This window comes from Amblyomma mixtum, chromosome 1, assembly GCF_055824585.1.
Source record: "Amblyomma mixtum isolate Tamu chromosome 1, ASM5582458v1, whole genome shotgun sequence".
Classification (NCBI taxonomy): domain Eukaryota; kingdom Metazoa; phylum Arthropoda; class Arachnida; order Ixodida; family Ixodidae; genus Amblyomma; species Amblyomma mixtum.
This window is the reverse complement of record NC_143012.1, coordinates 7,259,419-7,331,275: the sequence shown is the minus strand read 5'-3', so window position 1 is coordinate 7,331,275 and position 71,857 is coordinate 7,259,419. Positions and strand designations below refer to the sequence as shown.

Below are 71,857 nucleotides of genomic sequence, written 5' to 3'. Positions count from 1 at the left end.
TTGGTGTCGCTACGCGGAGCGATCGATGCATTGAAATGAATATCGCGAAAAGGTGGCACTCCGGAACCGCGCTTCGACACTCGAAGAAGCGTTGATTATTTTGATCAGCGAACTCACCAAACAGCACAGAAACATGAAGCTGCTCTCGGCGATGCTGAGCTGCATTTCGAAGGCCACACGGCGGGTGTACGGTAGCCCCGGTAGCCCAAGGAGGATGGTGAGCGGCGCGCAGTGTCGTCTTTCTTCGCCTGGCGTCTGAAAAGGTTCACCGCACGTGTGTGCCGGTCTGTGTCTAGGTGCGTGTTTACGGGGAGGGAGGTGTAGGAGCATGGAGGAACAAAAACTAGGAGGGAGCATGACGTCACAATCTTGAAGCCTAGTCATAAAAAATATAATGGAAAGCATCATGGGAAATAGGCCCTCACGTGACAAGGCAGCGGTAGCTCTTAGCCGGATTTCGGTTTCGCTCTCTCGCTCTACGAGCAACTGTGCGACCATCTGCTTGTGTTCACTGACGGCTCCGTGGTGAGCGCAAACTGCTCGCTCGCCGCAGCGGCCACCACCCCCGAGCGACGCGTGCGATGACTGCGGCGCCGTGGAGACCACATGCTCCTTCGCTGTGCCGCTTCTGCAGTGCCGCGTCGCGAGATGCTCGCGGCCTACAGGGCGCTGGGAATCATACCGGACAGTCTCGAAGCGCTCCTGTGGCCGCACGGCAGTGCGCGCACCCGTGACAGAACAACGGTGAGCCTCTGTGCGTTCATCGAGCAGGCGGGCTTGACTTCCCGCTTGCTCTTCGACAGGTAGTGCGCGCGTGACACGAACGCTCCGTGGGTGCTACCTCGGACGGTATACGCGGCCGGGCGCCCCACCCCGGCCGCTAGTGCAGTGTGCCGCGCGCGCGATTAGTCGAGACAGGACACTACGTGCGCGCGGCTATGTAGTACATACAGTTTACTTCTTTTTTGTCAGTTATTGTGCGCAACTAGTGGCCGGGAGAGCCCGCGCAGGGGCCGACGTAAAGCCGCCGGCACTCTCTCTCGACAGCGAAAGTAATACTTCACTGCTGCATTTCACGTCGGAACCGCGTATGTGCGCGAGCGTATTCGGCGCGACTTATGCCTCGAGAACAGCGGAGAACGGCGGGCCCATGGGCGAGCCGAAGTCCGCCTGCCCGAGAAACAGAATCGTCAGGAAGCCATTGCGCCCTTTTTTAGAGGCTAGTTTTCTTCGCCTTCTCTCGAGTTCTCCGCTTATAGCATGCGCTGAAATAAACGCTCCGTATGTGTGTATAACGACGAAAGTAATTCCTCTCCATTCTCTTTATGAACCACAGTTGAGCAGTGACGATCGAGGCCGCAGCCGCACCCTTTGATGAAAAGTTTACCTGCAGTTTTCTACAGCGCACACAAAAACTCGAGTGTAATCAACAGAAGTGTTGAGACGCGGAGCCTTCAGACAACCTCGAGCTCGGTACGCATTCCGCCAAAGCTGCAACACAGGCGCTGCGCTTCTGCGCTACATTGGAGCACGGACGTTCACTAAAAAACACCGCTGATTGGAAGTCTGGTAACTGTGGAGGGCCCATTTCCCAAGAGCCAGTGCGCAAAAGGGCCCTCGGTAGCGGCGTCAGAGGAGGATGGCTTGCAGAGGCTGAGCGCACTCTCTCCTAGAGTGTAGCGGCGAGCGGCGCGGTTTTTTTTATACCTTTCTTTTACGAAGCGCTTGCGAGCCACGCGCGATCCCCGCCCCGTAGCTCGGTGGAGAAGGCAGATAGTGAGGAGAGCCGAGCCAACTTCCGGTTACGGGGCGGCTTCACAAAACGTGACGTCAGGGCCTCTCCTTAGTTCTTTCCTTCCTCCATGTCAGCACCGCTTACAGTTTCCTCTCCAGCCACGTAGGCAGCGACGCAGAGGGGCCTCTCTGTGCGTTTTACGTAAGAGGATGCCCGTTGTCGCGGCCTTTGCGTAAGCGGGCGCCCAGTTTCACGCTTTTACACTGTGGTCTCGGTTCATCTTCGAGCATCTTCGTCTACGGAGGACACCAAGGAAGAATCCGAAACGAGTGAGTTGCAGTCGTCGGTGGACGGCAAGATTACAGACCTTTTTTCGTATTTCCGAAGGGGCGAAAAACAACCGTACTGCGTCAGTGACTTGTCCCTATCCTTCTCGTCACTGAAAACCGCTGAGCGATTTTCAGCAGCACGCGTCGAATCCAAAGAAGAAACAGCGGATTTATCCCATCCTCTTGACACACGTCCTGAACCACCTAATTCGCTCCAACTGTGCAATCGCCTCAACCTGGGGAAAAAGCACCAACGTTTGCTCCGTTTCCTTCATTGAGCAAATTGACTGCTCACAATCCACGTGAGGCAGCAAGGGACACACCTCTCGAGCCAGAACCGAACCGGACTAGCCTCACTCGGTAATTAACTCCGAAGTGTGCTTCATGCGGAACGTTCTACAGGATGGACCCAGATGTACTCATAAGCAGCTCGAAACCGAAACGCACTCCTAATTGTGGCCGATGTGGAAAGTTTTATAAGGTTGTTCCCGGAGGCGACCCTTCCATCTGCGAGTCATGCCAGAGCGGGAAACCGAAACGCACTCCTAACTGTGGCCTATGTGGAAAGTTTTATAAGGCTGTTCCCGGAGGCGACCCTTCCATCTGCGAGTCATGCCAGAGCGGGAAACCGAAACGCACTCCTAACTGTGGCCGATGTGGAAAGTTTTATAAGGTTGTTCCCGGAGGCGACCCTTCCATCTGCGAGTCATGCCAGAGCGCGAAACCGAAACGCACTCCTAACTGTGGCCGAAGTGGAAAGTTTTATAAGGTTGTTCCCGGAGGCGACCCTTCCATCTCCGAGTCATGCCAGAGCGGGAAACCGAAACGCACTCCTAACTGTGGCCGATGTGGAAAGTTTTATAAGGTTGTTCCCGGAGGCGACCCTTCCATCTGCGAGTCATGCCAGAGCTCGAAACCGAAACGCACTCCTAACTGTGGCCAATGTGGAAAGTTCTATAAGGTTGCTCCCAGAGGCGACCCTTCCATCTGTGAGTCATGCCAGAGCCCGAAACCAAAATGCACTCCTAACTGTGGCCAATGTGGAAAGTTCTATAAGGTTGCTCCCAGAGGCGACCCTTCCATCTGTGAGTCATGCCAGAGCGCGAAACCGAAACGCACTCCTAACTGTGGCCGATGTGGAAAGTTCTATATGGTTGTTCCCGGAGGCGACCCTTCCATCTGTGAGTCATGCCAGAGCCCGCAACTGAAACGCACTCCTAACTGTGGCCAATGTGGAAAGTTCTATAAGGTTGTTCCCGGAGGCGACCCTTCCATCTGTGAGTCATGCCAGAGCCCGCAACCGAAACGCACTCCTAACTGTGGCCGATGTGGAAAGTTCTATAAGGTTGTTCCCGGAGGCGACCCTTCCATCTGTGAGTCATGCCAGAGCCCGCAACTGAAACGCACTCCTAACTGTGGCCAATGTGGAAAGTTCTATAAGGTTGTTCCCGGAGGCGACCCTTCCATCTGTGAGTCATGCCAGAGCCCAAAACCGAAACTCACATCGAAATGCGGCCTCTGTGGAAAGTTCTGTGGTGCAGTGCCAGGGGGTGATAACCCCTCTCTTTGTGCGTCTTGTTATTTAAATAGCATCAAGAAAAACCTTTTCCCGTCCAGTAGCCCACAACCGGAAACCCCACCACAGTGCAGCCGGTGCGAGCAGTTCTACGAAGTTGTTCCTGATGGAGATCCCACGGTCTGTGCGTCTTGTCAGTTCCGCAGGTTTGGCTCCCTGCGGGACAAAGCGGCGTTGCCGCGTCGCGTCGACCCACAGGCAAAGGAGACTTCTTGGTGCGAGCTGCGCGCTCTGTGCACACCTGTGGCATTTCCCGGCCTGTCAGTGTCGTCCATCGTACGCGCCTACTTGAGTGGTCCACAGTACGACGGAGGGTGCTCTGGGAGCAGAGTGTTCAACGGGACCGCTACACGGAGCGAACGAGTGTCTGAGCGAAGCCAGACGCCCAGTGTCCCTGTTTTTTTTGCGTCAAGTGCGAGATGTCCCGACTGCAAAAGATTCGACAGGGAACGGCTCGCTCGATAATTCATGGTGCGCTAATCGCTCCACGGTTGTACATTGCCACATTAGGTGTTTTAAGTTTACCAAAGATCGAAACCCATAACGCACACTAAGTGACAGCTACTGCGGTAAGTACCAATTGGAGTGCTCCAGATAGATATCAAGGAGGAAACGGTAAACCTCCCAGTAGCCTAGGGTCCCGTCACCGCATCGATTCAAAGGAGAGCAATGGATCAAGAGGGTTGTGCCGAGTGGAGGTAGCCATGCCATTTCGGCGAGTTTCGTTGCCTTGAGAAACTATTTCTTTACTTTTTGTTTAATTTATACTTAAATGATATCGTCAGTCTTTATGATCGAGCTAAGTTCGTAATTTACGCCGATGATACTAGCATGTTCTTTTCTTCCGATGACAGCACTGAATTGTTTATGATATCCAACTCTGTACTCACTAAGGTAGCTGCTTGGGCACAGGAAAATGGCTTAGTAATCAGCATTCCTAAAACAAAAGCGATTGTTTTCCGTCCTAAGACACGAAAGTTTCAACCTAATTTAACATTTAGTTTAAGTAATATTAAGTTGAGTATATTACAGCGAAGGGTTATTAGAATCATTGCACGCTCGCAATACGACTGTGGTATATACTCTGTAATGTAAAACATTGGCATAACACGTTTTGAAAACATGTACAATTATCACCTGTGCCTTGGGCTTATCAGGGAAAAGTAAGCTAAATGCAAGAGTTTAATAAGGTTCGCTGATTTAGCCATGAAAGGTCCATCGCGCTACCCCACACGCAATCTCGAGTCTGGAAAGTGCATTCCTTCCTGACTAATTATGGATTTCAGACACTAATATATCGAATTCCTAATATACTAAACACCTACCAAAAGGATAACATTGATATCCTTGATCTTAATCCAAATGAACTGAAATCTGTTTTTTTTGTAATGCACCGTTTTTTTTTCTCTTTTTCGCTACCTTTGTATGTTCTGAATATTTTTTACTCATACTTAAGCTTTGCCTAATTCACTTGTCTTGAATGCATACATATGTGAATGCTTTCTTAAATATGAACTATCAACCAATGTCGTCTTTATGTTGTTGTATTGCATTTGTGCGCTCCTTTTTACCATTACATTGTTCTTTGCAGTGTATTTACAGTGTTCAATGCTTCCTTGTCTGATATTAGTATCTAACCTTCTTGAAACTTAGATACTTGTATTCACTTTTCTTTTTCGCATGAAAAGGACTGCGTTCAGTGTACATACCTTTCTTATCAATTTGTTAAGAAGGGTGTGCTTTTGGTGTGTGCAAGTCGTACGTTCTTTTTTTTAACCGTTTTTTTATTGTACGAACGGTACATTCAATACTTTATCATATATATTTCTTTTTCTTTCTCTTATTTTTTCTCTTTTCATTTTTCGATGTAATATGTGTCGGGTTGTCGGCGTGTACTGCTGCTGCTTTGTAGGAGACGAGGACTTGTCAAGCTGCTATCGCAGTTTTATGCCTCGCCTCCCCCATCTATGATGGAAATAAATGGAATATCTATCTATCTATCTATCTGCGAACAGCACCTCCAAGTGAGAACCTGCTGAGTCCGAATGTAACGACAGTAGAGAGTTCTGCATCTTTCTGCTGGTTCGACCTACGGACTGACCTGAATTGTATATGTGCTTTATATTCTTTTAATAACTCAGTGATGGGTGTGTGCTGATGCGTATCGTTCTGGAACGTGAACCAATATCAGTTGTTTAGCTTTTAATATCCGCTGCAATTTTGAATATTTGAGCCCCTGATTGATTAGTAATACATATCAATTCACAACTCTTTTAAGGCACAAAAATACAGAGATGTGACCGCAGAGCACCAAGACAGCACCTGTCCCGTTATGCTTGTTTTGTGATCGTCGGTCGTGAGCTCTATTTCTTGGTTTTTAAAGCATCTGCGTTTGGTCACGATAGCACCATTCTTTTTATACGCAAACAATTAACATTTTCGTAGAGTACAGCAGTAAGTCACAACAATCGCCCTGTCTGTCTCGTCCTTCCTTCGTTCCTCGTCTGTCAGCGCTGCATGTTCAGGAATAAGGACATGTTTCTCGCCATTAAGAGCACAGGCCTAAACGTCGTAGCCGTGTTTAGGAGGAGATGCCACAGCAGAGTTTGCTCATTGTGGTTATAAATCACAAACTATCCTAAGCAAAAAGGCATACAAAGTGTCGCACGCGCCATGCAATAGCCAAAAGTTATACGTGTCCACGTATTAGGAAGCATCAGCAGACACTGACACCGTTTCCATCCAGTGAAAACGCTCTTTCCCCTTGAACTTGATTACCTGAGCGTCTCCAGTTATGGATGTCTGAAGCAACTTTGATCTCGTCACTTGTCACATTGATCGCAAATCTTCTCGAGCATGGCTTTGTTTGAATATGCAGCAGAAATCCACCGTGATGTACAAACTGCTTACGTCCTTCTACGCTTGTCAGCAAGTTACCAAATGCTTCCGAAGGAAAATTGGTGGTTGATACATCCTGTTTTCAGTGTGTCGCGGCTTCTACCTGAACTGCTGCAGTGGCAGAACAGAAATGCTGGAGTCAAGCAGTTTTCAGCCATATCACTTTTTGCTCTTCAGCTGGACTTGTGATTTCTTTTTTCGCTTGTGCATTTGGATGTGGCTTTCTTTAATTTTTTTTCATTCTCGTTGCAGAACGGAAACGTTAGAGACGGTACGGTGAGATTGCCAATGCAGTAGGCGCCGTTCTACACTGGAGGCAGCTTAGGAAAACAGTACAGCGCCACCGCGGGCGTTAAAAGACAATGACTACCATATCTACTCGCATAATGAACGCGGATTTTTTCCTAAAAATCTCAAAAAATGGCGAAGGGGTGCGTTCATTACGTGGGGTAAAATATACAGCAAGAATTTGAAGCCACAAAAGGTTAAAAAGCATGCTGGTGGCATTAATACTTCATCAGGTATATATGTTCATTCATGTTCATCCAAAGTAAAACAAAACGCACTCTTCGCATGGTCTCCGAGCTAGAGAGCATAGTCAGCAACTTTCGTTTTAAACCCGCATTTGTAACTCGCATAGTGTCCCGTAATGATGTCGAGAAGAGAACTAGACTTCCTTGTAGCACAACTCTCAGCATTCAGTGTGAAGCCCCGCCGCAACGAGTTGTTACAGTCCGTAATATAGCGGATCGAAGAAATAAGCAGTCTGCTAGCAGGTGTGGTTTATTTTGGTTCACGGATTCCTCGCCGAGAATTTTATTCGCTGTTCGTCGTGTTGGGTTAGATATAGCAGTCTTGACATTAGACAAATTGCGCATTATATAATCGCGTACTTGTTCTGATGTTAAAAAAAAAAAAAAACCTGCTGCTAGCATTCGCTACCCTCCCAGGCTAACTGCCCCCCCCCCCAAAAAAAAAAATAAAAAAATAAAAATGCGGTGCGTTTACGACGCGCGGGGGGGGGGGATTCATATTGTGATAGCCAAAGCATGGAAGTGAGCTGATTATGCGAGCGCGTCTGTTGCGCGAGTAAATGCGGTATATGCTATCCCAAGAGGCAGGTGATTGGTGTCCGCCCGGCACTGACTGCTATGGCGAAACGAAGAGAGAACAGTAGAGACGTTTCGGTTGTAGAGCTGATGGTCAGCTGATGCAAATGCTTTTTCCTACAGTCCTTACAAAAATTTCTCTCGAGAGTCTATCGACTGTCCATAGACTTTTATGAATAAAGTCTATAGATTTTTATAGACAAATCTATAGATTGGTCTACAGACAATAGAAATAGACAGCCCACTATCAATCTATTGATATATGGCCATACACTTTTAGTAGGCTTGTGTCTATCTATAGTCTAAGACTACGAATAAACAAAAGTAAATGTCTAAGGAAGCGAACGGAGTCTTTAAGAAGTCTACCATTTTTATAAAGGAGAGGTGATACAGCCAGGTGCGAGGAATTTTTTTACTTTATTATTGTTATTTTGTTTGTATTCTACGTTGTCAAGGGCCTTGTGCACATAAAGCTGTTTTTGAGCTTGTCGCGCTTGCGCGAGTTGGCGCCTGCTGGAAAACGCTCTTAAAATTTCCAATTAGCAGTTAAATCTTTCGAGATTAAGTGTGGCCTGAGCGTTACCTTTTTATTTACGACGTGCCCTTTGCGCCCAATTACTCGTTGCCATTCAACACTAAATACCAGGGATAAGACAATGTTACCAGAGAAAAGCAGGTATCCATAATCCAGCAGCGTCATCTCTCGTACTGGTCTCTGTATTTTCAGACGAACATTTTTTATTCATCACTCGACATAAATTGTCGCAATCAGTTTTTATGAGTTAAATCCTATTCCGTTTTCTTCTTTGCATCACCTTGCCTACGTGTATATCTCCTGTGAATTGTTAATTTTGGTCTTGCTCTTTTGATCTGTAATTATTGTTTACATGTTGCAAGCCATTAAGTGCTGTTAACTTTTCGTTTTTCTCTTTGGAGTTGACTTGCTTTACTTATAGTAATTCCCTAGCTCTTCTGTGTGATAACGGCTTCACCCTTCATGACACATAATTTTTAGAAACAAAATTTGTTTTAAGCAACGAAGCAATTCAACAAAGAGAATCAGGGAACAGACATTATTGATTTATTTTCAGAGCGCGCGCGCACCTGCAGAAGCAAACGAGTGTGATGTGCAAAGCTTGCGTGAAAGTACTGATCTTGTTTGTTTTGAAGGCAATAAAAATGTGTTGTGTATTATTTACATTTGTTTGTTTGGCTGTTTGTTTCTTCTTCTCTCTCTGAGTGTGATAGGCAGAATTGAATTGGCTCTGTTGGGAGGTAGTTCTGAGGTTTATAGTTTATTTCAGCTGCCTCCAAAGTGACATAAGCAGGCAGACGCGTGCTGCGGAAATGAACTGAAGCAGCATATTTGCCGCCGTCTAAAATACGCGATTGTACTGCCACGCTGACTTAATTTTTTCATTTAAAATTGTCGTAGCGGTGAAAGGAACTGGAGGGAGCTGCATTTTCACGAAGGTAGCTTTTATTGCGGAAGTTTTAAACGTTCCCTACTTCTCGGCGTTCAAGTCGCTTTATGAACGCACGCCCATTGACAGCAATGAAATGCAATGCAATGCATTGTTTTGCTGCAAGGCTTGTTTACACTCATTCTTATAACTTTCTTTCCCATTTATATTATGCCTAATGGCAAACACCTCGAATAAAAAAAAGACAGCAATTAAGCTTGTTGTTCTGCAGGGTTCCTCAAACTTCCATTTCTTTAGAGGTCAACATTAAATAATTAACGCTAGGTAATCACGTTAGTAAGAAGTCGCATATACTGCTGTTCTCTGTCATGACGACGTTTACTATAAACTGAACGAGTTCTATACATGTATTTCTGAAACCCGTTGGTTCAACTTAGCTCTGGCACGCCGATTATTTTGTAGTAATTAACTCAATTTATAATTATTTTAGAATTTATCTCTGCAGCAGTAATATCGATTGTCAAAATCATTTTTTCCTCTAACTATAAGTAGCAGCTTTTCGCCCATAACTATAACGTGAGCGGAGAACTGATTTTAACAATATCTTTCTATTCTTGAACGGTGAGAGAAGGAACCATTTGCCGTTTGCCACTTCTAATATTGTCGGCTTTGAAACATTTGTCAACGTATTGTGAACTGTTATCATTCACTTTCCACTAGTAGTTTTAGTGGCTGTTAAATTTTTATTTGGGCTGTGTTAAAAACCTTCTCCTCGTTTTTTTTTCTATGAATAGTTAACTTTCTTTGTATCCCCACAGTAATGCCAAACATGGCGCCTTGAAATAAAGAACAAATGCACAGAATGCTACTTTATTTATGTATTCAAGACTCTAACCGCTTTTCACTAGTAGTAAACTGTGCTTTGCGTGGCGCCTTACGTAGCTACACTCAAACCCCGTTTCGTCACTGATTGTTCTCAGGATGGTGGAAAGGCAACAACGTTTATTACCTGTATTAATTAGTGCTATAGAATACGGCACCACACACGAGAGAAACGTCATTGGATAAACCTAAACCTAATCGCATTTTTTCAAAACAGATTCTAATATTGCAATGTCCAGTGTAAGATTCGGTTACCATACTGTTCACGCATACTTGGGTAGAGGACTTATTAAAGATGTGTAGGCTGTTTACATTTTTTAGCAGAATGCTTTAGCGCATGTTTAACAAAGCAAAGTTTTCGATGTGCACCACTCATTGCTGCTTTGCGTATGCGCCATTTTAGGTTACATGTAATGGTAACACCAAGGCACTTGACTTAAATGACTTGAGCTGGAAATTTACCATGGTTCTGTAAAGGAATGAAATAGGCTGCTCTTTTATTAATAGTGGGTGGCATTGTTAGTGTTTTGCTGCAATTAAGAGCCATCTGTCAAGAAACACTGTTTTTTTTTAGTACCTTCTTATGATGAGAATTTGTGGTCTGAATAAATCACACAATCATCTGCGTATAGGAGCAGTTTCCCAAGAGTGTCTTTAATTACTGTTGCTAATTTTATCGGTCTTAGGTATCGGTGGGTTGAGCGCTTGCACAGGTCGGCAACATTTTCGATGTTGCGCCACCGCGGAGGCGTTGCTCGGTACACAGTTTTCGCACAGCTCGGCGGCCGGATGCCTTTGAGGAACTGGTCTTGAGGGTAGGCAAGTCGGCCTAATGATTTCGGAACTACAAACCAGCCACTTCAGTAAGAGAGAATAGAACGTTACAGAGCTTGGTGGCATCGCCCCACTTGTAAACGCTGACACGCTCGTACGAAGTCAACCAGTCGTCGACATCGTGGTCGTTGGCGCCACTGAAGACGCTCGGGTCGCGCTGCCAGAACCCGACAGAACAAAGGATGGTGGGCGAAAGGTGGGGGCTGTCTAGCTGGTGACTTCGGGCATAACGGACGTCGTAGCTAAGGTGCGGAGTTCCAGGTTGAAAGGGGGAAGGTATAGTAGTCTCCACCACATGTAAGAGGGGGTTAGGGCTCAGCTAAATCTATATCACTTTACAACATGCAACAGCGGTCCAGCCAATCGTTCGGGTCGTGAACGAGCTTCACACCTCTGCGTCCTCTCTTGGATTTTACCTCTGCGTCGTTGTCTTCTTTTCACCAAAGTTCACCACAGTGTGAGCGTGGCTGCTACGCTACATTTGTGGTAACGCCGTTAATATAAATTGTGAATAAAAAAATGGAGGTAACACTTAAGCTCGGCCTTAAGGGTATGATTCGGTAGCGTAATCAGTTAATTCTCATATATGCAGAAGGTCATTCTCTACTTTTCATTCATAGATCCCGCGGAGTCCTCATACCCTTCTCCTGGCGCAGTGGTGCAGTGGTTCAGCGATGCGCCACTGCCTTGCGATGGTAGGTGCTCCCAGCGGTGAACCTTGTGCTGTCCAGGTGGCTGTCCAGAACGACCAATCATTAATTTAGATGCCACCTGCCACGATGAGCAGTTTGCTCACAATGCGGTGGGCAGGTTGTGATGACGCCTCAAGGTCACGTGACCTAGGCGACCCACCTGCCTCCTGGGTTGCTCTCCGGGGATCCCACTTTAGGGATCGCCGGTGATTTTTCGCTCACAGAGCCGACAACGCCAACGGCGGATTTTCTGGTGAATGGAGCCTTTCACCCTGTCGCAGTTAAAACGGTCGAAATGGTCACTGTTTAAAGGGACGAACTGCGGCCTTAGATGTAAGCAATCTGCCACCCAATTAAAATTTTTAGTGCTGCTAAATGTCACACTTAGTTTATAAAGAAGCTTTTTATGATACACGTTTGGACAGCTCTAGAGTCATCAATAAATATGGCATCAAGCATGGTTGTTCTGAGCGGAAGCGGCCTAGAGTAGTGAACACAAGATGTTGTATATTTTAGTTTTTTGAACCTAACTTTTTTTTTTACTGCGCTAAAACTTGCGCATGAGCTTCATGGGTAGATAATATAAGACATTTTACACAATAGCGAGCAATATTTGTCATCATATTAGACCACAAGTTCTTCCTACTGCAAATTGCTTAAGAACTACTTTCTTCACTGCGTAAGGGTATCAGCGTTAATATGTTTTTTTTTTCACAAATGAGACACAATGTTAGCGCGTTTATACGGCAGGAAGATTAGATGTATCGGTAACTTCCGGTTAATTATAGCTAACTAGCGCGCACACCACTCGGTGCATCTGAGTGGTGTATCTATTTCAAAACGTATTATGCATGCACTCTGGCCCAGAACATTTAGTTGTGTCGAAAAAATTCAGAGAACCGCAGTGCGTTTTGTATGTTCGCGTTATAGGAAGACCGATTCTGTAACAGACATGCTTAAATGTTGCGACCTGGAACTCCTCGAAACACAACGAGAAAAACAACGGTTAAAACTGTTTTTCCAAATCACCAGGAATCAACTAAAAATAAACAAAGAAACATATATTCACCCCTCCCCCCCCTCTAAAACACAGTGCGCGTTTAAACCACAGTGCCGCAATACGACCGTACAGAGCCCACCTATGTGCTTTTCAAAACTCTTTTTTTCCCCTCATGTATTAATGTGTGGAATTGTCTTGCGGAATGCATTGTCACAGCTCAAAATGTCAGAGTTTGAGAACCTTTTGGAATTATATTACAGGCAACGGGGGAATTGACAACCGATCATGCTGCTATGATTTCTCTCATCTTTGTTAAGATTCGCGTGTACTTTGTTGGTGCTTTTTTTTTGTCTTTCGGTCACCTCTGGTCCTGTATTCGTGTTTTGATTATGTTTTTGTGCCTTGTCGGTGCCTGAAATTTTGTTCCTCGAAAATTAAAAGAAAAACCTCTTCTGTTATGGCCCTCAAGTGAGGGCTACAGTATTCTTAAATAAATAAATAAAAAAATAGATAGCAGAGCGCTTAGAAAATCATAATAGGAAATTTAAATTCTCCGGAGTACTGGAAAAGTGATTAAAGCAGTATTCAAGCCATTGTTGAATGCTTTCGTGGTGTATAAAGGGTTGGAGCAAAGTTCTTCATCGATAACAAATGCTGACGAGTCATGAGAAGCCTGTGTGTTGGTCTGCCAGAACGTTGGTGGGTTTTCTTTCAGAAATTTTGCCAGGGTCTCGCTGAAGCAGAAGGTCCCTGCGTCATTTATTTTTTATTCTCAGCGTCGGTTTGAGAGGGAATACCAAGCAGCTTTGTCTGCTGTCTGTAGAATGACGCTATTTACGAAGTCGTTTTATAAGTCGAATAAGCTGAATTTTTTTTGCGTGTACAATACATGTCGCGAATTGCGCTTGATGACCTATAAAGGGCCATATTCGTCTACACGCTTAGAAACGGCCCAAAATTTATGAAGTAAAGCGTTCTAAAAATTATCACTGCGCAGGCCTGCAGCGCTATGATCTTGCTTCCATCATCGTCGTGTTATCAGCGTCTGGCTGCGATGCGAACATTGAAAAGGACCAATCGGGTTGCGGTTGGTGTTCAACATGGCCGTTGCTGAATCACCTGTTCCTGGCACTGAGCACAACTTTATCGCCACCAGAAAAGCTCGAATACATTGGAATCGAACATTCACGCGTCAGCATACAGCCCGAAAAGAGAGCGCGAATCGTTTCTCTTTACCGTCCCGGCGTGCAGCAACGCGTCTTCGCAAAGGAAGCAGATCGTTCACTGTCTACAATTACCAGAATCTGTCAGGCATTCTGTGATGTTGGACGGACTGGAAACATGTTTCGTGTGCACGGAGAGCGGGTTACCGGCAAGAATCGAGACCAACTTTTGAGCCCGCTGCAGCAGACACATCCAGCGTACGGCCCGTGTGTTAATGACACTTTTCATTGGTGTGCTAGCACGTCAGCCATTAGACGTCGTCTTCATGAGGCTATTCTGTGAAGTCGTGTATACATGCGCAGAAGCCAGCTGTCTCAGAAGCAAATAGAAAATCAAGGCTTGTGTTCGCACAACACCATGCTTCATGGACTACGGAGAACTGGCGTTGCTTGATGTTCCCTAGCGAGTCAACGTTGTCAACTCATTGGGACAAGCGTCAGCGAATTCGGTGAGCCGACAACACAAGGTGTGCTTTTCCTGCTATATATGCATGTCTACCCTGCCATAGTTGAGGCAGGATTGCTTTAATGCAGTGGCCATCACAATATGTATTGCGATGCGGTAAGAGCCTTTCGTTCTTTTAATTCAGAGAACCGGTCGGCCTTTATTTGTTCACAGCGCAAACAGACGCTGATAACAGGGGGATGATAGAAGCAACACCAAAGAGATGCAATCCTGGGAGATAAGAGCTCTCGCTTCTCCCGCGAGGTCCACAGCCGAAGACGCTAGCGATACCACGTTGCGTAAGTTGGAGACGACGGAAGGAATGCATATCGCAAACCGGATGAGCACGCCTCTTTCTGATGGTCACAGGCAGACGGCGTAAAATGGACCTTAGGCCAAGTGCTCCGTATTTCGTATTTCATTTGACGCCGATAGTATACCTCTATGTTGTTGTTGTAGTAGTAGTAGTAGTAGTAGTAGTAGTAGTAGTAGTAGTAGTAGTAGTACCCTGCTGAAAAAAAGTTCTATGATGCAATAACCTCATAGATGATTCATCATAGAATATCATACAATATGTATGATATATCATACAACTCGTATGATATTCTATGACATCTCTATGATGACTATAATTTTACAGAAATGTATGACATTTGAATGATAATTTTTTATGATTTGTATGATAAGTCTATGATATTTCTATGATAAACTGTATGAGTTTATTGCATCATACAACTTTTTTCAGCAGAGTAGTAGTAGTAGTAGTAGTAGTAGTAGTAGTAGTAGTAGTAGTAGTAGTAGTAGTAGTAGTAGCAGGTTTATTTGGCCATATTATTACAATATGCCCTCGAGGTGAGGCTAAAGGAGGTAGACGAAGCATGCCTCCTGACAAGGCCTACACCCCGATTTACACATCCTGGAAACGGTGGCCGAATGGACAAAATATAAAAACCAATCAGCAACATTATCACAATAGAAAATAGTTAATGATAGACAATAATAAACATCAATTAGCAATAAACAAAACATTTCATAATATGCACATTCAAAAAAAAAGGAAGACACACACACACTCGAAAAACTAAGTACACAGAGTTAGCTGAAATTTAACCAGGGGGAAAAAGATTCTTCAGTTTTTTCTTAAATACAGACACACTATAACTTTATAAAGCAATCTGAATAAGAGACTGGTAGGCATTACACAGTGTTATAATTTGATAATCTGTTGTTTGTTTACCATAATTTGTTCTGGGTCTTGCAGTAGATAGGGCAACGGAACGTAGACCATACGCAATGTTTCTTGAATTGTATGTAATTGTAAGTGAATGATAGTATACCTCTATGATAGTATACCTCTTTTTGTTTGCCAATGCCTGATTTCCCCACGACCGTTAATGACCAGCGTAAAGAAATTCTGCTGCATTAAACGGCAATTATCGCAGTTAATCATAAGAGGTACAGAATGAAGGGGTCACAGGCCTACATCCAGCCTTGATGACCAGGTCGTTGAAAGCTTCTATGAAGACCATCATCGGCAGCGAGCAAAGTTGCTTTTAGGCTACGCAACACAAAACGTCACACATTCCTGTTGCAGTACAAACGGTCGCAAACGGGAGAAGGTCGATTCCGCACATGCTAGCTAAAAAGGCGCGGAAAAATAGCACGAGCAACGGCTGGCACAACTGCCTTTCAGCATGGTGATTTCGATAAGGAGTTCATTTAGACCGAGAAGGAGGGGGGGGGGGGGGGGGGTAGAAGGGAGAGGCGATTGTCGCACTCCGAGGGTGCTAGCACATTACGATGTCGTTAAACTAAGCACGAAATTTCCGGAAACGGGCAGTGACGGGAGCAAGATATCGCTGCTGGCGTCAAACTGTCTCTCCTTCACCCTGTCTTCGCGAGAGGCCTTGAACCATCTCGAACCGCGAGTCCGCGCGCACAGCTTCGCCAAGGTGGCGGGGAGAGGAGGAGAAGGGCCGTGTGCTGAGACGCGCTAGCGGAAGCCAGAGCCTCCGAGCGTGCTCCAGCACACTTTTTTCCTTTCTTTTTGTTTGTGCTTGGTGGCCGTCGCGCGACCTTCGTTCACAATACCGCTTTCGTCCTCGAGCTGTTTTCGCTATCGCCGTCCTCTGCGTTCGCTCCCTTGTATTTATCCGATGTGGTCGTTCCCTCGGTTACGCCGCGGCCGGTGTTGAGCCATGCCACTCAACGCAGGATCGAACTGGCGCCTAAGAGCTGCGCTCTGAAAATGATGATGCATTGCAGGTGGAACAACGTCGAAAAAAAAAAAGATGCCCAGGCTTAGCTTGGTTAAGCCAAGAATGCGTTGCATATTGCGCGGTCTTTTTGCGCGAGGTATTGCTTGGCGGCACTCGATTTTCTCAGCAGCTTTTCCTCCGTGACGTATGGATGGATGGATAGGAGCGCCCCCTTTGAAACGGGGCGGTGGCAACCGCCACCATGCTTAGCAGTTTTTTTTGTTTTAGCGGGAGTCAGGTGGTGGCTGCGGCCGCGCGCGACCGCGCGAGTTGGGGCCCAGCTTTTCCTCCGGCAGTCGTGACGTCACGTCACGTGGTTTGGTGGCTGCCCGGCCGCGCCCAAGGGCTGAACTGAGTGCAATATGCTACGCATAAAAAACTCGCAGAATACCTATCGGTCCAAAATGCGAATGTTCAGCGTCAGCTGGCGTCACAGTGTCGCTGGCGTGAAGGAAGGCAGGAATGTTAGAAAACGAGTTTTAATTTGGCGGGAGGGGGGGGGGGGTAGTGCTGGGAGGGGTTACGAGTGGGGTAATTTTCTCGAAGTCGAGACCGACATATGAAGACATTAGATTCTCGACATATAAAGACAATTCTAGCCGGGAAGTTTAGAGTTCCTGCGTGTATGTGCATGTATGTGTGTGTGTGTGTGGGGGGGGGGGGTAGGTTGGGGGTGTGGAGGGTGGCCGGTTGCTCGTTTTATCTGCGGGCGACCGGTGCCATAAAACCGGAGTAAGATAAGGTGATAAGCAACTCTGTAAGGCACAGGAAAGAGTTGTGTCGAAGCGAACATCGCACGCTTTATCGCCCTTCGTGTGCCGCGGAATTGCGCACGTGACATGGTGGTAAAAAAAAACAGCGACCTTTCGCGCCTGGCGCGGCGTATCACCAGTTTATTCAATGGAAGTAAGGAAAAAGACACGGCTGCGACTACGAAAAGACGCGCACGCACACAGCAAGATCTCTACACAAGACGTGCATCGTCGGATGGCGCAGCGATAAAGTTTGGCCTAAAGTCACTGGATAACTTGTCTAGTGACTCTAGTTTGGATTTTGCCACCTGTCGTGCGCCCCGGCTTATTTTGTCGCTGGTTGCTCATGGGAACAGCATTCACGTAATAGTGCGTTGTCACAATATCTCTCAGCCCAAGTCAAACACCAGTTCTCCTCTTTGTGCTCGCTGAAAAAACTAAATTCAAGCGTCCCCAAAGTGGCGCTGATGTCTGCGGGCTGTGACCACGTGATGTTTTAAAAACAAGTACCGATCTCGTGTTTTTTTTTCGGTTTTTCTTCACGTTAAAAGAGTTTTATGCGCTTGATCAGGCCTTTGCGTTTCCGTTGCTTTCAAGTTGGCGAGAAAACCCGCTCTTTTCCATTGCCCCGGAGGCAGTTCGAATGGCGGTGCTTCATAGCCCTTTCCGATGACTGCGACGTAGCCATCATCCTGCAAAGGAAATGAATTTTCAGAAATGTGTTGCTGGAACAATAGGTGAATACAAAGAAGATAGCGCTGTGCTCACGGAATTGAGAAGAAAAAAAAAACACGAAGGGTGAGAGACTGCGAAAATATTATTTGTGGAAGCGAACTGAGAAACGGAAGCGAAGGAGAGAAAAGCGTTAAGAACAATGCAGAAGCCAAAAGGCAAAAAATGGACTTGACCCTTCTACGTCTAGAAATGAAATTCTCGTTTATTTTTGCGACGTTTACAGTCTGTGGGCGCTGTCTCAGTTTATGAAGAGGTCTGAGACAAGTTGATAAGGTGATGTCACGCTAATGAGAGAAAAGTTGAAGATATATTAAATATTTTCGATCTGCGAGCGAGAAGGCGGTCTACTTATGAGTCGCATGCTGCTGCCCAAACCCTGGATTTATTTCGCGTCCAAACAAATATCGTGAATTCCTTACCTTTGGCGAATATCGAAGCAATCCCAAACGTCGCCAGAAGGACAGCATCGTGGGAGTGGAAAGGGGAAGGGCTTTTTCGACGCTGCCATCGCGTTTAGCTGAATGAAAAAGAAATACTCTATTAACGTTTGACCTTTGCTTTCAGTGGAGGACAGAATGTGTAATTCAACAGTTCAATGGCTGTCACCACGATTGGGACTAATGACTATTAACTGACATGCATCTGCATCTCGTTGTGTCCCTCTGTAAAATTTACAAAACAGCCAGATGTGTCGAACACGAACCGTAGTGTCAGTGAGGGTTTGCCACTCGGATAAAATAGTTAGCAGCGATAGCTGTCAATGAGACCATGAAATGATATGGCAAAGGACAGTGTTAATTGGAGAGACATGACAGAGGCCTCTGCCCTGCAGTGGGCGTAGTCAGGCTGATGATAATGATGATGGAATGTTATCTACTGAGGTTTAGGAAAAGGCATGAGTGGTCGGTGTTCCATTACTGGTCATAGCACTGCAAGCTTTTTTAAGCCAGCGCGGTTAACACTGAAGATATCAGGGATTTAAAATGATGTTCCTCCTCTCCCCCCTTAACTCATACACGCTGACTTGGTAGAAAAAAAAGGTAAAGAACACTGGCTGGGACTGCACTCAGCCTCGTCCCATCTCGCCCACGTCACTTGGGCACACCCAATGAGAAGGCTCGGCCCCAATTGGCGTCAGCGGGGTAGGGGCGGCTAAGAACACACTTTGCGATATCGCTCTAATCGGTAGCAAGTTTTAAAAACTTGTCTGTAAATTATAGGGTCCACGCAGAGCTTTTAAATTTGATTGTAACATTCGCAAAGGTCACTTCTAGAGATTTGTTGCTCTAGAATATGAGCAAAAAAATAATTTCAGGTTCCCAACAAGAGCGCATTTCCTGGCGTCGGCTTCGTAACGCTGTGCGACATTAATTTGCAAGCGAAGGCAGCGGACATCTGAAATTTTGACAAAACTGACGTCGCCATGAGTTTCCCCGCTCTTGTTTCGCGCATTGCAAAGGAGCCTTAACATCGTCGCTATTTTAATCAGTTATTACTTCGCCATTTTAATTGGTTGCGCGAAACTGTTTTGCATGCTTTACTTAGCAGCGTCATATATTGCCATGCTTGAATAACTTCGAATTCTGACAAAAAAAAAACATTTCACCTTGCCTTTAAAGTTTGTTAGTTGTTTTTGAGACTTGCTTCAATGGTCCTCATTGTAAAAAAGAAACATCGCAGGACGGTTACCGCTGCATATAAGGTAAGACTCAGCGAGATTTGCTCCATATGTTGAATATAACACCGCTTATTAGTTATAACTGCCTTCTCTGCTACAGAGTGTCCGTGGCGTCAGCGAGCTGTCTTGCTATGACTCTTGGTAACCAGTTTCAGGAAATTTGCGCCTTCTATTTTAGCGGTCACATTTCACAGCCATACATTAGAGAACGCAAGTCCAGCTTTCACTTCCACAAGAGTGGTTCCGATACCGCGGTTAATAATAGAAATCGGCTTTGCTTGCTGCTCACGCGTCCTTGAGACTTTTATCCCCGGCTGTATGTGGCTGTATTGCATTGCGTAGATGAAGCGCGTAGATGTGCAGCGCTTGGTTTGTGCACTACATTTCTGAGTTTGGTCCTGGGCTAAGAAAAAAAAAAACATGCAAAACTGCAAGAATGCAGACAATACGACTATCTATCTAAAATAATCCCAAGCAGATACAATGACATACCTGCTTCACTTTAGTCAGCCTCTTGACAGACCCACCCACCCTAGGCAGTTACACTTTACTACAAGCGGGGACCGATTATGAGATATGTGGAGAGGCGTACCATACAGGAGACTGAGCATCAGTCCGAGCAGCACTGTCGAAAAGGCGGACAGGAGGCAGCACCAGTAGGGCGAGAGCCGGTAGAGGAGGAAAACGTCCTGCGACCTGCGTGCAGTGCGGGTTGTCACCACTCGCGACACAGCTGGAGTAGACGACAATGCACAGTCGTAAACCGATAGCTTGTCAGATATAGCAGACGTCAGAGCAGAGTTTAACACGGAAAACCAAAATAATGTACTGAGGAAAGTGTTTATTTTTACGCTTCAATGGTAGGATGTATACATGCCTGTAAGAATCCTGCGACTACCTGAAGAAGGCATAAATGATATCATTTTTTATGTTGTTTCCACTTTGCATAGATATTCCTTACAGTGGCATTAAATTTATATATGTTTCCTCCGCAGTAATGCGCCCGCGACATGAAGGTATCGAGCCCACGACCTAGCGCTTAGGCATCGAAAAACAGCCATCGCGGCCGTAAATGAAACTTGTGGGGTATATTAACTGGGGAGATATAAATAAATTCTCCCCGATTAACAGCGGCTGATACAGTTCAACACCGTGCGGACCCCACCCCGTGGTCGCGTACGCTACCGAGCGCACGCTGACCACGGCGGGCCTTGCTCTGCGGGAACAATGGAACGACACACTAGCTGAAACAAACAGGCATTTATTGCTACGACAACAATAACGCCAGCTAGCAAGAAAATACGCTGAGGAATCGAGGACGTCCGACTCACCAGCACGGTTACGAGCGAATGTTCGCCCACACTAGGACAAGGGAAAACTCCGAGGCCGGACGGGCCGGGTTGGCGGGAACATGTTCCCACCACGAGGTCGCCCACCGACGAAGAGCGGAGCCGCGCGCGGCACGTCCGCGCGCTTTCCCCGGTGCCGAGCAGAAGAGAACCCTCTCTCCCCCGCGCATGAGCAGCAAACACGCCACCCGTGGCGCTGGTGCCGCTGCGACGCGAGCGCCCTCCCCTGCTAGTTACACAACTCACAACTAGTTACACAAGTAACACAACTCAGGAGGGTGCACTGCGGGGAAGCTAACCACAAAGAACGAGTTGAGGGTGCATTGCGGAAAAGCGAACCACAGGGGACGAGTGCATCTCCACAAACTGTCACCTTAGGCGCAGCAGCCGAGCGTTAAATATTAAGCACTTTTGTACTTATGGGTATAGCGGCGGCTCATCGAATAGAAGGCGCTAACAGCTCACGTCTATTTTAACACGCAATAAAGTCAGAAGAAGCGCTTGAAACGTGTTTGCTGGCACTCTTCTCCGAACTAATGTCAGCGCGCGGACAGCTTCTCTGGTAAATTCGCGAATGTGTTCGATTCCGGAATTTCCTAACATATACGTTTGAATGTTGCAAATGTAAGTTTGTTTTCTTTAAGATTGGACAATCTAGAACTTTATAAGTGCACAGCCTGCAATGTGTGCGAAATCGGTACGCATGATCACTTTACTTCTCAAAAGAGGAGTCTGAAACCAGTTGTTGGACGCCCAAGCCTGCAGAAACCTTTGCCTACACTAACCTCTGAGTGTAGTAACTCGTGCATGTTTAGAGGCATACTTAGTTGCTGTCGTCTGGAAGTACAATGCCAGGCTCAAGGCCAGCCAGTAGTACCTTCCGCTATGCAGTAGTGAAAGAGCTGCCTCACCTTACGGTGGTTCCCACAGACGGCGTCGCTTCGTATAGCGTGCAATTCAGCGGACACCTTTCCAAGCTGTAGGTCATCCTCAGAGGTTCGATCCGCGACAGAAATCGGCCGGTCGTCTGCCATATCTGAATGGCAAAGACTGCCAGAGCCGCCGTTGCCGTACCCTGCGAGATAAGTAGATGCGAGAGATGCCAATGACGGATGAGGGACCGGTCAAGTTCGCTGCGGAAAAGCGCTGGTATGTATCGCAGACGATTAACTCGAGAGTAGAACTTTGTTCTCTTTCTGAGTACAAAACTTTCACTTGTTGTTCGAAGTCCGTTAAAAACTCTAATCGATAAGAAAGCTGCAGAGACGTGATAGCCGTCAAGAAATAATCGCTTAGGCTTAACCCAGCTATTCGATAAAGTGCGGAAGGCAGGTAGTTGCGCAAATATGCATTAACTACACAATAATTACACACAATAACTATACACAGATAAGAGGTATCGCTTCTCAGGACGGGCGCAAATGGTAACGCGTAATGCCTGCTTGACTGGTCGGTGGAGTTTTACGGGCAGTCTTTACCCAGTGGGTTTCGATATGCGACATAATCGAAGCCGCCTGATTAATTTCGACCTCCTAAGGCTTCTCAGTTCGTCTTGAAACTCCAGTAAGGGTGGTTTTGAGCTTAACCTCCATCGAAATACAGCTGCAGCGGCCAGGAACTAACCAAACGTGACCCTCTGACACCAGGTCAGTCATGATGCATGCACCTAGCATGCCTTGCCACCACTTCTGCTCATCGCTTGAAGTGCCCATGACCGTGAACGAAGCCCAGTTAATCTGGAGTCTAGCGGGAAGTGAGATAATCTATGGCTACACATCGTAAGCCCTTCGAGAGAAGCTGGCTTGTATCTGTACTGGCCAACCGTAGTCGTCAGAGAGGAACCGTACGAAACATGTCGACTCGAGCTTCATGACAGATCCTTGGACGTCTTAATGATAGCGTTTGTAGCCAGGTGCCGACTGCAGACAGTCGCAGTCGGTACTGACGACACAGTTCAGTTATGTCGCCAACACCGAGACTGCCGTAAAATTCTTTGCTATGTTTTCCGGGGTATAGTTCGCCAAATAAATAGTGTGAGGGCTGATGGTAAAAAAGGCATCCAGGAGAGCAGAGCAGAGCTGCCTAGGAAAACTCTGAGTCAGGCATACGCTGGATAACTCGTCTGGTGTGAAGCTCCGAAAATAATACGGCCACCGGCGGTAAAGAAAAAAGAAAAAAACAGATCGATCGACCGACCGACCGACCGACCGACCGACCGACCGACCGACCGACCGACCGACCGACCGATCAATCGATCAATCGATTAATACAAAATGAATAAATTGGCTTTATTTTTCGATATAAGAATGGCTTCGAACTCTGGCTCTAATGCGGTGGCTACAAAGACAATTGAAGGAAATACTTCAAACGCGGTGGCTCGTGCTCAGTTTATTCTTTCTTTTCCTTTATTTGTGTTCCTAGTTTCCTTGTACTAGAAACCGCCGAAAAGTGTGACGTTCTCTTACCTTCGCGTTTGCCCATGGAAATAAGAAGGCGAGAATCACTATCCCGGCGAAAGGGCCCGAGGCGGCGGAGTACAGGGACATGCAGAACTGCGGGGTGGTGGGTGAAGATGCAAAACAACGAGAAGAAAATGAGTGTGGCGGCCAATAACGCTGGCAGTTTTTACACACTGTATCGAACTACAAGTTTAATGAAACAAGGAGACAACGCGCTAAGACGGTCCCGCACGTCTGAGAGTGTTACCAACTCTAGTCTTATTAAACATGTATCATTAGTTCTAATTAAGGTGTGCAGAGGTACTAAGATTACCACTTGAAAAGAAAATGTAATAGCCTGCACTTGCCATTGGAGAAAGGAAGAGGTTTTGGTCACTATATGATGACGACTAATTTCAACCTCGAAACAAGACACATCAAACCGTGGCGCAAGAAGTTTCGTTTACGGTGCACTTCCTTTGCCACTGTGGTTCTACTTCTCTTTTATACATGCTTAGCACGCTGGAGGGCACACATGCACGCACTGTGCAGCACAAGAAGCGCATCAAATACGCTTGCTAACAAGTCATCTCTCATCACCGTCATCGGTCCCGTCGTAGTCGTCACCATCATGACCAGCCTAGTGGCGTCCCCTGTAGGACAAATTCCTCTCCTACTGATTTCCACTCTGCCCTGTCCGGCGGCCAGCCTCCACCTCAGCATTTAAGGAAATATTCCGAACTCCTCACTCGTCGTGACACCATCTTTTAATGCTCTATTTTTTATAATGATATGTTCCCTTGGACGCATTCATCTCCATTCAGCAAAAGACATTCTTCCGCAACAGAAGCCGTGGAAGTTTGCTGAGGTTTAATAGAGACTTGGTAATTGGCAATGCAAGTGTACCTGTGCACGCGTTGAACAGTATACTTTGTACCGATATTCTGCGCAGACTATAGCTCGAAGCGCACATAGTCTGTTGACGTCCTAGTGACCACTTGTGAAGACGACTTTTTTGTTCGTGCCGACGGGTCATCAGCTTTCTCATTTTGACCGCCGCGTGATTTTCTGAAAATTTGCAGGACTAATATTTTTCATCGCTTAGCGCAGATCTATTTGTAACTGAATAATGCTTTGTTAATCGCTGCATGTGCGGGCGACACGATGTTCTTGCTCCTCTTTCTGTATCACAAAGGAAACAAATAAATCAAATCAAATCAAATCAATAAAAGAAATGGAATAACACAAAGCATGGCAACGTTCCACGCCGTCCGTATTAAACTTACCCTCGCTGCTGATCCGGCATACGGGACCAGGAGGCCGAGGAGGGTCATAATAGTGCCGCTTGCTGTTGCTGCAGGAGGAAACAGGAATTTTCGGTGCCAAGGATGCTATTAAGGCTGCTTTCGTTACTCCATTGAGATATGTCAAAAGACAAATAAGACGTAGAATGAAGAAAGAAGACAGCAATAAGATGGGCAGTAGCTGTTCACATCGCCACATGAATGCCAAAGCGCGGTGCGCAATGAACGTTCTATGTTCCACTGTGCTAATCAAATTCTGAATGCTGCACTATCTGTTTTGAATTTGGTTTCACTTTGATTATTATCGTGATTCTTGTTCAGTCTATAGCGGTATGACCTTCACAGAAGTATGTGAACAAGGTGCTTCGTTCGGAGCTAACGGTGTCTTAATATTTAGTATGTCGCAACCTTCGCAACCGTCGCAACGTCCAGCGGTCAGCTGCCGATCAGCGAATGTAATCTGCGTGAGCCGAGTCATAAGTGACACACTCTCGAAAATGCGCCATCTACGGACACGTGGTCCAGCTGGGCATGTAACTGCTGGCCATGGTGACATGGGCGTAACTGGAAGTGGATGCAATCTTGGCTCGATAAGGGGTGGAAGAGGGGGTTGCTTGGAAATCACGACGGTATGGCGTCGAGTCAGTCTGTTGCTTTGCCTTTATGGTCGATCCCTTTGTGGCAGTCGCAGCGCGAAGCGAGATGTGCAAGACCAACCTGTCGCTGGCGTTTCTCGATTGAGCATAAAACTTTTGAGGTTGCACCTGTGCGACGTATATTCCACGTTATTAAACGTGATACGGTGACTCCGCACCCAAAAACTGCGCACAAGCCTGAAGTTTTTCTCACAGTAGTCGGGCCATGCGGTTCGATGTCGAACCGAGTGACAGGAGACTAGCAGAACCCCTGTAGTGCCATACCGCCGGAGTTTGAGCTGACCTATCGCGCTCACCCCCGAGAACATCTGGAGATTCAGATGCGCCTCACTTATATCTCACTACAGTGACCAAATGCGAACCCTATGAGCCGAACACTTTTATCAAAATCTACACTTGTGCAAGCCCTTTTCACATTTTCTTTTTTTGCCGCCGCGGTGGCTCAGCGGTTATGGTGCTCGGCTGCTGACCCAAAAGACGCGGGTTCGATCCCGGCCGCGGCGGCTATAATTTCTTTGGAGGAGAAATTCTAGAGGCCCGTGTACTGTGCGATGTCAGTGCACGTTAAAGAACCCCAGGTGGTCAAAATTTCCGGAGCCCTCCACTACGGCGTCTCTCATAGCCTTAGTCGCTTTGGGACGTTAAACCCCATAAACCAAACCAAACATTTTCTTTTATTTTGGGTGTCAGCGATGTATCTGCTCAGTCTTCCAAATTGACGGAGGATAACTGATAGCTCTTAGCAAACCCGAATGAGATACACAACGAGCAAAATATGAAGAAGCTATTGAAAAAAAAAGAACTTACCGAGAGCAGCCACCACCAGAGCAGACTTCTTTTCGGCAACGCGGAAGTTGGGTGACACAATGTCCACAAACAGCACGGCTGCGCGCGAGTTCACAATGGAAGACACTGTGCTGAAATGCGGAGAAAGAAACAGTGGGACTAAACACACACCCGCTTGAACATTCACGCAGTAAAGGCAGACATGCAGACATCGTCATCTGCAGTAAACTCGAGCACTCGCTTCAGCAAGCTGAAGATTGGGAGCGTAACGAATCAAAGTATGTTGAAAAGTTCCGCTTAGACTTTTGAAACATCATGGTTGGAGATAAGACACCAGAAGCATGGACTAAATATGTTGATGATGATAGATTTATTTAGCATCCACGGCCAAGGTCACTGGTCAACAGATGTCAAAAATGGATTATATAGATAAATATAATAATAATGGAATAATGAATTAGAGAACTTCATGACCACGCCACTTTATACCTCAAACCATGAACAAGATCAGGTCTTGGGCACGACACCTATTTTGTAGATTGAACAACAAACGGCTACTGCGCGGGACGAACGGATCTCGAAGGTTAGGAGAAGATGCATGGGATAGTAGAAAATTATAGGTTGGAACACTAGCTAAGAAAACAAAGATAAATTGCAGCAAAGAGCACAGGGAGCCAAGGCGCGTACCTTATCGACGCGCTCACAACTCCTGCTAGGAACAAACCACGTATTCCATCAATGGCACCGGCGCTTTTGCTGACGTAGTAGGGTACAATCTGGAAGACAGAAAGACAACTATCACCCGTGTGGTTGAGACAAGAAAGAGCAGTATCTTAACTCTGTTTCTTTATAGTGGTTATATAATTTCCGGGCTATGTCTTAAGAGGATTATCTTAGCTGGGCGTCTTAATAACGGTTATATTAGTTTCAGGCTATGGGTGTAACGGGTGTATCAAGGGCAGGCTGTTTAAAGAATTCGGATTGGTAGGCTACCGTTTCTTCGAGCACCATGCGTTACATAAGCAGAGGTGTTGACAACAAAGGTGAAAATTGTGATTTACGCTATGTTGAGACCGCAGGACTGAAGTACGCGTGGCAGGCCAGCGGCCCCCTGAACGCCGATTCACAAGCTACTTGTGGCTGGCCTGGTCACTAGCTACACGGAAAGAAACCTACACTTGTTTTTGCACACGAGAACAAAAATCATGTCTTCCCTAGGATCCCACACGACAAGTCATTAAGTTGATCATGCATTCTCAGAAAACGTGTTTGGAAAATGTGTTTCCCATTCATGCTTTAGGCGTGGTTGCTCGTATCCACATATGCCGCCACATGTCAGAAGAAAATACAGAAAAATTCATGCTGCGGGTGTAGCTTTTGCTTGTTGTGAGGCATTGTGGCCGTGAAAAGCATTCACATGACTTAAGAATTGGTAGAGCGACTCCGGTGAAGCGGTGGTCCCGGGTTCGAACCCCGGAGCAGGACGAATTTTTCTTTAACTACGAAGTTTCTGAGGAAGCTGTATAGCTTTTCTTTGTAGCCGTATGGCTGCGCTCGGGTGGACGTCAATGAGTAATTACTCCCTTATTACAAATCTACTCCACCTTGGGGGATTCCCCTAAACATTTGACCAACACTGTTCCCGCTTCGAGTTATTGATCAATTCGCTCTCGCCCTACCGCAAGCTTGCCGTCCCGGTTAGCTCATTTGGTAGAGCGACTGCTCCGGTGAAGCGGTGGTCCCGGGTTCGAACCCCGGAGCAGGACGAATTTTTCTTTAACTACGAAGTTTATGAGGAAGCTGTATAGCTTTCCTTTGTATCCGTATGGCTGCGCTCGGGTGGATGTCAATGAGTAATTACTCCCTTATTATAGTCCAAGAAGAAATAAAGCTGTATGTGCAGGAAAGGAATTATAGGCTAATGCTATTAAAGGGAAGATAACGTGCGTTGGGGAGAAATTGGGAGAGGCCTTTGCCCAGAAGTGGCCGTAGTCAAGCTGATGAGGATGATGATTAATATACGTCGCTAATTTAAAGGATGCCTTCCGTAAAAATCATGGCGCTCTGTTGATGCTTAGAAGGGAGAAGATGCCGCGTCAGCTGCCCGTCATAATGCAGTGGAAAACGAAGGTTCTTCTTGTTTATGAATGAAGCATTTCACGCACGCGCACATATAACTCGTGGCCAATGATTCCAATAGCGCAACTATGTAAAAATACACTATTAAGACGCTACAGGGCAGCCGCTGATAATCCAGCCATGTTTTTTAAAGCAATGCTCAGCCTGGAGCACAAGTCCCACAATTATGATACGCGCACCCATTATCGTTTTTACATTCCGCATAAACCAAAGAATTTTGGACGTAAAGTGATAACTTATAATTTACCAGTTTTTTCTAATACACCTGAGGATTTATACCATATAAAGCGCATTTTTATTTGGAGTTTTGCCCAAATTGTGTATTGCTGTAAAATCTGACTATTTCTTTCTTTTGTGCACTGCATGCATGCTATTTATTTTTATCGGCCAGTGTTCCTTCTTTTCCCGCTGTTACTGTCAGCTTCATGTGAAAATGCCGTTGTCTCCTGTTGTTGTTGTGAAAAGAACCAATTGCTTACTGTCTTGTTTATGATCGCCAAGTTTTGTACAAAGGCGCAGACCCTTCGCAAAGCCTTCTATAGGCTTTTTGGCTGCGCTTCTCACATATCTGTGATATTACATGTAAATAAAAGTGACTTCCCAGCGTCGACGCAGAAATCTATCCGTTTTCTACTATGCACATCGCTAAGCATTAGAAACATTGGGTTGACTAAATATAGGCTTTCACCACATATTGTAATGAAATGACTCTGGGGCTTTATATCGAATACCGCACTGTTCAAACTGTTTTCTCGCATACTTGGCACTGACTGCAAGGATCTGTACAGTGCTCGCTGACTCACATTCTAGCCTCCCTGAGAGATCTCGCTGCTAAAAATCTCTGCGTGATCATTTGGTCCAAGCCCAGTCTCAGCAGCTGGTAAGGAAACGCCGCGAACGAAGCAGCCCACACAGTTTCATCGGTCGTGAGGTCCATGTCCGTTCTACGTGGAAGGCAGAGAGAAAAGTAAAAAAATAGGGCGTTTTCTTTCCATTCCAAGGATCGTACATTTCGCGTAGCTTCGCTCTTTAAACAAAAAAAGAAAGCGTACACATGAGCAAAATTGAATTGAGTAATCTGCATCTGGCAGGAAAGTACGGCGCAAGCGCTAACCTCGGAATGTTGAAAAACGGGAATGTTGGGAAACGTAAATGACAGGTAAATAAAAGCAGAAGAAACTTAGAAATTTAGCCTGCGGATATTGCTTCGATGATACTGAGTTGCAGTTTATACGTGATAGCATGTTCTTCGCTTAACGAATAATACATTATACGATTAAGAATTGAATTCGAAATCGGCACATTGTTTTTATCGTTTTCAAGCGTCCTGGAGCACATGAATAAGGACAGATAACTGTGCCGAACGGTTCACCTGAACCCCAAGTAAATTTATCACCTTCCTCTTGAAGTCTATATTAGTTAATAAACACTATACAGACGCACAGAAAACATAATAAACATGAAACACTCTCGTATTAATTCTGCGCCATGCAAGCTTGGTGATAAAGGTGCTTTCGGAATACTTTCTAAAACGAACGAGGTAAGCGGTGCGCATGAGGCAAGTTAGCAAATGCAGCAATCCGTAGCATTCGAGACCAAGTCAGCTGAGCTAGTGCTAAATGTTAATTAAAGAGGCATGGCGAGGATGCGGCGCAGTGGCTTACCGAAAGAAATAGGCTTTGACGTCGAAATCGTCCATGCTTCTTAATGTACTGACGCTTTGAGAAGAATCGTAGATTACCTTGATGATGATTATCAAAGGTGCGGCAGTCATAATAAGCGCCTGCACACAGTCGGCCCAGACGACACTTCTAAGACCTCCCTGACGGAGTGGAAAAAAAAAAGAAAGAAGTTAGCGGACGCTTAGGCAATGCCCAGCCTTGTTTTGGCGATAGCACAAGGCTCACCAAGTACGACCTAGAAAACACCACACATGCTCCTCAAATGAACCGAAATTGAATATTCGTGGGGTTTCAGGTCTCATCGTTTGAATTTGGCTCGCGCCGCTAGTTCGAAGGCCGTCCACGGGGTGTCCGAGGGCGTCACCGCACGCGCTAAATTTAGCGGCGGAGCTCTGGGGCAGCTGGGCCAGACAAAGCGTTACAGCGGTTACAGTGCACATCCATTTTACGAGCCGACGAGCTCCATAAGGTATCTCATAATATAAACAAACATAATCGAGGTGACGATTCTCACTAGACTTTCCGTGATTACGTGCGGCCAGTAGGGCGATGATTGCGTAAGTGCTCCGTCAATTTTGTTGTCTGATAAAGAGATGTCCTATCTTACATCGGGCATGCCGGTTATCTGAAAGAACGTGCCAGCTATCACTCGTTGGTAATGTTCTTGTAAGCATGCGCAAGTGATTACTATGAGTATAAAGTTGTTTTTCGCATGAAATAAAATCAGTTGAAAGTAAGCCCTTTGTATGTATTTCCTTTTCTGTCGTCCTTGTCCTTTTGAGCGCTTTCACTGTCAAGATGGAAAACCAACTCGCCCACTCAATTCCGTTATTCAGGGGTAATGACTGGAGCGCTCTAAAGATGTGGTCCCACTCGATCCTGCTTCATTTGCACTAACATATTCTCGAGCTCATTTTCGGCTGTCAACATCAGGAGGTATTATAAACGTTAGCACGCTCACTTGAGTTGAACGTTCACACTCTTAACGAACATTAGCAGCGCTCTCCTGACACCAACGTCAAAGCCACAGCGCGCGTAAATCTCGTCTGTAGCGCATGTAAACGAGCCCTCATTGTGTTCTAATGTTTACCGGAATCTGCAGGTGCCATAATTACTTGGTAAACCATGCAAGTACATATGGTGCCGAAATGAGATCTAAGTTTTGCTCAGACGAGAACGTGCTATAATCGGATACGACTTAAGTCTGCAGCGAAGCTCCGCCCACATTCGTGACTGCTGCACAGAATTACTCCTCGACTAAAACGTATTCCGTTGTTAAAGCTTATCTCATGGCCTGAAGAAGGATCATATCACAATATGAAATTATCAGATCAAAAAATTTTATGTCTGGTTTTTTTGATATGGACAACCACTAAAAAGCCGATTTCGTTTGCTGTTGTGATTGGTAAGCAGAGTACTACAAGACCCTCAAGCCATGACCCATGTTTACAACGGCTGTTGTTCTTTCCGTATGCGCCTTAGGATTTTGAAGCATCCAGAACAGTACACATGTCTTTAAATCAGGTAACTTGCGTATAAAGAGAAGGTTATGGGTTTTATACCTATCGTTTGAAGGAGCATACAGTGTATAGTTTTCCGTTAATTATGATCAGTAATTAAAAAGCTTCAGGCGCATCTTGTGAGCACACCTGATTGGCTACCGAGAAGCAGCGCGCTTAAATTGGGATGGTGCTGGGCTCTATGCATAATGCAAAAACTAGAAGGTGACTGTCGAACACGTGGTACACCTTTCGTTCTGAGGCAGGTATTTCAGCGAAGGGCGCCGAAAAATTTTGCACGCATCAGGTCAACACGATCAGATTTCGTGACAGCTGTTTCGTGTTGTTTTAAATGCCTTCAGTAAAAGCGATCCCTGTGACCTTAATTTTTCTGTATGCCTCTACAGAGCGGCCTCATCTCCTTTTCTTCTTCTTTCTGTTTTTCCTTTCTTTCCTCTCTTTTTTGGGTCAGGCAGGTGGCGCTTCTTGCGGTTGTCGCTGCCATCCATTTCCTTCCCCCCCCCCCCTCCCCCCCCCCATATTTCTTAAAACCAGATAAAATGTAAATTTGCACAATTTGCGGCTGTGTTTTTTCCCCAGAAGCAAGACATGCGTTTTTTTTTAACTGTAACAAACTTTGTCATCGCAAACTTCTTGTTTAGACACACTGTGCTTGCGGATGCTAATACGCGTTTAACAATCCAAGCGAGGATATAGGAAGATTTGACAGGCTATACTTGCCATCGCCGTGTACACTGTTCCGGCGGCGCCAAGTGCTATAGTCGTAGCTACGGACGATAAGCCGAACACTGAAAAACAGAAAAAATGCGGAAGGGCAAGGTCAGGGTTATGATACCGCGAAGTCCTGCTCTGCTCCGACAGTGTTTTACATTTTTCTTTGCTTTAGCTCAGCCTGCAAGGCAATAATCCGATGTTTAGGAGAATCCCCCAAGGTGGAGCAGATTTTAAAGGGCCACTGACCAGGGTCCGGACATTTTTGAAAAACAAGCCCACTGCATAGATGAGGCATCGAAGATAACCTCTGCAAAATACTAGAGCCATGCGCGCCCCGAAAAGCTGCGAAAATTCAAATCAAAGCCCGTTCGTTCTTTCCTTCCTTCAAAAACGGGCCCCGCCCACTACTCTGCACCCCGCTGACGTCAAGGGTGGCCACTTTCGCTAAAGGCACTCCATTGGTGCATCGTTCTGACTGACGGGAGAAGGTTGGGCGTAGCCTTGGCGTCGCGTCGTCTGCACAAGGCTTTCCGCAGCGCCTTCTGTTCTGGCTCATGCCTCCAAACCCGCATGAAGGAAAAAAAAAAAAACTGCGGAGGGAGCGTGCGGCGACAGCCTTGAACCCTTGCCATAAAAAGTAAAAAATAGTAAAACTGAGGGAGTTGGTTCGCCCCCCCCCCCTCCCCCCCCCGCCGTGATCACGTCACGAGAAGCTCTGCGTGCGCGCTCCCTTCTCAGTTTCTTTTCTTCTATGCGAGCCCCCCAAAACAAGGTTTTAATTAGTAGTGCAGCAGAGCCTTTCCCTCGCTCGTCCACTTGAGCGCTCCGCATAGACACCGCTTATCCTCCATGCATCTTGCGTACGCCCTGACTCCAATGAACGACATGGGCTTCGGAGCGGAGAAAAGACACAAACACACAGAACACAAACACACATGAAGAAAAGCAAACGGGCGGTTGCCGGGTCCGCACTTCGCCGTGTGTTTCGAACAGAAACGACTTCCGCCCATCCGCTCGTGAAACGGTGGGGAGGCCTAAAAAAAAAAATGAAAAGGTGGCTCGCTAACTGGGAATGACAAACAGATGTATGAAAGGGTGCGCTCGCTAACAAGTCTAGGTGGTCGAGCCGATCGCGCCTCTCGATCGTTCAGTGTGCGGAGAAAATGCGACGACGCTGTTTCAGCCCCAGCAGCAAAAACCAAGAAAAGAATTCTATTGAAGGCGGGGCCATGACGTAGCCCGTGACGCACTCCACAGACACCACGCCTCCGGCTTACGTCGGAGAAGGAAGGGGTGATTTTGCCTTGCCGAGCCTACTCGACGAGGAGCGGGAGAGAAGAATTTCGAGGAGGGAATGGAAGGAGAGGAGGCTCGCTGAAAGAGAGGTAGAGAGTGTCTGCTGAGCTGGGGTGGTCCGTGGCCCTTTAATAAGCGAGTAATTACACAGTAGCGTCCACCCAAGCGCAGTCATACAATAAGTTTCTAAGGCAGCTATATAGCTTTACTTTGTAGCCATATGACTGCACTGGGGTCAATGCTAATGATAATTACTCCCTTAATGCTGCGCAAGGAAGCGGGAAGACGATGATTAATTTCTCTAGAGCCGTTTTACAACGGTCTGTGTTTGAAGGATCGTCTGCTTGGCAGCTTATTAACTTTCACGCAACATTTACCTCAATATTCAAACGAAAACTATGTGCGACGCAGATCTAGCCCCTAAAAAAATTATTCATTCTAGCACTTCTACAGGTAACTATGAATATTGTGTTCGCGAAGAGATGCCCAGTAAGCTTTGGCATGTTGCATGAAAAAGCCGAAATGCACAGATAGCGTAGGGGCAGATAATCTCGGCGCGTGCACGGGAGGTTACGGGTTTGTATCCCAAGGCCGCCGTAAAAACCCCCAGCGCAAAAAAAGTATTAAACCAAAACCCTTTGGAACTGAAATCCGACCTAGCGCCCTATTAACGCTGAAGAACTCCTAGAACAGATAAAACTGTGCATGTGAAAATGCAACCGCGACAGAAACATGCACTGAGTCAACATCGAAACGCGTTTCCTCAAGAGAAAAAGTAGTTGGCCATCTTTGTATAACACGTGATCCCCATACCTAATATGGATCTTTTGGTGACAGCTAATCGGAGGTGAAGGAGAGAGGCTTAAGTCCTGAGAATAGGTGTAATCATAGGGAGATAATTATGATGACGACAATGATGCATAATAAACGACAGATTGGATTCACGAAATGTCCGCACGTGAAACTGATTCGCTGTCCTTGGACTCACCAAGCCAATACTGAAAAGTGTTTTTAAGTGCGACCGAAAGTGGGCTTCGGCGCAGCTTAAGCGTGCTTTGTGGCGGAAGACGCTCCAGGAGCAGTGCCTTCGTAGGTGTGCGCGCATATCAAAGCACTGCGGATGGCATAAGTTGTGTTTCAGAGCGCAGCTGTTAGGCGCCCGTTCTTGCATTGAGCGGTGTGACGGTGCCGGCCTCGGCGTAACCGAGCAAACGAGCGCATCAGAGGGTGAAAGTGAGCGAGCACCGAGCGCAGAGGAGGACGAAAGAAGGTTATAGCGAAGAGGGCGCGAGGAGGAAAGCGGCAGCAGTAAGGCAGGTCGCGTAGTGACACATGGCAAAAGAAAAAGAAGGAAAAGATTGCTATGGAGCACGCTTGCAGGCTCGGGCTTTCACTAGCGCGTCTCAGCTCACGGCCCTGGTCATGCTGCCCCCCGCGATCTTGGCGAAGCAGCGCGCGTGGACTTACAGTTCGAGATGGTTCGAGCTTTCTCGAGAAGTCAGGGGGAGGGAGAAGCATTTTAAGTTTAACGCTCTTCGCCAGACAGTCTATGCCATCTATAAAGCGGCGTCCCTGATCCTCTTGAGATGCCTTCTCGGCTATGGGTCGGTTCAGGCCCACAAGTTCGAATTTTGGATCCTTGTCGAGAATATTCGAGATACCGGTATGGACAGAAGCTACACGCCTCACTACAAGTACGCCCTTGCTGCCCTTCTGTTTCTTAGGTTTCCTCGAGGTAGAAAGATTTCATTTCAAGTTACTGTTCCACCAAACTTGGGAAATGACAATTTAATACCATTTCCGACTGATAACATTAGCCAGAGTTGACATCCGTGCTTGCGTCGTTGTCACGTGACTAAATGTGTAATATTATTTGCAAATGTTTCCAGTGAGGATTCCCCTAGGAGAGGCTCAGCTATCAGCTCAGCGGCAGCGGATCTCTGAGCACTGCCGAAGCCTAAACCAGTGTCCGCTTTCGTTCGGCACTGTGTGTTCCGTCTGCAGTCGCCTCTGGTTAGCAGCTGCGCTTAGAAATCGCATTATCGAGAACCGTAATTGTAGTCAATTTTTATTGGCAAGGAAGGCGCAGTTATTTTGCAAGTGCCACCAACTGTTGTTCTGCTAACTGCAAATCACCGAATATTATTTTCAGAATGAGGACCTATTGTGGCAGAAAAAAAAAAAGACATTGACGACCTTAGTTGGATCAGCCACTGCAACATTTCGAAGGAGATGGTGCCATATACCGCCCCCCCCCCCCCCCCCCACACACACACACAAAAAAAAAATAAGAGTGAAAAAAAACGAAGATAAGTTCAGAGAGCAACTGAAGTTAAATGCCAGGGGAACGAAAGTTCGAATTTCATACAACTGCTGGGCATAAAATTTAAAGGGCTTTATTTTTTTACAATGCCGAGGGAATAAGTTTCTACCCCGCGGATTAAGATATAGCTGCTAGAAGAGGAAATGCCACAGCGCAAAGTTACAAGACGCCGGCCATGCTGTTGATGCCTGGAAGACTGGAAATCCATCAAGTGTGTTCATGCATGCGCCGTCGCGAACTCCTCAATTCCCTCTCTTTACATGTTAGGTCTCTTACAATACAGCGTTGGGGGGGGGGTACCTGCGTCAGTATACGACGAAATCAGGAGCATGCGGGAAGCTTTAGTGTTTAGAAATGGATGAATATATGGTACAGCAAGACTTTGGTTAGAGCTAGTTGGTTAATAGACATCGAGGACAAACGAGGACCAGAACACGCAAAATGGCTCTTGTTTTGTCTTTTACGTGTTGTGGTTCTCGTTTTTTTTTTTTTGCGCCATTGTACTCCTTTTAAGATGTACGGTAGCCCAACTAAGAACGCAGGCAAGCATGATAGCGGACCACTGCGAGACTGGCGTCGAAAACGTATAATACAGGATAGGCTCAGAGGTTGAGAAACCCGTTTAATTTAGCAGAAATTTTCCATGCTGCAGCATGAGCCTGCAGCCAATCGGTGGCGAGGTGAGAGACTTCCGCCCCCTTTAAAATGGACAGCCCGCTAGGCAGCGCAACCGGCGCTTTATGCCCTGTGCACACTGTGAGCACGCAGCCACGAAATGAAATAGATGGATAGCAAAAACAGTGCAGTAATTATCTGTAGCCATGCTTTATTGCTTGGATATGTATTTGTTCAGATATACGGTATGGCTCGAGGGGAGGGGGGGGGGGGGGGGTGCACAACAACAAAGGGGTTACTGTTAATGTTACTGTAACGTATTGTTATGGCTGAAATGCGTTTGTATTGTATGCATGCGGTTCTCTTGAAGAAGCGCGACGGATAAATTCTTCTTCGGGATTATTACCAGCCGTGTTTTCTGTGCGGAAAGGTGGATGCATATAGCTATAAAACCACAAATGAATGTCCAGATTTACGAAGTTCCCGTGGTTACGTGATACCAGATATGTTCCGGTTCCGTCATTTTTGCGACGTGTTGCTTCGCGAACACGCTGTGGTGACGTCACAGAGAGCGAGCTGCGCCGATGCATAACGATGGCCAGCGGGCGGCAGCGTTCCATTGCCCGCGTGCGCTCAGTTTTTCTCTTTTCTCTTTCTTTTTCGCCGTCAAGCGCCTTTCGCCGACGATGAAGCGGTGCTACTATGATCGACGAATGATTGTGTCAGGCGTCAGCGGATGTCACCGATTTGGCGCCGAGCACCTGACAGAATGCGAAGGAAGCATCCTGGCATTTGGCGTCATTTCATGGCGGAAGGACGCAGCCGAGTTGTTTTTTTTTTTATTCACACGCCGTTAGGCGGGGAGGGGGGTTACGTAGAAAGCACCTGCCTTAAAAAATTCAGGGGGCACTTTGACTGTCTAAAGTGCGTAGAGGCGAAAGCATTTTCCGCACCACTTTGACTGCTTCTGTGGCACTGGTGGCGTCACATGTAATTGAGGGTTAATTACTAAGTGACGACAAATCACTAATTAACGGTTAATTACTTATTTGTGCCTGAATACTAATTAACTGCTAATTAATGACGCTTAAGCTTCGCCTTTAGGAGTGGAACGCGACAGCGTGTTGTAGCGCTGCCAGGGAGTCCACGGAACGCCACCACCCGTTCGGCGCGATGCCTTGCCCTTTGAACGCTTTTTGAGGAAAGGAAAGGGCGCAGTAATTCTCTGTCATCTCGGTGGACACCTGAACCGCACCGTAGAGGAAGGGAGGAAGTGGGAGTGGAAGAAGAAAGACGAAGATGGCCCGTAATGAAGAAAATGAACATTGTATTTGAGGAAAGGAAATTACGCAGTAACTGTCTCAGATATCTCGGTGGTCACCCGTCAAAATTCAGGGGGGCACTTTTTGACCTAAAGTGTGGTCACTGATGTGTGGTTAAGATGTTAAGCTTCGCCTCTAAGAGTGGAACGCGACAGCGTCTTGCAACGCTGCCAGGGAGTCCATAGAACACCATCGCCCATTCGGTTCTATGCCTCGCTCGTCGGCAAATTGGTTTTTGAGGAAAGGAAATGTATGTGTCTCTCATATCTCGGTGGACACCTAAACCTCGCCGGAAGAGAAGAGAGGAGGATGGGAGTGAGCGAAGACACCGTATTCACTAGACGCACCTTTGTTCTTCCCAAACCATCGAGCAGGCATGGCGATTCTGCTTCTGGCTGCCCTGCTAGACGGACGCAGAAATGGCTCGCTCCGGGCGAGGTGTCGCAACGGCCTTTGTTGGTCGGGATGAATCGGTGTCTGGACCACCTCCTGGTTATCGCTTTCTGCTACCGTCACTGCCGGCTGACGAAGGTATGCGTTTGTGTGTTTTCTTGCACGGTGATACCTCGAAGCGTCCGTATCGAATAGAGGACTTTCGTCAACCATTAGAAGATGCCGGCGTCCTTAGGGATGTCAGCGGCATTGGCGCTTACCAGATGAGCCACCTCTGGCTCGTGAGGTTCCGCACCCAGGAGGCGAAGGACACTGTACTTGCGGCCGGGGGCCTGAGTGTGAAAGGCGGTTACTGTGCCATTATTGATCCCTGTCGAAAGGAGATCAAGGTGAAGATTCACTGGGTGCCATTTCACATACCCAGTGAGACCCTACGGAAGGCCCTGAGCGAGTTTGGGGAAGTGATGGAAATTCAGCATGAGGAATGGAGTGTTCCAGGATTTGAATCGGCGGAGTCGACAACACGTGTCGCTCGAATGGTGCTTAAAGAGGGAGTCACGGCGGAGGAGCTACCGCATCTTTTCAAATTCTACGGGGGCTCCGTACTTGTGGTTGTGCCCGGTAGGGCGCCTGTTTGTCTCCGATGTCGCAGACGCGGGCATATCCGCCGCGACTGCCAGACGCCTCGCTGCACTAAGTGCCGAGCCTTTGGTCATGTCCGTGAGGACTGCATACGTACGTACGCCAGTGTGATAGGGGCGGCCTCAGAGGACTGTGATGATAAAGAGGATATCATGGACGTTGAGGAAGCTGAAACGGCGGCCCCTGATGACCGTCCAAAGAAGAGTGCGTCTGGGGAACAGGGAAGCGTCTCCAACGGAAACATGGAAACTTCGAGCAAGACGCCGAACAAACAACGAGCTTTGAGCAACGCGACTGAAACGCCGCCGATGAGTGACCAGGCGTCTGCCATGAACGCCGAAGCGGAGCCAGTCGAGGATGAAAGGGCATCACATGACACCTTCGGTCCGGCTAAGCGTGCCAAGACGGTGTTGCCGTCCCCTTCACAACCTTCCACCGAGGTCAGGTCGCAACGCCTTGAGCGCCAGTGGCTCAGACCCACCGGGGCCAAGGGGAAGTATGTGCCTGAGTGTCGTTCATCGTCCGCGTCTCCCGTGCGCAGCGCAAGGAGCGCTGATTAATCGCCCCTTCTCGGAGGGTAAGGCGTACGCCTGGTAAGGGACTTGTACCTTTTTGTGCTCAGGATTTTCAGCATGGCTTGTCTTCCGTCAAATTTAAAATGCGGCACGTTAAACGTGCGTGGACTAGCAGCTAGATGTAAACAATGTCAGCTAAGGCGCCTGCTCTATGAGAAAGACCTGGACATTCTTCCAGTACAAGAAACAAAGGTAGAGAGTGCGAGCGCGACAGACGCTATGGTTGCGCAGTTCAAGCCGCGATATAACGTGCGTGCTAGTCATGCAGTGGGGACATCAGCGGGCTGTGTTCTGTTAATTAAGAACAGTCTTAATATCGAGGAACAAGCAGTGGTGTATTGCACGAGGGGAAGGTTTGTGCTCTGTGATCTGTTGTACGGGGAGGAATATTTGAGAGTTATCTGTGTGTATGCTCCTACGAAACCCCGTGAACGACTTTTGTTTTTCCAGGAACTATGTGCGTATCTGGAATGCAATAGACTTGTCATTCTTTTAGGGGATTTCAATTGTGTTCTCAGTGCAGATGACCGATCAGGCTCAACAGTCACCGAAAGCGAAAGTGCTGTTTTCTTGAAAGAAAACATTGAAAAGTATTCACTTCAAGACGTAGCCCAGTTTGCAAAGGGCGGAATGAGGCGTCATTATACACATTTTCAAGGGTGTAGTCATGCTAGGCTAGATAGAGCTTACGTTTCCCTTGAGCTGGCGGCTATTTGCGATAACTACATCGTCGAACCGGTTACGTTTAGCGATCACTGTTGTGTCATATTCACCATTGGCAGGAATGTGACACCTCAAGCGAAATTCAGCTGGGACTTGTGGAAACTGAATGCAAAGTTACTAAAGGACGATTCGTTTGTTTTAGAAACAAAGAACGTGTTAGAAGAAGTTCGGTTGAATTATGGAAAAAGTTGGGCAGAAAAGTGGGAGGAATTCAAAATTGATGTCAAAATGAGGGCTATTGAAAGGTCCGTAGAAATCAAGCACGCTGAGAAAGCGAAACAGAAGAACCTAAAACAGATGTTGAAAGAATTAATTACAGAGGAAAATAGAGCTCCGGGACTATACAGTGACCTTATCAACGAAGTTAAAGCCAAGCTTGAGGTTATCGATGCGACATTGTTTCAGGGAGCTGCAATTCGTGCACGAGCAGATCGCTTGCTGGCAGATGATATGCCCAGTAGGCGAAATTTGACGACAGAAAAAAGATACGCTAGAAGAAAAGATATCGTAGAAATTGAAAACAAAGGCATTCTGACAGACAATCCCAAGGCGATAAGGGAGGCTTTCAGTGAGCATTACCGTGATTTGTTCGCTTCCAAATCGGCAGATGTACAGGCCTTTCAGGATGAATTTTTAAGTCTATTACCCCGACTGACCAGTGAAGACACTGACATCCTGTCTGCCGACTTATCAACAGCGGAATTGGAATGCGCTATTGATGAGCTTCACTTGGGGAAATCGCCAGGTACTGACGGGATAACAGCAGAATTTTATAAGGCGTTCAAAAGTGAAACTGCTCTCATTTTGCAACGCGTTTATGAAGAGTCATTTAGAACTGGTATTTTACCACCGTCGTTTTCTCGTGCACATACAGTACTTATACCGAAAACTGACAATCCTGCTCAGCTTAAGCAAGTTACAGGTTATCGGCCGATAACGCTTACTAATGTTGATTATAAAATTTTTATGAAAGTATTAGCCAAACGTTTACAATCAGTTATGGACATCTTGGTTGGCCCCCACCAGACGTGTGGAATTCAAGGGCGGACCATCTTCACGAATGTTCATGTCACTCGGAGTATACTGGAATGCTGTGACGCTGACTTTAGGCGAGTCGCAATGTTGCAAATTGATTTAGAGAAGGCATTTGACTGTGTATGTCATGACATTCTTTTTAAAATCCTTGAACATGTCTGTGTTGGAGAAGTTATTTTAAAAGGGGTTAAAATGGCCTATAGCAACTGTACCACGAATCTGGTTGTTAACCGAGAGCTCACAGACAGAATTGCCGTTAGAGCATCCGTGCGGCAAGGCTGCCCAATGTCACCGCTACTTTTCGCTCTGTACCTGGAGCCACTTTGCCGAAATGTAATAAATAACAGCTGTATTCGTGGTTTCGAACTGGAAGCATGTGAAATTAAAGTATTGGCTTATGCCGATGATGTGGCAGTTTTCTGTAGTGACCACAGCAGCATAGAACATGCGATGTCGGTTGTTCGTAGATTTTGTGATGTAACCAATAGCGTTGTTAACCTGGACAAGTGTGCGGGCCTTTGGCATGGGAATTGGGCATCAGCGCCTTTGTTTCATGCAAGTGTAAAATGGTCACATGTTCCTTCCAAATACCTAGGTGTACCTCTTGACAAGTATCGAGATAACGATGACTTTTGGAAGGAGAAAATTCAAGAACTCTCCACGCGTGCACAGAAATGGTCGGGGAAGGAACTGTCTGTATTCACGCGCGCAAACATATGCAATGTATATCTGGTTTCAAAAGTGTGCTATTTGTTGCAGGTCCTTTCATGCTCTCGACTTAGCATTCAAAAGTTTCATCGTCTCTTCGCAGTTTTTGTTTGGCAGTCCTCATGGGAGAGGACTAAACGTGATAATTTATTTCTGCGTTTGAGAAAAGGGGGTCTTTCCTTGCCACACTTGTACCTGAGGCAGGTGGTGTCAAGATTTCTGTTTCTTCGAGATCAACGCGACCCTTTCCTGCGGACATTTATTCAAGTCAGGCTTTCTTCGGCTTTGCCAAACTATGTTATTTCCAGTGTGGACGGGATGAGATACAGTGCAAGTAGGTTTTTGAAAGAAGTGGTCTTTGCTTTCCGGTTTCTGAATGCGCGCTTCAGTTTGGAATATCTTTCTAATGTCACGCGTAAGAAATTGTTAAAAGATTTGCTCGACTCTGTCTTCCCGGAGCCAATCTATCGATCTATGTATAGTGGAGGCCAAGCAGGAAATGTTTTAAAAAGAGTACGAAAAATGTTGGTGCCAGCGGGTGTGAAGACGTTCTTCTTCAAGTTACACACTGGGACGTTGCCGGTTAAAACATGGATGGAGGAAAAGGGATTGTTTCTACCATGGGGTGCCGACTGCTTGTTGTGTCGCAAACCAGAGTCAATGGAACACGTTTTTATTGATTGCTGGGATGCGCTGCTCTTTTGGGACGTGCTCCAGCGTACAATAAAGAAAGACTTACCCCTAACGCCGTATGGGATATGATTCCTGGACATAGAGCCGGATCTTTATAAATATGATGTAATTTTCCTGCTTGGCCTGCACAGTATTTGGCGAAGCAGGATGGCTGTACGACACTGTGATGAAGATGCGCGTTCTGTCCGCGATTACTTCAAAGAAAGCATATTTAAGCTACGTGAAGTGTACAAGGAGCTATGTTTTGGAGATGAAGTTATCGAGTTGATGGGAGAGTTGTGTTCCCTGAGAAAGTTTTGATTTTCTCACACGAGTGAAACACATGTCCGTTCTTGTTGTTTGAGTGTGCAGCGCAGAACATCTGTTTATGATCTGTTGTAATCTGTCAAAACAGGCAATAAAGACAAAAAAAAAAGCTGGCATGGCGGAGTGGATAGCATGCTCGTCTCACACTCCGAAGACCGGGGTTCGATTCCCGAGCTCGACCAATTTCTTACTCGGTTTTATTTATTTATATGGCCTGACTTGAAAAGTTCATTAGGCTAATTGAGCAATTAAGCAATTAACTAAGCTCAGTCCCACTTACTTGGAGCATCACTATACGATCCCTTCAATTGGTTGCCTGGTTACTAGCCGAAGTACAATTGGCCCTATTTGAAATTCGCGCACTGTGACGTCACGACCGTTTCGACCAACTGAAAAGCGTGACATTTCTGTCGACAACTGCTGCTTACAACGATGAGACATTAAAGGCTTTCGCCTTAATATGACACTGTGCTTGTGCTTTGTTTACTTTTTTCTTGTTATCAACTGCCCTTCCCCTCTGAAATGTACTTTGTATCCGAAGGCTATCACAAATAAATAAATAAATAAATAAATACAAATAGAAAAACAAATAAAATCCATGAACAGACGGAAGATCTGGTTAATAGCAACGCTAAAAATTCAAAGTCTAGTGGATGCATAAATAGAGCCTCTCTTCCGGGAATCTATGTTAAAAACCTGTTCATTTTTGAACTACGGCGTCATGGTTTAATGTGTAAACGATGTGTTCTAGCAACTTAATCCAGTGATGGACGGCGAGAAGTAACCGTGAATGACTAAGGAGGTTGGTATGGGCAAACATGGATTCAGTTTCGAAGGGATGATCTGAGCGCAGAAAGATATGGCTGGCTCGGCTGATGTTGAATGTTGCGAAAGAGGAATGGCTGTTGTAAGGTCTGTTAACAGTGGTATTAACCTTCGTTTCTGTAGTGATAAATTTAGCGATGCTTTGATAATGGTTTTGCTACGGTAACGTGAATAGTTGGTTTTATGTGGTTTAACGTCCCAAAACGACTCAGGCTGCGAGGGATGCCGTTGTGGTATTAAGGTTCGTTTTTGAAGTGATAAATTTAGCAATGCTTTGATCACAGTTTTTCTATGATGACGTGAATATTTAGTTTTATGGGGTTCAACGTCCCAAAGCGACTTAGGCTGTGAGGGTCACCGTAGTTGTGTCAACGTTCGTTTTTGAAGTGATAAATTTAGCCATGCTTTGATCACAGTTTTGCAATGATGACGTGAATATTTTGTTTTATGGGGTTTAACGCCCCAGAGCGACCCAGGCTTTGAGGGGCGTCGTAGTGGTATTGACGTTCGTTTTTGAAGTGATAAATTTAGCAATGCTTTGAGCACGGTTCTGCTATGATGACGTGAATGGTTGGTTTTATGGGGTTTAACGTCCCAAAGCGACTCAGACTTTGAGGGACGCCGTAGTGGAGGGCTCCGGAAATTTCGACCACCTGGGGTTCTTTAACGTGCATTTCGACCACCTGGGGTTCTTTAACGTGCACACACATCGCACAGTACACGGGCCTCTAGAATTTCGCCTCCATCTAAATGCGACCGCCGCGGCCGGGATCGCACCCGCGTCTTTCGGGTCAGCAGCCGAGCACCATAACCACTGATCCACCGCGGCGGCCCTTGTGGCCCGTGTTGATGAAAGCGACTGAACAGCGCTAACAAGAAGCGTGATAGTTACTTGTTATAAATATATCTACTTTACTCTGCACTGACTCCGGTTTGTTTTTCAGACATTTCATGCGGATTCTAGATCAAAGGTACGCGTTCTATTTTTGATCGAACGAGAGCAGTGTACGTCTGATGACACCAAGTGCTTTAGATGATTCGCTAACAATTGCATCGATGTCATTTCTTCATATTAAATGAGAAGAAAAATGAATGATTGATTGCCCCATGGTAAATGAAAAGAAACTTGAACATCTAGCTATGACGAAATGTTTTCCCCTAAAACATTTCGTCAACACTGTTCCCACTTCGAGTTATTGATCAATTCGCTCTTGCCCTACCATAAGCTTGCCGTCCCGGTTAGCTCAATTGGTAGAGCGACTGCTCCAGTGAAGCGGTAGTCCCGGGTTCGATCCCCGGACCAGGACGAATTTTTCTTTAACTACGAAGTTTCTGAGAAAGCTGTATAGCTTTCCTTTGTGGCCGTATGGCTGCGCTCGGGTGGACGTCAATGAGTAATTACTCCTTTATTAACATCTAGTTCTTTAACTGTGGAAATATTCTCAGTGGGCATACTAGAAGTGAAAGAATGATTTTGGGGCTTAGAGCCGGCGGTAAACGTTATTGCTTCTCTATTTTAGAAACCTAATTTTCATTTCCCATGGTTCCCACCAAACGTCGACTCTGTCAAGGTCCGACTGCAAAGGTTTAGCGTCGTCAAGGTTGCTGATCTACCGTCGTGTGCGACTGAGGTTGAAGTTGATTTATTTGCCACAAAGTACCCAGCAGTTTGCGCATGAGATGTGGTTGGAAAGGTGGACAAAAAGCTACATACACGTAGCTCGACTAGCCCAACCTCCCATTGACCAGCAGAGGACACTTGGGAGATGTAAGCAGCGCAATTCACGCAAAGAATATCACAACTGCGATATCAGTTTCATGAATAAATATACATATACATATACATATACATATACATATACATATACATATACATATACATATACATATACATATACATATACATACATACATAGCCCTCATAGCCTGAGTTTTTTCGGCACGTTAAACCCCAATAAACCATACATACATACATATACATACATATACATTCGCCCTGTGTGTATCTTGTGTGTCGTGCTCCTTACTTTGGTAAAAGCCTGGCTATTTTTGAATCTTTAGACGAAGTTCGAGGAATGTGCCGTGTTCGTTCGTTTTACGAGCTCTGAATATTCGTTGTGACGCGTGTGAGCATGTGTAACCCCTGTGTGCGAGCCGAGTAAAAATTTCGTCGGTGCTTTCATCTGCGACGCGATCTTTGTGTGTTTGTGTTCAGCTTCTGTTGTAATGGCGAGATAAAGAAACATTTGCACTGTTCAATGGCGCTTTCGACGCACATAATATCCGTGCAGGCACTTAACGTTCGCGCTCATTTTGTTCCTGCTTGTCGTCTGCTTCGGTGCAATGTTGAGTGCGGAATGCTCTCTCGATGACTAACTAGTACGCGTTAAGTTATATAACGGAACGTATATTTTTAACCCAAAAGGTCCACCTAGAAGTCTGGAATGCGATAGTTTTCACTGTTACGACAACGGTGAGAGTTCTCGTGACCAGCTCCCACTTAAAGAGAACCAGTCGTTATAGTATGTTGAGGACGCGCTGCGCCCGCATAACCCATTTTATAATCTGCACTCCACCTACAAACGTCTCCTCAGCGGCTAAACTTTCAGCCTTCAGGAATGAGTGCGCAAAGAGGAATCGAAAGAAGTAGTCATTTTGTTATCTGATATCTCCTGCAGGTGCAAAGCAGCCTCATCGATGGCTTGAGAGAGAACTAAATGCATGAAAGACCGGCCAAACTAGCCCAAGATGGCGTGAAGGCCTCTGAGAGTTTGCGGTTCTGAATTTGCTGTGAACAGCGTACGGCTTTACACTGGGCTGTCTGAGCAGCAAAAGTGCGGGGCGAAAGACTTGGCATTCCCAACAAAGCTGGCCGCGCCGCATTCCTAGTGCCGTCGAAATAGCGTGGCACGAGGAAGTGCAGTTACAGGAATGCGCGTTGGAAGCTTCTACATGTACTTCACTTTCACGCTGTTTTGGTCACTTCAAAAGCTCTGTTTTCAGTAAAAAGGACATATTTTCTGTCTGGGAACGCTGGTATATCGATCCAGCTTCACTTACTATTCCCCCTTTAGATAACGGAAGGCAGCAGGCACCCAAGCCAAGGAGCATAGGGGATTTTTTTTAAATTTGTGGTGATGACCCTTTAGTGTCTCTTTAAATTAATTGCTTGTCGAATCTTACTTGTGGACATGGCAACCGCCGCACTGTAGAGGCCCGCCACGCCTATGGCTTGCTGGAAATAAATAAATAAATAAATAAATAAATAAATAAATAAATAAATAAATAAATAAATAAATAAATAAATAAATAAATAAATAAATAAATAAATAAATAAATAAATAATCATTCCAATAAATCAATCAACTGTATCCGAAGAAAATTTAATGTTTGAATTCAAGAAACAGCTATGATATTTATGTGATCTTACAGGCGTATGTTCCCTAGTATCAAAACACTCTTCACTTATGACCCTGTTTAAGTCGTCGTAAATAGTTAGTAGATGTAAGTAACGCCACTTCTGCTGGGCAGCAGTTGCATGCTTGTGCAGTAGAAGTCATACTATTGTAGAAATGAAGAGTTTGTGCGCGCGCATATTGTTTGACGCCTTTCAGAGGAAGGGTTTCTCCGGCAACTGTTTTTCACAAATAAAACTCGGTCTGACCTGTGAATTAAACAAATTCCGCATTTTCTACTATGGTCAGTATTTGTTAAACCGAAACACTGGCACCGTGGGGTGTGGCGAACGCCCCACTTTCAGCACCAAATCCTGTCTGTGAAAGTTCGATGGCGTACTTACGCTCAGCACGAAGTATATCACGGACGACGCGATTGCAACGCCGTTCCCGTAGCGCATGCGAAGGTACCGTTGAGTGAATAAAAGAGCGAAGGCAAGGAAGTGCTTAGTCGAGCCGCTCAGGTAAATCACTTCTGCAATGAAACCGGACGGGACGAAATGTCCGTTCTAAGCATTCACTTAATTTGTCTGGCCATCTGGTTAAAAATTAGTTTCAAACAGAATACTAATCTCAGGAATTTTTGTTGTTCGGTAAAAGGAATGAGTGCGAGGGCGTCGGTTCTAGTACTGCGGGGCTGGCTCGCGAGAAAATATTTTATTTTCAGCAACCAGTCCGGCGCTTTAGACTTTGGCAACATTTCTGTCATCCCTGTCCAAGCACGGCGATGGCATCATGAATCAGCAGCACCATTAAGATGTTTTGGAGTTACTTTATCGGGGGTGCGAGCGAGCTCTCCTAAAAAGTACTGGGTGCAAGTATTGGGGACGGTGGAGTCAGGCGTTGCATATTAGTGGCCGTGTGTGGAGACTATTTCACATCATTTATGTGCTGAGTGGGCAGCTTCCGCAGCGGGGGCAGGTTGAGCATCATGGGTCGTTTCTGTGCTTTATGCTTGTATTGGTAGGTCGTCAACGTGATAGTTGGCGCGCCATAATGCAGCCCCTTCTTCAGACTTCATGCGGTAATTATCGCATGAAGTCTGGACGTAGTAGCGAAAAAGACTGTTTTTTCGCAGCTTTTGTAGAACGGCTGCACTTTCTTTGTGTGGTTGCCCGGGTTGTCCGTGCTTCTCATAGCAGTGGGATCTGGGGGTAGGGGGGGTCCCTGATTTACTTCTGGGTGATAAAGTATGCACGCTCTTGAACTCATGCTCATACACTGGTGACCTATAGTATCTATCGAATTGTGATGTGTAGGTGAGAGTTAGCTCCTAGGCATGGTTTAACGAGGCTTTGTTGGGTTTTATCAGGCCTACATGCCAGTGCGAGAACAATAGGGTAAATACATACGCACGTGCGTGTTTGCGTATAAGTATGCATGTCCTGTTGTTTTTTGCTACCATTGCCTGTAAAACACAACAGAATGCGTACATAAACTGCCTGCGTCGTGCCTCACTCTGGGAGTAGCTCTGCAGGGGATACAGGTGGAAAATCAATGTGCTCCATTCCTTCCTTCACTGTGTTAGTGTGTTATGCGTCATTTCTACCTGAGAGCTTCTATTTGATCGTTTCCGTGGTTCCTGCAACCTTTAGAGTGTGCAAGAACAATACGCTTTCTGGAGCCGTCATCTCGCTGGCATACCTCCCCTAAATGTCGAACAAGTTGGGAAACGCGGTTGGATAACACCGTACAAATCATGATTTCAGCCAACATGCTATTTTCGAAGCTAAGAGGTAAAACCAAATGTCATCGAATTTTACGAAAAGAAGAGCCTTGAAGCACTAACGATAGTTTACGATGTAGAGCATAAAAAAGAACTATTTTCATGCGGCTCAGAGAATTCTCGCAATCAGGCTCATGCTCTCGAATGCTTCCGTTTCTGGTATACAGTCCCACCTGATCTGTAGTCGGAAGGGCTCCACTATTGTTAAAACAAAAATCTTGTTTTACTAGACTGTTCTGTATCCGGCACTGTTGCTCTCAGGAGCTAGTTGTGCAAATGCATCAGCAGCGCGAACACAACACAGGAAGAATGAGGAGAAGAAGGTAAAGAGCGCTGAACTTCCAACTTTTATTTGAGCAAAACTGAACCCGCACTTATATACACATACCAGGTAAAATCCCACCAGGGGGGGTAATCAAGGCGCGCGATCGAATTGGGACCCACACGATGTCCAGGGCATCAAAAAGATAACTAGAATCGCATTATACAATGACTTCCATGAAATGAAGCACGAATGACATGCGGAAGAACAAGACAATGTAAAAAACAGGGTTGAGTGTGCGCAAATGGAAAAATGGAAAAACAGAGTTGAGGGCGCGAATTCTGCTAAAAAAACATGAGAAGGCAAGAACACGGTAAAAAGGTAAGCGATACGAAGGGTGAGACCCAACAATTAACACGGCTAGAACGAAAATGCAGTGTGCTCCTAAAAACTAGGTAAAATCAGGTAAAACCAGAAAGAAAAGTGATTTCTTTTTCAGATATTGAGATGGAAGGGGTGCTTGCGCAACCTTCATTGAGCCCTGAGATGTAGGTAGCTTCAATGATTTCGCGTGTTAGTTGGTTTTTATGTTTTTTCAAGACGATTGCTTTCTTAAAATGAGGAATGCATTTCTTTTGGCTGTCACATACGCGGGAATGGGCGGGCAGGTTCCTCAACGGCGCCCCAGTTAGATTGTTCCTATGTTCCATTAACCTTTCGTTTAAGCATCTTCCTGTTTGGCCTATGTAAGCCTTACCGCAAGCTAAAGGTAAAGCCTTACCGCGACCAGGCATCGAGATCCTTTTGTGCCTTGTGCGGAGGGTGTTGTATACTCTATACCTTTAGCTTGCGGTAAGGCTTACATAGGCCAAACAGGAAGATGCTTAAACGAAAGGTTAATGGAACATAGGAACGATCTAACTGGGGCGCCATTGAGGAACCTGCCCACCCATTGCCGCGTATGTGACAGCCAAAAGAAATGCATTCCTCATTTTAAGAAAGCAACCGTTTTAAAAAAACATAAAAACCAAATAACACGCGAAATCATTGAAGCTACCTACATCTCAGGGCTCAGTGAAGGTTGCGTAAGCACCCCTTCCATCTCATTATCTGAAAAAGAAATCACCTTTCTTTCTGGTTTTACCTGATTTTACCTGGTTTTTAGGAGCACACTGCATTTTCGTTCTAGCCGTGTTAATTGCTGGCGCTCACCCTTCGTATCGCTTACCTTTTAACCGTGTTCTCGCCTTCTCATGTTTTTTTTTTTTAGCAAAATTCGCGCCCTCAACTCTGTTTTTCCATTTTTCCATTTGCACACACTCAACCCTGTTTTTTACATTGTCTTGTTTTCCGCATGTCATTCGTGCTTCATTTCCTGGAAGTCATTGTATAGTGCGATTCTAGTTATCTGTTTGATGCCCTGGACATCGTGTGGGTCCCAATTCGATCGCGCGCCTTGATTACCCCCCTGGTGGGATTTTACCTGGTATGTGTACATAAGTGCGGGTTCAGTTTTGCTCAAATAAAAGTTGGAAGTTCAGCGCTCTTTACCTTCTTCTCCTTCTTCTTCCTGTGTGGTGTTCGCGCTGCTGCTACATATGGATCGCAACCAACTAGCCCGACAGATGGTGTTATTCAAGTTGTGCAACTTGCTTAAAAATGTATGTACAAGCACCGTGGAGGTGTCAAAAAACCTAGTAACAGAATGAGTGCTCGGAAGTCTATGCCATATTTGGCGATATTGACAAAAAAATTCTACATAGTCCCACCTTATAGCCTGAAAATCAAGAACTTCAACATTTAAACATATATAGCCCGCGGACTGCATTATGTCCAACATTCTCGGATAAAAATTTTGAATGTTGAAAACTTGTAAGGTACTGTTGTGGAAATATTTAAGGTCCATTCTTCTGATGTGCAACGAAAAATTTCTTTTAACGTGTTTCCATCGATCGCACCGAACAGTTGCGACTGCCATTGAAAATCAGTTGGGAATGCTTTTGACGATAGCAAAAACAGTAAGAGCAAAAAAAAAAATCCAGACTGCCGTCAGGTGATCCGGGTATATATTGATTGGTATGCTGAAATCTTACATTATATGAAAAAATTGCGTTCATAAATTGTTTCCCGCTGAAGAATGCTTTTCTCCAGAATTGTTGGGGTATGACCGGAAATCACGGTGCTTATCGCTACCACTCCGCCGCCAATTAACTTTGAGCGTAAACTCTAAAAACTTTTACCAAAGCCAATTGCGTCTGCTTGCACCCATCAGCACCATGAGATAGTACGTGGCATTATTTTAAAGCATAAAACGCCTACAAACATTATCAGTCAAGCTTCAGAATAACGCTTCGGAGAATTTTACTAAAGCATCTCGTAAATATATGGCTTCATATTGATTTTGTGTTTGCTGCCTGCTTGTCTCTGTCTGGCTGCTTTTTTCTTTGCATGTTTGCACGCTTTTTGTTTACTGGAAATCATAAACAAATGTGCGAACAAGCATAGAAGCGAAAAGCGGGCAAACAAACAGACAAGCAAGAAACAAACATACAAAACAACAAGAACTTCAATGCATTGCTCCGCAGGAAAGGCGTCAGTTAATTAGCCTAAGGGACAAAACAATCTCATTTTCTTGCAGCTTCACGAATTGCTGCATCTTAAGGTAGTATGTACTCAACGTGTTAAATTATGAATGGTGTTGACAGAACGGTACCTCGAAGATGGAGGTGACCTTCAGCTCGTACAAGACGGGCAAGAAGAGGAAGGCGACAATGAGCCCAGCCGGCACGAAGGCAGGAATCGCCCAGAGTGTGTGGAAGCCGTACAGGTAGTAGTGGGCCGTGAACGCAATCAGGCCCGACGCCGTGACGTTGGACGCACACATGGACAGGGCCAGCGGAAGCGTGTGAATTGTACGGCTTCCGAGGAAGGTCTCATCTTTGCCCCCGAAGCCGCGCCGCTTACGCAGGGATAGGTATAGACCAGTTCCTAGAAGAAAACAAAGCGGTACGGTAGAATACGAAAGAAGTCAACAGCCACCGAAACCAAGATGCGTAGAGGAACTTCAATATATATATTTTTAATTTGCGATGTTCTCGCACGGCTTCCACCTTCATCGTTCGCAAACGAAAAGCAGCCATACCGCCGGTGGGATCCGAACTCACAACCTCCGAATTTCGCGTCCGGTGCTCTACCAACTGAGCCACAGCGGCAGCTGTCCAATCTCCTGCTTTCGGGGATATTTATGTTTTCGCGCGTAAGTGAACCTTGAGGGTGTTCCTCAGCGCCACACTCGTCCATAGCGGCGGACGTAGTACGTCCTGTATTGCCGACGTGGAACGTCATCGAACGGTGAGGGCGGAGGCTGTGTGAGAATCCTCTTACGCTACCTATGGCATCAATATAACCAGAACAGAGACCCTCGTTAAGATATTCAGCAGTCAAGGGAAGGGAAATGAGGGGCTCGTTTGACATACATATGAAGGAAGTCAATCCCGTATAAAAATGGACTATCGACAGTCTATAGACTTCTATCGACTCTATTGACTTCCTATAGATATTGCTTTTTGTCTATTCATAGTCTATAGACCGTCTATAAACAAAAGTCCACTAAAAGTGCATGGCCATAAATCTATAGATTGTCTATAGACTGTCTATGGCATTTGTATTGCCTATAGACTTTTCTCTGTAGGCAATCTATAGACTTTATAGACAGAAGTCTATAGACACTCTATAGACTGTCTAAAAATTTTTTTCTAAGAGATATAGCCTCCGAAACCAAGGTCTCTCCGATAGCTCTCCAATTAGACCTGTCGTGTGTCAGCTGGGGCTACCTTATCCCCGCAAGCTTCTTTATCTCATCCGCCCACCTAGCGCTTTTCCGCCTCCTGCTACGCTTACCTTCAGTTAGAATCCAGTGTGTTACACTTAAGGACCATCAGTTATCTTGCCTTCACATTACATGCCCTGCCCAAGCCCATTTCTTCCCCTGGATTTCGACTAGGATGTCATTAACCGACGTTTGTTCCCTGAACCACACAGCCCTCTTCCTAACATTACATTCATCACTCCTTCATTACGTTGTTTCTCATAGCCTGAGCCGCTTTGGGACGTCAAACTCCCGTAAACAAACTTTTCTCTTGAGGGATATTAGTAAACTCCCAATCCTGATCTAGCGTTTCACGACCGTTGAAGTGCGACCACTGCGGCCGGGATCGAACTCGCGTCTTTCAGGTCAGCAGCTGAGCCCCATAACCACTGAAGCACTGTGGCGGCTTAAGGTTTAATGACAACGTAGAATGATAAATTAGGCTTACTGGAATGCAATGTATCGAACTTACGGCTTAGTTATACTTCCTGAGCTATTTCCCTATGCGTTATTTATTTCGCTGTGTAGTGTTTTCTTGCAGCTGTTTTAAGTGTAAAAAGACTCAATTAATTTTTAATTCAATTTGAATTTATTTCACGTCTCTACTATACAAAATAAGAAAACTTTTTGGACCCATCGCCAAAGGCAAGTTCGGGTCTATGTATATGGAATGCAAAAAAAAAAACAAAAACAAAAGGGCGAACTTGTACAGAATAGTACTAACATTTTATCAACATTGAAATAAAAAGATACTAAAGTAACACTGGTACAAAAGCACTCGACAAGACATAAAGACAGCATAGAAACACGCAACGGGAACACTCGGACACCGAGTATAAGTACAACCTGTCGCGGTACATAAAAATTCATAATGGGAAAAACTCTCGGAGGGAAATAAAATTTCATGGCAAGTAAATTAGTTCCGTTAAGTGTTTTTTTAAGTGCAGCAGCAAAAGTCTGTGAGTATTTCAGAAAAATAGGTAGCGCGGTCCAGATTTTTACCCGAGTATGCAGACGGCACCAAACGTTCAACAGATACGTTGCGGATGGGCGGTAGATTAAAACTGCTAAAGGAAAAGTTTCCAATGGACCCAAGCGGGGGGTGAAGTATGGATACAAGGAAGGGGTGGTTATTTCTTACTATATTGTGAACACATACACGTATTTTTAATCAGTACATTAGATCAAATGAAAGAATCATTGACTTCAGAAATAACGATTTGCTGCGCACATAGAAGTTAGACTTATTATTTTTAGTGCGCGATTTTTTAGGCAGATAATGAGATCTAAGCACGTGTGGTTAGTATCACCGCAAGTTGCGACACAGTATGATAGATGGTTTTCAATAAAAGCAAAATAAAGCATACGTAATGTAGATGCGTTAAAGTATTCTGTAACCTGATGAAGGGCATGGCATCCAGACGCCAACTTCTTGTAGACAGTCTCAATATGGTCTCACCAGTGTTTGTGTCTGTCAGAGGTCACCCCTAGATATTTACTAAAAAAACGTGAATTCTAGCAATGTGTATGTTCTTGCAATGCGCACTAGATTTTTGAGCGCTTTCAGCTTATAGCTCAAGCTAACTATTTCATAAATCAAATTCACCGCACATCGTGGTGTCTTACCGAGGCTGAGGATTGTGAGGGAGCCGAAAACTATGTAGTCCCAAAGTCGTGAGGAGCGGTCGTCTCCTGACATCTTCACAGGGACCGCGCAGAGTTGCAGTGAAAGCTCAATTCCGGCAGAGCCGCTTTTTGAGCTATTTTGTGAAAGGGAAATACAATATTCGTTCTAGACAGGGAATCAAGTATTAGCAGCTGGCACTTGGCGATCGTCACGGCTGTGCGAGACTGATCGCAAAGTGTGTGGGAGAGAGAGAGCACGTAGCGAATCAAATATTAGCAGTTGGCGTGTACGGTCGCGCCAGCCAGTGTCAGGATACTGATCACAGGAACAGAGGGAGAGAGGTAGAGAGGGTTAGGGGAAGCTTTGTTGAGTGAGCCTCGTTCCACTGTCTTCTCACTGTACCGATCAGGATTAAGGTCCATTGTTTTTGAGTAAAGCATTATCGTCCATTCACTCCATGAGCAGCTTCGCCCGAAAGTACCATGATCTGAATTTAGGGAACGCCAACTAGACCAGGATGTCGTGTATGAATGGATAAATGGATGGATGGTGGCGCCAGTCATGGGCGGGCGAGTTTGTGATGAGTTGGATAAAAGGATATGTGGGTAGGTGGGGAGGATGGACGGACGGGCGGAAGGAAGGAAGGAAATAAGGGAGGAAGGAAGGAAAGATGGACAGATGGACGGGCGGACTAAAGGATGGATGGATGGACGTACAGACGGACAGATGGATTAGCAGGTCGATGGTCGGACGGCAACACGATAGGATGAATAGGCGGGTGTGTGGTCGGCGGGATGGACGGATCCTGAATGTAATGCGCAGGACGCATTGACCTATGGATGGATAGATCGATGGGCGAGTGCGCGGATGGACGAATGGATGAATGATGCTTGAACGTTCAGCTGTGTCCATTTTGCAGTAAGGCTTTGACGTTTGTCAGCTTGTCTGGAAGCGATTAGTCACTCAAGTGTTGATAATTCGTTGTCTTTTGCGTTGCTAGACATACATTACGACCTCGTCAACCGCCCTATCCCGCGATGTAATTCCACTAATTTTGTGGCTGCGTTCTGGCTTAACATGCTGCAGATGAATAGCTTTTAAAACTACTCTGAATTCCAAAGCATACAAAATTCCTTCAGTTCCTTCAGGCGACTGGCGTTGAACAGCCGTGAGTTAGATAGTAACCTAATATTTTCTAAGCATTTTCAAGCAGTGGAGGAGGTATCGTCTTTTGTTCAAGCTTACGTTTTTTCTCAAGCATGCAGCTGTTTGAATAATTAAACCGCTCATATTGAAAAACGAAGGAATCCGTCTAATTAAGTTTCAACATCATCTTGTCTAGATATTACTTGCATGATGAAGCACCGTCACTGCCCTTCATTTTCTGTTTCAAGTTTACATTGATGTCTTGTTCTCCGTTTTGGCCCTTGAAAATCCTGCTAAGCCACCTCTTGCTCAGGACGAACTGGCGGGCTAGTTGGTTACACATCTCAAAAATTTTAACGAGCGCACGAGAATGAAATGAGGACTGAAAGAAGACACACACCACAAAGCGCCGTGGTGTGTGTCTTCTTTCAGTCCTCGTTTAATTCTCGTGCGCTCGTTAAAATTTTTGACACCTCTTGCTGCTCCATCACCCAGTATCGATCCTCGCCATAACGGACGAACTAGCGGATCCCGTGTGCCCGAATGTATAATATCTAAGGTGTCGTCTGCTTATCGTTCACTAATTTTGGTGGGAGACATGACCAACTGTCGCTTTGCTGCAGTGTAAGTATATTTTAATGATTGTATAATTTTATGTGTGCAATTAACCTCTTCAGCGGGTGGTCCGGAACTAGTGGCACATGGACTGAAGAACTCAAAAGCAAAACCTGTGTATATACCTCGTCGGCGAAGTCTACACGAGAAGCTGGCAAGATAAAAAAAATGTGGCGTCGGTTTCTTGAAATAACCATTACCTGCAACGAAGTGGAGCTGCTTGAAACCGCGTACTGTCAGAAAGCTTACAAGTAAGCAAGCAAGCGAGCACGCCATATCATCATCGTAATCAGCCTGCAGTGCAAAGGCCTCTCCCGTGTCTCTCCAATTGACCCTGTCCTTTGCCATCAGCGGCCACCGAATCTCCGCAAACTTCTTAATCTCATCCGCCCACCTAACTTTCTGCCACACACTGCTACGCTTGCCTTCCCTTGGAATAGACTCCTTTACCCTTAAGGATCAGCCGTTATTCCTGCCTTCGCAATACATGCCCTGGCCAAGCCCATTTCTTCCTCTTGGTTTCAACTAAGATGTCATTAACCCACGTTTCTTCCTTCACCCACTCTGCCCGCTTGCGGCCTCTTTTACGATACAAATATTTTTCTTTCCATAGCACGCAGCGTTGTCCTTAACTTAAGCGGAACCCTTTTTGTTAGTCTCCGCGTTTCTGCTCGTAGGTGAGCACCGGTAAGATACAGCTAACGCATACCTCTCTCCTGAGGGATATTGGTAAACTGCCATTCATGATCTGAGAGAACCTGCCAAATGCGCTCCACCCTATTCTTATTCTTCTAGTTATTTCCCTCTCATGATCCGGATCAGCTGTCATTGCCTGCCTTAAGTAGACGTATTCTCTTACCACTACCAGCACCTCGCCATCGATTGTGAACTGCTGGTCTCTTGCGAGACCGTTGAACATGAATTTGGTTTTCTGCATGCTAATTTTGAGACCTACCATCTTGCTCTGGACGCCTAACTCACTGATCAATCTTTGCAGCTCATCTCCTGAGTTACTTAGCAAGGCAATGTCATCAGCGAATCGCACATTACTTAGGTATTCTCCATTTCGAGCCCTTTTTGTTAGCCTGCATGTTTCTGCCCCTTAGGTGAATACCGGTACGATACAGCTGTTATATACTTTTTTGAGGGAAATATGTTTACGTCGCAATAATTTCATCGATATTCTTTGCTCTTCGTCTGCGTGTAACAATGCTGTGGGGTGTGCAGTGCACCGGAATGAAGAGCTTGAGATTGGTTTCGACCCCATGGGGTTCTTTTAATAACACGCAGGGATCAGTGAAGAACTGTGCATTTCGCCAGCGTAGAAAATGTGGACGCCGTGGACGGCATTCAAACCGCTGCCCACAGAGCATCAAAAAAATAAAAACGGTGGGCGCGTGTGGGCGCCTGTGTTTTGTACACAAAACTGCGGATAATGCAGGTGCGTAGGGCAGACGCAGACGTGGCCTCATAATGGGAATACCACAAAAGGCAGGGCCAGGGAAGCTGCCCAGAATAGAACTAGTGTCACAGTTACCTTTTTGTTTTACTTACTTCAGATGTTTTCTCGTCTTATTTCGTCAAAACCAACCAGCCGCATATAACACCCAGCGTATATAGAGAAATACTTGGGCAAAATGGAAGCAAAGCTGAACAAAGTTAGCGTGACAGATGCTTGAGTCATCACTAATACACACACGCGTCAGTGTTCCGCTCGTTGAAGGTTGAAGGTTGAAGGTTGAAGGTTTATTTCCGCAACTGGGTGTTGCGAGGACAGCCAGGGAAAAAGCTGTATAGACAGCTTGAGAGGTCCTGGCTTCCTCTTACAGTGCAGCATTGACGGTGGCGGAGTACGACATCAAACAAAATGTAAGTAAAGTATGTTCGGAACAGAGAATGAGACATGTACGTTCAATACGTAGTACATTGTGCTTATAAAAGAAAGAAGAACTACATTAGATCAAAGAGCCTATAAAGGCAAACACAGGGAGGAGAAAATAAATGACAGCAAAATTGACAGGTGCACTCAAAGTGGTAATAGGAAGAAAAAAAACTACATGAACATTTGGGGCAATTCTTTCAGAGAAATATTGGATAGGTCAAGATTCTTGTGGCAGTACAACTGGTTCAGAAGTGTCGGTAAGGTATGCTGCAACATTTGCTTGCCATAGTTTGTGCGGCATTTCTTAACATTCCAAGGTTCTGCTGCTCGGGTATCATACACAGTTCTGCTTTGCTCTAGCCCAGCCAGTGTAAGTAAGGAGTCATCATTTTTCATTATGGCGAGTTTATATTTATAGCACAGCCTATAGTTATAGATGGACTTCATTGGTATGACGTTGTGTCGATGGAAAAGGCTCGCCGTGTGGAAGAAATATGGCACTTTACATGCAATGCGTATAATTCGTTTTTGTAACACTGTGAGTTTGTTAATATTTTCAGCTGTTGTTGTTGCCCACACCATACATCCGTAGTTGGCTATAGAAGAGAACAAAGAGTGGTAAAGTAACATGTTGACTGACATAGGAAAATTAAAGCAATTGCGGCGCATGATACCAACTGTTCTGGAAAGTTTCTGAACTACGTAATTAATATGGTCATTCCATGACATATCTGCTGCAAAGTAAACGCCCAGAGTTTTCACAGACTGCACAAACTCTATTCTGGTATTGTTTAATTCAATTAGAGGTAGTTCAATGTGTTTGTGACGTGGGTGAAACATGACTGCTGCCGTTTTACTAACGTTAATTCTTAAGTGATTATCAACCGTCCAAGTATTTATTGCTTTTAAGGTTTTATTAGCTCGATTTGCAAGATCAGCAGTTGAAGTACCCGAAAAAAACAGACTAGTGTCATCTGCGTAAATTATATACTCAGCAGTGCTATCAATGCGAACAATATCATTGACATAAAGAACAAAAAGAAACGGACCCAAAATGCTCCCTTGCGGAACGCCAGAAGCTACCGCTTTCAAATGGGAGCATTCACCGGCAATACTGACAAACTGAGACCTATGTCGCAAGTATGAGGAAATCAGCATATGGGCTATGCCTCTAATACCGTAGTGATCTAATTTTTTAAGCAGCACAGAGTGGTTAACAAGGTCAAACGCCTTTGAAAAATCTAAAAATAATCCAAGTACCATGTTTTTTGACTCAAAATGTTTTAGTATGAATTCTTTCTGAGCAAGGAGAGCTAACTCAGTCGATCTGTTTTTACGAAAGCCATATTGAGCATTAGTGATAATGTTATATCTTTCAGTGAAGCAGGATAGTCGTTTAAGAATAACTTTTTCGAGGCCTTTAGAAAATACAGGTAAGATTGATATCGGGCGATAGTTTGCCATTTCATTTTTGTTTCCTTTTTTATACACTACTGTCACTTTTGCCCTTTGCATAAGACGCGGAAAAACTCCGGAAACCAAGGAGAGGTTGAAGATATGGGCGAGGCAAGGTGCAAGAATGTCGATGGTAAATTTTATGGGCTGTATCTGGAAACCTGACGCGTCTGTAGCTTTACTATTATTAAGTGATAAAAATTCTGTAATTACTTCATTTACTGTAACAGGTGTTAGAAATATTGTTTTACCATTACGGGCACTCATATAGGACAGATTTACGTCGCCGCTTGATGTGTCAGCAAAGGAAAGAAAGTAGTCATTAAAGGCATCTGCTAGATCAGCACCTTTTAGTTCAATCCCTTCATGAATAATTTTTGTGGTCGGTTCGGAAGAATTAGCGAAGATAGATTTTAAAACCTTCCAAACTTTTTGAGATTGTCCAGCAGTTGAATTAAAGCGGTTATAAAGATATTGCTTTTTAGCGACGCGAAGTTGCTTTGTGACGAAGTTCCTAAATTTTTTGAATGTTTTCAGCTCTTCAGGGCACCTACTTTGCAAAAACAGTCTATAAAGTTTATCTCGTTTTTTTATCAACTGCAACATGTCCTTGTCGACCCATGGTTTCTTACTTTTCTTTGATTGGTAGAATTTCTTCAGTGGAAAGGAAGCATTATAAATGTCAGTGAATATCTCTAAAAATTTTTCGTAAGCTTCATCAGGGTCGCTTTCCTCAAGAACATGTTCCCAGTTAACAATAGATAAGCGTTCCTTAAACTCGCATAACGTCTGATCATTTATAACTCGATAAAAAGATGTTTGGTCTGGTTGTCGTTGAGAATTCAGAGTGAGATTGGCAGATATGAATATTGGCATGTGATCACTTAGAGCATAAGCGATGGTGCCAGATTTCAAGCTTTCTGTTTTGAAGTTTGTTATGAACAGATCTAAAAGTGTTTCTGATTCTGTCGTAATCCGTGTAGGTGACATGATGACGTTTTCACAGGAGTGAACGTTAAGTAAAGTATTGAACTCGACTGTTGTGTTATTGTTGGCCAGCATGTCAATGTTAAAATCGCCACCTAAAATTAACTGATATTGGTTGATGTTAACAAATTCTAGGAATGAATCAAGAAATAAAAAGAGCTCAGCAGAACTGCTACCCGGTGGACGATAGCAGACACAAAATATCCTTGTGCCAGACTTGACTGCCAGGACTTCGTAATGGGGTGTAATACAACAAAATTCAGGCAGCATTTCTGATTCCATAAGATTTGAAACTAACATTGAAACACCACCTCCCCTTCTTATGGATCGGTTCAAATAGAAACACTTGTACGTCGGAATAACATAGACGTCACCTTCACAAGTAAACCACGTTTCTGAAAACATAACAACATTGAAACGAGCTTCCACTTCGCTGAAAAAACAGTCAAGTTCTTCTTGCTTATTTCGACCAGATCTGAGATTAACATGAATACAAGAGCAACAATGAGGATTATCAGGCTTAATGGAACTACTGAGGTCAGAAAGATCAACAAGATTAGTATAAAGAGACATCGAAAAAAGAGTGCCGCGTGTTACCGCAAATTACTGGCTTTATAACTGGTGCAAATCTGCTGCACAATGGATGACAATCGCGGGATCATGTTGTTTCCTTCTGACGAACACTCTCCCATTCCGGTGCCAAGCGTACTGGTAGTCATTTTCACCTGCCCAAGCCTTTGCATAGCGCAAGAGCTCACGGCTTTGACGCGTCATGTTTTCGCTGACTGAAACATCTGACTGAACATCTCTTAAAACTGTCCGCTTCTGAAACCACACGTCACGAGTTGAGAGCTTTGAAAACCGTACAATGATCCCGGGCACCTTTCCTGCCTTTGAAGGAAGTCTGTGCACAACATCAACATCATTCAAAGTGAGCTCTGGCAAATTCACAGATCTTGCTACGTCATTTACCTTTTCCATCAGATTCTCATCATTTGTCACCGGTATGCCGTGCACCTCAAGGTTCAGCTTTCTGTTTCGCCACTCAAGGTCGTTTACAGTCATTTTCAACGACTCAACATCATCAGCGTCGACTTTGGTTTCAAGTGCACTAACACGTTTCTTTAAGGTACTGATCTCTTTCTCGTGTTTTACCTGTTGCTCAAGTATATCATCGTATTTTTTGACATTAGTTCAGTAGACTTCTTCACTTCATCGACTTGGTCAGGCAGGCCAGCAAGAGCATCAAGTTTTTGACATATTCCGGCTAAACAGCTAGCAAGGTCAGGTTGCGTGCTGGGTGTGTCAGAGCTTCCTGCGTTTGTTTTACGACAGTCTGGACATCGCCACGCTTTGCGACCTTTCTCGCCTTTTCCCTTATATGTTGACGCAGAAACACCAGAGCAATTGCCGAGATGGTAGGTGTACTCACATTCGGCGCACTTGAGGGCGAGTCCGTCACTTGGAAGACATTTGTCGCAAGAAGGACATGTCTCCGGCATGTTAGCCTTGGTATAGCTTGTGCAACATACAGGTTTAAAATCGATAAATCTTTCTCCTAACACTACAACCGAGAGCACGGTAGAAAACAAGGCGGCAGCGAGCAACACGGCAGCAGCAGCGGTGGTGAAAGAAAAAAATGGCAAGTAGAAAAGTAGGTTTTTTACCAACCTGTAAGACGAAAACAAAGCAGATAAGGGGGCGTCCGATCACCACCGTCGCTGCTGCTCGTGTGACCCGTTTACAGCTTGGCCGAAGAAGCGCGGTGGCGCAGAAGTCTGTGACGTCACACTTAGAGCTGTCTTGAGGCCAGCGCAGCAGGGTTCGTCGCTGAAATCTGCAGATGCAAGTAATTCACGGGAGCTGAGCGTCGGTAGGCACACTGGAATGTCCGCCTTCAGGACAGAACAAGGCAGCGCACTGTAGCAGCAGGCAGTCAGGGGTAACCCACCTTTTCAATTCAATTCAATTCATTTTATTTTCCAGAAAGATTCTGGCGGATTCATAGGCAAAAAGCTGTTCCTGACAGCTTGACAAAGGCCTATAAAACCACCAACGAGGCAGTAGGTGATGACCTTATGATGCAGAATATTGAAAGAAGAATAAAATATGTTTAACACAAAATATATGACTACAAACATGGATAATGGCTGAGTAGAAAAATATACATTAACAAGAACATACATTAACAAGAATTACATTTTAGAGCTTGGCACCAGTTTTACAGAAAACAGTATTAACGAAGTATCGATTATAACTTCAAAGGAAATTTACACATATTGTTTTAGAAATACAATTATGTGGCATACAAAAAAATAAAAGACATTAAGGCTAAGCAAATAATAGCATAAACAAACTATCCATCAAATAGTTAACCGGTAATATATATAGGAAAAGGCACATAATACACACAATCTCGAAACCTACATTATATAATTATAGCTAAAATGAGTACACTTGTGCACATCTGGTATAATTTGTAAATAAAGGTACAGCTATGTGGACAAGAATTGGTCAAGTAACTGTTTTAGTGTAGGCCTAGTTATGTGTTTGTATTTATTTAGAATGACTGGAAGATTATGCTGAAGTGTTTGCACTTTATAATTTGTGCGGAAACGAGGTATGAACCATGGATCAGTGTTCCGTGTATGAGTGTTTTTATTGAGTTCTAAAGAGGCTAATGACTTAAGGAAATGCCTGAAAGAATCCATTGCTAAATAAAATGATCGCAGGACTCGAAACTCGTAAGCACGTTTGATGCTAATTATATTGTAGGACTGAAAATATTCAGCTGTTGACGACAGGAAGTCTATATTGGCGATGTTACGAATATTTTTTTTTTCTGGAGTACGTATATCCTCTGGACATTTCTTTGTGATGTAGTCAACCAAACTAGATTGCAATAGTTAGTGTAGGAGGCAAACAAGGCATTGTAGACTTGTAGTTTTATTTTTGTTGGTAGAAAAGAACGGCAACGTGATAATGCCCCTGTAACTGTTGAAAGCTTTTTGCAGAGGTTATCTATGTGACAGTCCCACATAAGATGAGAACTAAATGTTATTCCAAGTATCTTGATTTCTTCAACAATCTCAATAATTTGGCCTTCGCAGCGGATATCTTGCTCAATTTTAACTAACTTATTTCTAGCGCGAAAAATAACTGCTTTGGTTTTTGAGGGGTTGATCTTCAGCTTATTTGATCGTGACCAAAAGATTAATTTTTCAAGAATGTTATTACCCTTTGATATAAGAGTATTAACATCACTGCCTGATAGCAAAATACTGCTGTCATCTGCGTACACGATAAATTTAGCCACCCCGTCAATATGGGCAATATCGTTTATATAGATGATGAAAAGTAATGGGCCCAAGATGCTACCTTGTGGTACACCAGTTAATATTGGTAGAGGTGAAGATTTATGATTGCCAAGGTGAACACACTGAGTCCTATTTTTTAAGTATGACCGAAGTAATTCAAGAGATTTGCCACGAATGCCATAATGTGTGAGCTTAAATATTAAAATGTTGTGATCAAGAGAATCGAAAGCCTTACTGTAGTCAATAAAGAGACCAAGTGTAAAGAGTTTTTGATCAATATTTTGCAACACAAATTCTTTAAGTGATAGAAGTGCAGATTCGGTTGATCGTCCCCTTCGAAATCCAAACTGGTTATCTGAGAGCAAGTTACGCGTGTCCAAAAACTTGGTTAATCGCACAGATATTATTTTTTCCAAACCCTTTGAAAAAACAGGTATTACAGATATTGGTCTGTAGTTTCTCGCATCATTTTTATCCCCGCTTTTATATATGATGGATACCCTAGACCTCTTCATGGCAGTAGGAAATACACCTTTTTCTATAACAAGGTTGAATATGTATGCGAGTACCGGGACGATATGCTGCAAAACGTGTTTTACGGGCGTAATCTGTAAGTTATCTATATCCAGGGCTTTGCTGTTCTTTAGATTCATAAATGTGCTGTAAATTTCATGTTCAGTTATTAAATGGAGAGCAAAACTCTCTACAGGGCTATTGTCGGTAGGCTGAACAGGAGGAAGGCAGCTGTCTTCTGCGGCAATATCGACAAACACTTTATTGAAATGATCAGCCAGTTCTTTACCAATAAGCTCGCGGTTATTGTGTACTATTCTGTCAGGAATAACATGTTTATTTTGGCGACCTAAAACATTATTTATCACCTTCCATGCAACTTGTGGTTTTTTGCTAACGATATCAAAGAACAGGTGTTCATAATACGCAGTTTTTGCGCGCCTAAGTTCTTTATTTACTCTATTTCTATAAGACTTAAATTCTGTTAACGTTGCCAGGAACCGAGTTCGTAAGAAAGCATGGAAAAGTTTATTCTTCTTTTTAATCATCCCGAGAAGGTATGGTGTGATCCATGGTTTCCTAACTCTTTTCGATGGCTTGAAAGTTCTAAAAGGGAAGTGCATTGTGTATAGTTTTACAAAAAGTTCCATGAATTTTAAATATGCTTCATTTACATCAGTAATTGTATATATAACTGACCAGTCCTGCGCACCAATATCTCTTTCGAAAGAAAGGAGAGCCTCTTCAGAGAGGGACTGAACTGTAACTATGTCTCGTCTGTAGGTTCTCTGCCCAAGTCGGTTACAGTAGAACATAAAGATTGGACAGTGATCACTAATATCAAACGCGATTGTTCCGGCATGAGAAATGGTGTTTTCAATATTTGTAATAAAAAGGTCAAGAGAAGTGGAAGAAGAAACCGTCACTCTTGTGGGCGATGTGATTATGTTAATAAAGCCAGTTGAATAAACAGTGTTGTTAAAGTCTTGTGCATTCGAGCTATCACTGCAAACGTCTGTGTTGAAATCACCGCCACAAATCAGCGTAAAATTGCCATCGGAAACAAACTGCAAGAAGTTTTCAAAAAAATTCATGAACTCCCTAAAATTGCCCTGTGGAGGGCGGTAAACAACAGCTATTAGTTCAAGGTTCTGCTTTAAAGTTAGGATTTCATAGTCTGGGGTAATAATACAATATTCAGAGAGAAGTTCGTAATCCCGAGTAGGTTCAACATAAATTGCAACACCACCCCCTTTGCGGTTAGTACGATTCATGACAAAACTCTTATAATTGTCAAAATGAAGTATGTCGCCCTCATCATAATACCATGTCTCGGTCAACATTATTATGTTATATGAAAAAGAAAACTGACTTAGGAGATAAGATATGTTATCATGCTTTCCGGGTGCGGAGCGTGCATTAATGTGCAGAGCTGAAGTATACGATGCAGAGGGAGAGGGAACTGCTTGAGGTAAAACAAAATTGTAATATTCCATTGTCAATTTTTTGTTTTCTTAGGGTGATTGGCTATGAGGTGGTACTGAAAATATCTTAGCAAGATCGTCTTCTTGGGCAATGGGTACAATCTCAGAACAATCGGACTGCCTTGCAAGGATTTTTCCGTTTTGTGTCCACACTGACTTCCATTTGTGTTCCTTCTTACGCTTTATTGCCATACTTAGAAGCTTCTTCAGACTGGGGCATAAGTGCTCATTCACATATATCGGATTGTCATTATCCAGTCCAATGTCGCGGTTGGTGAAGCGAGCTTTCTTTCCTTTCTTTAGTGTGATGTCACGTTTCACTCTAGACTTAAATTGTACAATTATATTTGTTTTGTCACTGTTTCGGATCGGAACCCGATGGCAAACCTCGATATCGTCTGCAGAGATTGGTTCTTTGATGACATCACCAATTTTTGATACAATGGCAGTGATGTTTTCATCTTCTGTTTTTGAAACACCCTGGATCTCAATGTTTGCATTCCTGGAGTATTGTTCAATGTGAACGAGCTGCTTTTCAAGGTCAGCATTTTTCTTTTCAAGAGCCACACATCTCTCAAGAGTTGCCTGGTTTTCTGTGGCAAGTTTAGCATTCTTTGCTACTTCCGCATCGAGTTTTTTCTTCAGTGATTCAATTTCTTCATAAGCAAACTCAAGACTCGTTGTCATGCTTTTCTGCTCAGACTTCAGATCGCGCATTTCATTACGCAAGTCCCTTTCATAGGCCTCTCGGGCCGTTTTAAATTCCTGCCTGAGATCATCTTTGAGCTTCGCGTAGATTTCGTCTTTGATTTTGGCAATTTCTTTTGACATCTTTACGAAGGAAAAACAGCCCTAGTCACTTGGCAGCAGCGACGGTAGAGTATGAAAAAGGAATACACCGTACAACATACACTGCACTAACCTGCGTAAAAACGGCAGAAACAGCGTGAGGTGATGCACCCAGGTCGTCGTCGCTACTGCCAAGTGAAAGCCGGCAGCCTCGTAGGCTTCTTTTTACAGCAAGAGACAGGTGACGTCACGGCCTCTGGTGTCGATAGGAAACGCTGCTGGTCGCAACGCTATCGTCCGCTTGAGCGTCGTTCCGGTGGGTGTCGTTCCGATGGGCGTAGGCGCACGTGTATTCAGCCGATCCTTCCGTAGCCACTCGTTGTACTTTCGCAGTCAATCTGCGTAAAAACGGCAGAAACAGCGTGAGGTGATGCACCCAGGTCGTCGTCGCTACTGCCAAGTGAGACGAAAACAAAGCAGATAAGGGGGCGTCCGATCACCACCGTCGCTGCTGCTCGTGTGACCCGTTTACAGCTTGGCCGAAGAAGCATAGAGAAAGATATTGGTAAAGAGCGGACACTCCCATAGGGCCCAGCGGCCCATTTGACTGCAGCGCACCAAGCGGGCGGAGTCTCATAACATCCGGTTTCGGTTTCAACGCGCGCAGTTTGAATGGCTGCATGCGCTGCGCCTCGCTGCCTGGGACGACTTCCGGTTCCGGTTTCAGGGGCGCGCGGTTTGAATGTTAGCATACGCCGCGCCCCGCTGCGCCGTTGGCAGCGTATAATTAAATAGATTTCGAGTGCTTTTGACCAGCCATGAACGCAGCTGCATCACAGCCTTTGCCAAATATTAGCACTCCACAAAAGACACCAGGTTTTGAGTGAAATGAGAACATTTATTTTGTGCAACATAAACAAAGCCGTGGGATGCGCAAGATGGTTCCTGGCCTCCTGCTCAAGTTGATCCTGTTGCGGCACCACGGCACACAGCAGGTGTTGCCGACGGGTGGCATCACCTGAAAAATTCGCAAGTATGGTCATTCTCAGTCACCTTATATTGTAACTCTGTAAACAGTGAAAAGGTGCGAAAGCGGCGAGGGAACGAAATTACGAGCGGAGTAAACATGTTTTTGCGAAACTCGCGTGCTGAACGTCGTTGCGCAAAGTACAATACACATACCGTACTACACGGCAGATACCAATCAGCTTTTTGCAAGCATTTCTACATTCCCCGACGTTATTGTCTACCTTCTAAAACCTAGGTGGACAGCAGAGTACGCGGTTCGAGAATATTTCGTACAAAGACGGCCACAACACGGACTACGAACCAGAAGTACACAATGTGTTAGGAGCACTGAGAAATACACAGGTGCAACGTATGTTTTAAGAAGCATAGAAAATTAAACTATCGGCGCAACAGTTCTTGGTTTTCAAGCTCTTTAGAGTTTAGAAAGCCCGACGCGTTGCCTTTTTTTGCCGGTTTTCAAAAGCGCATTCCTGTGTTGTCAATGCACGGGTGAAATGTGCGTTTCCACGAGCGCAGATAACGGACTCTTTCACACGTACTACATACATACATACATACATACGTACTACAAGAGTAAGGTTTTTGAGCTTTTCGTGCGTCATCTTTTTTTCCACCAGTCTTGAAAACTACGGTCCCGTACTTGCTGCGCGGGAACGGTCGTCTTCGCCGTTCGCCCACTTTCAAAAAAGTACATTTTAACCTTACACCGACAAATGTCACCCATAAGAAGTTACATATTGTCGGGGGCCATACAAAAACGTGACGTCCCGAGAAAGCGCGAAACCAAGCAAAACTAACCGCTAGGCACAGCGCGTCGGGCCACAGGCCGTGGGCAGGTTTTTTTTTTTGTTTCTACGCGCCGACCGGCGAGGCTGCATCATGCAGCATCATTCCTCCCGCCGCTCCCGCCACGGCGTAGCATGACACAGCGTGCGCGCGCCCTTCACAACTGCGCCGGCGTACTAAGCTAGAGTGCTCGAAATGCAGCGTAATTTTGCATAAAGTGCTTGAAATGTAGCGTACTTTTGCAAAAAAACAAAACATTCCTTCCTTGACGTTGTCACAAACTGCAAGAATGCCGTGAACAACAGCCGGCTGGCCACAGAGCGAGCGCGCCGCTTCACGAACTGCAGACAGGCAACGGCGGCCGGCGCGGCCGCCTAAATTGCATGCAATACAGCGTACTTCCACAAATAAACATTTCTCACCTTGCCGCCGTCATAAACAGGAGGAGTTCTGCGTCGAAGGGCAAGAGAGACGAAAAAAATTGCGGTCTGCACGCACGAACAAATACGCCGCACGCTTTCACGCGCACGAAACAGCCCCCACGATGCTCCGTTGTCTGCCACTTGGATGGGTCTGAGCCGCCGCGCCGGCTACCCGCCCGCGCGCGCGCGCGCGTTTAGAGACTGGTGGCGCCATCCTGGAGTTGGAAGATTATCTAGTGGAGGAGGAGGATTGCGCGTCATTTCCTGGGGCCAGATTTCGCCGAGTGTCCGCTCTTTACCAATATCTTTCTCTATGGAAGAAGCGCGGTGGCGCAGAAGTCTGTGACGTCACACTTAGAGCTGTCTTGAGGCCAGCGCAGCAGGGTTCGTCGCTGAAATCCGTAAGACGAAAACAAAGCAGATAAGGGGGCGTCCGATCACCACCGTCGCTGCTGCACTTCGGACAAAACTTATGCTACTTTATTCTAGGGAATGTCATTTGATATCTTAGCTGTTTCGAAAGTCACGTTTTTCGAGTTTTTCGTTCTTTACAGCGGTTAAGGTTTGCCAACCGTTTTGCTTTCCGTGGTTCTTCTTTCTGGCGACACTGATCTGTCGTGTAGTCACTAGGGGGCACTTAAAAGTTAAAAAAAAAAACTTAAGTGGCCCCGGTAATTTTTAAGGAACTTGTTAGCTAATTTTCAAGGAAATTGAGGAAATCAAGTGCCAGAAATTTGAAACCATGGCAATTCAATTCTTCTAATTCTATGCTATTCCTATGTAGTTGGTACAATTGTAAGTACTAGTACTGACTGTTACATGTTAACATTTCCTTTTTCTCCCCTTAGAAGAGGTCACACTGTTTCGGCCGATCACGAGTTTCGTTTCGTAACACCGCCATTGTTTGGGCGACGCAGATTGTTTGGATGAGCCATTTAGCATTCGAATTAATATTACTGAACTGCTTACAGATGTGGCTATGTATGCAAGTGTGTTTCGTTCAGTTCATTGCTGGTAGAAACCCCTCATTCGCCAGTTTGTGCTCATATCTTCATTCGTCATGTCGTCCCGGATTTTTCTGTGATGCTTCTATGTCTAAGAAATCCTACGCGAACAAAGTTACCGTAAAGAACTTTTAAAATTAATGAACCTTTGCAAAAGCCCCCGCCGAAGCGCGTGTTGAACAATATTCAGTACAGTGTAACTTTCAGTGTTGTGAACAATTTGGAAAGTATTGAAGTATTGCTTCCTGGTAAGAAGGCGTACTTTGGGCTAATATGCAGGAAGTTTTCTCCGCGAAGTTCCGCTTAATGCAATTTAAAAACGGTGCAGTTTGCTGAAGTTCGCAGGGCCATACGTTTTTTAGGATAGTATATCTGCTTTCAGTGCTACAACTAAGCAGATGAATTGCGGTCGTACACATTGCGAGAAAAACCACTTTTACAAGGTAAGGACACATGAATTGGAGAAAAAGGGGGCTTAATGTTTTAAAGGAGTTTAAAATCCCTGCAGCCCTGCAAGAATTTACACTGGAAAAGGCACTTGAAAGTACCGAGAGACTTGCTTAGTTAGGAACAGTGGCAATACTGAATGCCACATTTTAGAAGAAAAGTACTGCATTTTACTAAAAGTGCGAAGCGCGCAATTCATATTTTGAATTTTCGGTCTTGGAAAATGAAAGCTTTTTGGAAAAAATTTAACGCTTGTCATTTACTAGTGGATATATTAGTGCTTCGGCGCTGTAAACTAGCCAACGAGGCTATAATAGTATAATTTTAATGATGACTCAATAGAAGGTAATTAAGCATTCTATTCCTCAGATTTTCAAATTTAGCGGTGCTGATGACGTCACAACCCCTCGCCTAATCACAGAAAAACCCAGTGATTTTTGCAGTACGACAGCTTAAGTGCTATTTTATAAAAACCATCATGTGCACATAACAGTACCGGCAAAAAATGAAGAGTCTAAAAGCGTTGTAGCATAAAGATCCACATGGCTAAAATATAAGCTGTTAAAGTGCATCACCAAGTTAGATATCGCCACACACTAATCCGATTATGTTGGCTGAACTTAGGCTAAACATAATGGCTTGAGGTGCAGATCAAGTCAGGCGACCTGACTGGCACCTCGAACGGCAATGTTGAGGTTGACCTACTGAACGTCACAGTATTTACTGAACAGTGCCGCTTGCTTGTGCTGCAGTAATCAGCTGCAGTTTATCTTATGTTAACGCACGAGGTTACATTAAGCAATGCAACAAACCGTGCCACGAACATAAATTCGTAGCGTACTACCTATGATATTTCATTGGCGTTTTAAAATGGACTTTTTTCTAGTAGCGCACTCCTCTAGAGGCCGCTATGCGAATTAAGCCTGCCTAGCCAGGCCGGTTACGTTCCCTCATATCTTTTCTGCGAAAATCCCTTACTATGACGGGGAGCTCTTACATTCAGGCAATAGTTAAAAGCAGTACTGGCTTTGTCTAGACAGAGCAGGTAAACGTGACATCTGTGGACAAACCTGTCGTGCTGTACGTTGTCACCGCTGGGCTCTAAACATGAATTACCCTAAAAGGAAGTAACAAGGGAGGAAACCGCTCTTTAGCGCTCTCCGTAATAGGGGCAGGGTTTCCTGCCTATGGCCTCCATCACTAAAAGATTTTCATCACTATAAATGCGGAATACTTACGGTTGATAACGAAACAGATCTCCTCTTCAAAACGTGCGAAGTTTTTGCAGTTACGAAGAGTTTAGGTGAGGTTCTAATCTCCTCTATTTATTAACCTCAAGACTTCCTGCGCCGCGTTTAAGCGTTTCCTTCCAAACTACTTCAAATTACTATGCACTGAGATGAGAATATGCATTCATTGCCAATGGTAA

General features: G+C 45.2%; 2 protein-coding genes and 1 long non-coding RNA gene across 3 annotated transcripts; all 3 read right to left on the bottom strand.

Annotated features, from left to right (window-relative positions):
- Positions 1–17,749: 17,749 nt before the first annotated feature.
- On the bottom strand, positions 17,750–27,114 carry LOC149365379 (sodium-coupled monocarboxylate transporter 2-like). Its single transcript, XM_089568569.1, has 7 exons — positions 27,097–27,114; positions 26,791–26,879; positions 26,125–26,234; positions 24,644–24,711; positions 23,385–23,471; positions 21,831–21,994; positions 17,750–17,849 (listed from the first exon to the last, which is right to left on the bottom strand). The coding sequence occupies exons 1-7, from the start codon at positions 27,112–27,114 to the stop codon at positions 17,750–17,752; spliced, it is 636 nt and encodes a 211-aa protein (XP_089424695.1).
- Positions 27,115–32,116: 5,002 nt separating this feature from the next.
- LOC149365378 (sodium/iodide cotransporter-like) lies at positions 32,117–66,782 on the bottom strand. The gene is made up of 6 exons (XM_089568540.1): positions 66,339–66,782; positions 54,552–54,624; positions 51,772–52,045; positions 47,414–47,480; positions 46,798–46,849; positions 32,117–32,232 (listed from the first exon to the last, which is right to left on the bottom strand). Exons 1-6 carry the CDS (start codon positions 66,780–66,782, stop codon positions 32,117–32,119), a joined length of 1,026 nt encoding a protein of 341 aa, XP_089424666.1.
- Positions 66,783–67,617: 835 nt separating this feature from the next.
- LOC149365377 (uncharacterized) lies at positions 67,618–69,272 on the bottom strand. The gene is made up of 2 exons (XR_016291319.1): positions 68,978–69,272; positions 67,618–67,758 (listed from the first exon to the last, which is right to left on the bottom strand). It is a non-coding gene; the product is annotated as an uncharacterized LOC149365377 (long non-coding RNA).
- Positions 69,273–71,857: the final 2,585 nt, after the last annotated feature.

Bases quoted from the DNA above. Each gene is read 5' to 3' on its own strand.
- LOC149365379 (XM_089568569.1), bottom strand. The intron at 21,995-23,384 runs GTAAGAGAACGT...CTTATCTCGCAG, and splicing joins TTCCATGGGCAAACGCGAAG to GGTACGGCAACGGCGGCTCT. The intron at 17,850-21,830 runs GTGAGGCAGCTC...TTTCCTTTGCAG, and splicing joins TCTGTGGGAACCACCGTAAG to GATGATGGCTACGTCGCAGT.
- LOC149365378 (XM_089568540.1), bottom strand. From the start codon at position 66,782: ATGTCAAAAGAAATTGCCAAAATCAAAGACGAAATCTACGCGAAGCTC. The intron at 52,046-54,551 runs GTAAGACACCAC...GTTTTCTTCTAG, and splicing joins CCTCACAATCCTCAGCCTCG to GAACTGGTCTATACCTATCC. The intron at 47,481-51,771 runs GGTACCGTTCTG...ATTCACTCAACG, and splicing joins AAGGTCACCTCCATCTTCGA to GTACCTTCGCATGCGCTACG.